Source organism: Cyprinodon tularosa, unplaced genomic scaffold, assembly GCF_016077235.1.
Source record: "Cyprinodon tularosa strain WSP-4 unplaced genomic scaffold, ASM1607723v1 ctg98, whole genome shotgun sequence".
Lineage (NCBI taxonomy): Eukaryota > Metazoa > Chordata > Actinopteri > Cyprinodontiformes > Cyprinodontidae > Cyprinodon > Cyprinodon tularosa.
The window spans coordinates 4,654,148-4,726,236 of NW_024039762.1; the positions used below are offsets into that span (position 1 = coordinate 4,654,148).

At 39.0% G+C, this 72,089-nt stretch overlaps 1 protein-coding gene across 9 annotated transcripts; it reads left to right on the forward strand.

Moving 5' to 3' along the window:
* Positions 1 to 210: 210 nt before the first annotated feature.
* Positions 211 to 50,879, forward strand: trak1a (trafficking protein, kinesin binding 1a). 9 transcript variants are annotated; one of them, XM_038275872.1, is made up of 17 exons: positions 6,107 to 6,247; positions 14,748 to 14,942; positions 29,840 to 29,916; positions 34,130 to 34,246; positions 34,567 to 34,667; positions 34,885 to 34,993; positions 37,209 to 37,287; positions 37,375 to 37,505; positions 37,594 to 37,668; positions 38,976 to 39,113; positions 39,256 to 39,332; positions 39,450 to 39,689; positions 39,789 to 40,117; positions 45,697 to 46,170; positions 47,129 to 47,231; positions 47,402 to 47,498; positions 49,744 to 49,882. In XM_038275872.1, exons 1-16 carry the CDS (start codon positions 6,244 to 6,246, stop codon positions 47,472 to 47,474), a joined length of 2,322 nt encoding a protein of 773 aa, XP_038131800.1. In that variant the 5' UTR covers positions 6,107 to 6,243; the 3' UTR covers positions 47,475 to 47,498; positions 49,744 to 49,882. The 9 variants fall into 9 exon arrangements, with proteins under 9 accessions (XP_038131797.1, XP_038131800.1, XP_038131794.1 ...); XM_038275869.1 differs by lacking the exons at positions 6,107 to 6,247; positions 47,402 to 47,498 and adding an exon at positions 211 to 428 and having other exon boundaries at positions 49,744 to 50,879; XM_038275866.1 differs by lacking the exon at positions 47,402 to 47,498 and having other exon boundaries at positions 49,744 to 50,879.
* The last annotated feature ends 21,210 nt before the right edge of the window (positions 50,880 to 72,089 follow it).

Sequence of the window (72,089 nt, forward strand, 5' to 3'; positions counted from 1 at the left end):
GCCCTTTTTTCTCTACCAGGTATGAAGTAAAATCTCTGTCCTAAAGCCAGAACTTTGGATTTATCGGTTGGATTATCCAGGCTCTGCTGCTGAGTCGGTGTACCATCTATTTAGCCTCTCTGGTCTAAAGATGCACACAAGAGAAATCTAGTTGGACTTTTTATGGATCTGAGTTAAGTCCATGGCTAGTCCTGTTTTAAGCCAGTGACCACTCAGCGCCAAGCTGGACCCAAGGACACAGACTCCCGACACCCGTTCCTGTTCCACCACCCCACACCCTAAACCGTCTCTGGACTACAGACCCACATCTGAGCTCCTTGATCCAGAACTGTTATTGGCCAGTGAGGAAGAGGAGGAGGAGTATGTTGGAGGGCCAACTGCACTTCAGGAGTTCAAGGCCACCTGCAAAGATGCTGAGACCATTACTGGTAATGTTGCACTCATATATGATACAATAATCCAAGGTAGAAGAAGCTGACGTCAGTCCATTTGACTTTGTTGAAGCAGCACTTAGTCCATAGGTATATATGTATTTATAATTCATGTGTGGATTATAAACAGCTCTAAAAGTCCATTTGGCAGTGTCACCTTGGGTAAAAAGTTGGGCACCAGAACATATCTGCTGTAAAAGTTGCAGGGTTAGCTGTGGATTTCAGATAGTTTGGGAATAAGGTTGGATAATAACTGCAGGCTGAATTTCCATGCATCTATCAATGTGAGCAGTATATAGTGGGAAGAGTTTGTTTTTCTCTGACCCTGTTGTAATGTCACATCCTGTCACCAGAGGAGCCTCAGGGGGCCGCAGCTCCGCGTACAAATCAGCATGTGAAAAAAAGGAGCTCCCAGTACATAATCTGCTTTTTTTACCCATTTCCACTAAATGATTTATTATCTTAGTTCATGCTCACCGAGAGAAAGTTTTGACCTCAGTGGGTAAATTATACATTTTATTTTTACATATTAGGGGTTAAATCCCCTGATCCATTTCCTCATTGATTCTGCACTGGGACAATAAAAAAAAAAATATATATCTTCTTGATTATCTGCAATTTGCTTCGGTGGAGCTGCTTACACTTAATTTAAAAACTTCTCTTAAAGTCACCAGGCTTTTTGTTTTATTTCTGATTAAGATTAAGATTACTGATTAAGAGCTTTTCTCTTTCTTGTACCCAAGCAGGAAAAGCCCCTCCCTTCTAACTATGTGCATATGACCTCAGTTCCTTGCATTATTTGAATAGCAGGGTCGGTCCGTTCTACATTTTCACAAATAATACAGCACTACTCTGATCTCAAGCCTCAGTCCCACAAAGGTTCCTTTTTTAAGGTTCCTGTACTAATGGAATGTCCATCTGTCCGTCAGTCTCTCCTACAGTTCACTGTATTATTGTCAGACATAAAATCACTAAGGAGATTTTGAGTTCCTTCTTTTAAAAATAGGATAAAAGGACCTAGAACTAAATGTAAATGTAAATCCCTTTATTGTCCCTCAATGGGGAAATCCACTCTCTGCATTTGACCCATCCCCTTGGGGAGCAGTGGGCTGCCATTGGTGTGGCGCCCGGTGAGCAGTGGGGGGATGAGGCGCTTGGTCAGAGACCCAGAGTGGAGGCTGTGGGGATCGAACCAGGTACTTGCAACCTTCTAAGAGCACAAGTGCACTGCTCTAACCACTAGGCCACCGCTTTCCTTAAAAAATAAGCCTTTCTTGATTGGCCAGTTTAAGTTAATTTTGTAAATCTAAATCATGGTCTTCTACATCGTTTGAATTCACTATAGAGATTAAACATTTCTACAGGTGCTGGTCATAAAATTAGAATATCATGAAAAAGTAGATTGATTTCAGTAATTCCATTTAAAAAGTGAAACTTGTATATTATATTCATACATTACATACAAACTCATATATTTCAGATGTTTATTTTGTTTAATTTTGATGATTACAAATGACAACAAATGAAAATCTCAAATTCATCATATCAGAAAATTAGAATATTGTGAAAAGGTTCAAAATTGATGGCCCCTGGTGCCACACTCTAATCAGCTAATTAACTCAAACCACCTGCAAAAGCCTTTAAATGGTCTTTCAGTCTAGTTCTATAGGCTACACAATCATGGGGAAGACTGCTGACTTGACAGTTGTCCAAAAGACGACCATCGACACCTTGCACAAGGAGGGCAAGACACAAAAGGTCATCGCTAAAGAGGCTGGCTGTTCACAGAGCTCAGTGTCCAAGCACATTAATAGAGAGGCGAAGGGAAGGAAAAGATGTGGTCGAAAAAAGTGTACAAGCAAGAGAGATAACCGCACCCTGGAGAGGATTGTGAAACAAAACCCATTCAAAAATGTGGGGGAGATTCACAAAGAGTGGACTGCAGCTGGAGTGAGTGCTTCAAGAACCACCACACACAGACGTATGAAAGACATGGGTTTCTGCTGTCGCATTCCTTGTGTCAAGCCACTCTTGAAGCACAGACAGCGTCAGAAGCGTCTTGCCTGGGCTAAAGAGAAACAGGACTGGACTGCTGGTGAGTGGTCCAAAGTCATGTTCTCTGATGAAAGTAAATTTTGCATTTCCTTTGGAAATTAAGGTCCCAGAGTCTGGAGGAAAAGAAGAGAGGCACTTCATCCACGTTGCTTGAAGTCCAGTGTAAAGTTTCCACAGTCAGTGATGGTTTGGGGTGCCATGTCATCTGCTGGTGTTGGTCCATTGTGTTTTCTGAGGTCCAGGGTCAACGCAGCCACATACCAGGAAGTTTTAGAGCACTTCATGCTTCCTGCAGCTGACCAACTTTTTGGAGATGCAGATTTCATTTTCCAACAGGACTTGGCACCTGCACACAGTGCCAAAGCTACCAGTACCTGGTTGAAGGACCATGGTATCCCTGTTCTTAATTGGCCAGCAAACTCTCCTGACCTTAACCCCATAGAAAATCTATGGGGTATTGTGAAGAAGAAGATGCAATACACCAGACCCAACAATTCAGAAGAGCTAAAAGCCACTATTAGAGCAACCTGGGCTATCATAACACCTGAGCAGTGCCACAGACTGATCGACTCCATGCCACGCCGCATTGCTGCAGTAATACAGGCCAAAGGAGGCCCAACTAAATACTGAGTGCTGTACATGCTCATACTTTTCATGTTCATACTTTTCAGTTGGCCAACATTTCTATAAATCCTTTGTTTTTATTGGTCTTCAGTAATATTCTAATTTTCTGATATGATGAATTTGAGATTTTCATTTGTTGTCATTTGTAATCATCAAAATTAAACAAAATAAACATCTGAAATATATGAGTTTGTATGTAATGTATGAATATAATATACAAGTTTCACTTTTTAAATGGAATTACTGAAATCAATCTACTTTTTCATGATATTCTAATTTTATGACCAGCACCTGTATATATTTAGGGACCCAAAGTACACAAACATTTTATTTAAATTCAAATAATGTAGGTTTGGCTTGATATATCCCTTTACAATATCAGATGTAGTTTGGCTGCTGATTTTTCGGCGTGGATTCCTCAGTAATTAGTTTTCAGTAAAACATTGCATATGTGTGTCTCCCAACCGTCCATAAATGTCTTGTAGGCCTGGAGGGAGATGCTCCCACATTTTGCATGGATCCTTGTAAGGTTTTGAGAAGTACGTTTACAAAATGTTCTTGTCTGTTATGCAGAATCACATGTTGAAATGAGTGACATGCAGTGGAAATTTCTACTGTAATCATGTGCCTCTCCTGTCATTACTAGCAAAGGCAGGACTACTAGTGGCTGGATCAGTGCTGCCCTCTTCTGGTCCGCTGTGATAACAAGAAACAAATCTGTTAAAAATTGATGGTTCAGCAAATAGTGTTGAAACATCTCAAAATGTTCACATTATGCCTCACTGTCTCTCTCAACCGCTCACTTGATGTTCTGTGGACTTTAAAGTTCTCAGTCAGTAAATCCTGAAGAATAATGACCACATTGTGATGAACAGGACAGCCGGTTGCCATGGTACACTTCCTGGGTATGAGGCTATTTGTCTGTGGTTGGCAGCCAGCAGTGATGTAAGGCGTGATTGGAGCTGCAGTGAAATTATGGGGATACAAGCGGGAGAGGAAGGATCCCTGAGAGAGAACAGAGAAAGAGGACTGGGTTATGCAAGAATGCAAACACTTCATTAAAAACTGTTTCATTTTATCTTTGATGCAAAAACATTAATAGGGCATTAATGTTTCAACCTTGGCTAAATAAATTAGCTTTTTTTTTTCTATTAACCCCAATAAAGCCTTTCAGTTATTGAGATTTCTGGCTTTCATTATGGTCACCATTTGCTCTTTATGTTTAGGTCAGGATGTATTTTGACTTATTTTTAAAACCTTAACATAACAAAATATATAAATGTTTTCAAAACATTAGAGTAGAAGAACTTAGCCTAAAGTTTTGCTTACATTTCTGGATATAGTTAAAGGCACTTGATGCTTTTAAAAAAATACTTAACATGATCCAATCGTCTGTATTTCATATGTAAATGTCATGAGCTCATGTTAAGTACTATTCTTCTCATTCACAGTTTTCTGCCTTTAATATAAAAAATGTGTGTCTGAGTGGCAAGAGACAAATTTTTTTCATTGTAACATTATATCTTAAACTTGATGGTTTTTATCTGATTTACCTGCACAGAGTAGGGCATTATTCTGAATAATCAGTAAAAAGTTTCAAAATAATCAGGAAAGTTTGGTGTGTATTTTATGTAGCCTCTCAAAGCTGATACTTTATTACATTTCTGAAGTGCTGCAGGTGCAGGACGCCTCCGTTTTTGAAAGTATAAATAACTACACTAAAAAATGCTTTGCCTGCTTCCCTGCAGCTCGATGCCACATTTAGTTCCTGATTGGATTTCGAGATGTGAATGTACAATTGATCTGCAACCGTGGCTTTCAGATTTTGCATATTTTGCCAAAATTGTGCCATTCGCCTCACTAAATTCACCACTTTGTCTTGATCTGCTTAGCTTTGCCCCTGAGCCGCCCTCTACATGGGAATAACATGGAAATCCTTTGCTTCAGCTGCAAAATTCACAATCTGTGTGAACTTACCTTTAGAACTAGAATTTAGAAATTATTCTGTAAATGTAAAATCCCTTGATTGTCCCACAATGGGGAAATTCGCTCTCTGCATTTGACCCATCCCTTTGGGGAGCAGTGGGCTGCCATTGTGCGGCGCCCGGGGAGCAGGGTGGGGTTAAGGGTCTTGCTCAGGAACCCAGAAGGGAGGCTGTGGGGATCGAACCGGGTATTTGCAAACTTCTCAGAGCACAAGTGCAACGCTGTTACCACTAGGCTATCACTCCCCGTTCTAACTAAAACATATACAACAGAATAAAAAAATACTCTTAACAGAAATGTTTGGTGCTTGTGTAAGGGCACATAAAGGCTTTAAAACAAATTCACATTCTCCTCTGTGGTTTCTCCATGACCCACAAGGTGTCACGTTAAACCTCTCTGCCTTAGACTACCAGCTGGTGTTCATAAATATGAGCAAGTAATGAGGGATGCTATAGGCAGTATTTTTCTGTTCCAAATAGACGTATTTTTAGTACTCGGCGAGGAAAACCTCCGGCTGTGGTTGGGCTGCGTTTCTCTTCATTATTATGATTATTGCTGTAATATTTTCCGCTGACCTGTTGCTCTTCCCATCCAACTCCTGCTAAGACTGATTTTCCACACATAGAGGATAAAATGACCTACTTAAAGTCTTTGATTTCTCTGCCTCCCACACATTTCAGACATCCTTTCCTCGACCCAGAGTCTGATGCAGGCAGACGGTCATGAACAGGGCGAGGCTTGCTGAACCTCCCTGGCCTTGAACAGGATCAGTGCTTCTAGAAAGCGTGTGATTCGCTCAGCTGTCATGAAGCGTCCCACTGGGTTTGTTGGCTTTAAGGGTGAGAGAGAGCGAGCGTGGGGCGGTCTGTGTGGTTATCGTCATCGGCATGTCAGGCATGACAGACCAGTTTGGCTCTGGTCTCCCTCCTCTCCCAGTCCACTCCTCCCTCCCTCTTTTCCTCTCTTTTATTCTCGCATACACAGAGCAGTCCCAAAACTTTTAGCAGCCGCTCTCCAGCTCTTCCTGTGCCTCACCCTCCCAGCTCTCCCCCCTCTCTCTCTCTCTGTCCCCTCTGTCCCTGTCCTGGACCAGTGGAAAATGTGACTGAAGGACAGCAGAGTAGGTGGCTGTCGGGGTTCAGGCACCATGAGTGAGTACAGACATGGCTCTCTATTTTAAACTTTCCAGCGATTCTCAGCAGTTTTACTCTCTGCATATCGTCCCTCTTATTATTGTTGTCATGGAGACTTTCTTTGCTTGCTTATAGTTTTACAGTTGGTGCAATCTTAAGGTTTAAATGACATCATACTAGTAAGTAGTTGTGGTGGTCCACCGGGGGCGGCCATGTTGAACTTCAGACTCAGAACGTCTTTTTATTATGCAACACTTCAGTGCTCTCATCCAGGTGGTCCAGCAATATGACACCGGTACCATGTGTCCAGTTGGAAACCGGCCCCCATGCTTTTACTGTACAGGTTTGCTCCTCTTTTACCCAACTCCAACCTCAACATCTCTGAATGTGCCGGGTTCTGACCCGGGGGTCTCTTTTTATAGTATATAGCAGCAGGACACGGCTTCTTTCTCAACGCTGATCTGAAATGTTTCCTGTTTTTTTTTTTCCCAGAGCCCACCATGAGGTGTTTATTGCTAAGACTCTCAGGGGGACAACAGGGTTCACTAGCATCTGATCCAGAGCCTGTTGGCTCAAACTAATGTCACTCTGTTCCTGAAGCTAATTTCCCTTCTCCTCTGGTCTAAATTTATATTTAAAGAGTGACCTTGAACTTTAAATCCTCCGGGTCTGATCCAAATATTTATTGATTATGATCATCTAAACACCACAGCTGTTTCTGCTAATCAGTTTGTTTGATTATCTATTCTTAAATAAAAATACACTATTCTGTATTTGATTGGTGATTTCATTACAGATTTTGTGTTTCTACTTAACTGTTATTATTCTCATGTTCTCTGTTATTTCTCAATTTAAAAGATTTTTGGTAATATAAAAAAATAAATGCACTCCAAATGTTGTTTAAGTTTTTTGATTGCTATTATCGTAGGCAGGGCTTAATGATGAATTCTTGGCCTGAAAAATCAGTTAGATTTACAGAAGAAAGAAGGAAAGAGGAGTTTCTTTTAAATCAACCAAATGTTCTTCTGTTCTTAACTCTATACCAATTTATAGATATGGAACGAGGTTTGGATTCCATTAGCCCATTAACTTTTTTGTATGTGTATGCATATATATATATATATATATATATATATATATATATATATATATATATATACACTATATTGCCAAAAGTATTTGCTCACCTGCCTTGACTCACATATGAGCTTAAGTGACATCCCGTTCCTAATCCATAGGGTTCAATATGACGTCGGTCCACCCTTTGCAGCTAGAACAGCTTCAACTCTTCTGGGAAGGCTGTCCACAAGGTTTAGGAGTGTGTTTATGGGAATTTTTGACCATTCTTCCAGAAGCGCATTTGTGAGGTCGCACACTGATGTTGGACGAGAAGGCCTGGCTCTCAGTCTCCGCTCTAATTCATCCCAAAGGTGTTCTATCGGGTTGAGGTCAGGACTCTGTGCAGGCCAGTCAAGTTCATCCACACCAGACTCTGTCATCCATGTCTTTATGGACCTTGCTTTGTGCACTGGTGCACAGTCATGTTGGAAGAGGAAGGGGCCAGCTCCAAACTGTTCCCACAAAGCTGGGAGCATGGAATTGTCCAAAATGTCTTGGTATGCTGAAGCATTCAGAGTTCCTTTCACTGGAACTAAGGGGCCAAGCCCAGCTCCTGAAAAACAACCCCACACCATAATCCCCCCTCCACCAAACTTTACACTTGGCACAATGCAGTCAGACAAGTACCGTTCTCCTGGCAACCGCCAAACCCAGACCCGTCCATCAGATTGCCAGATGGAGAAGCGCGATTCGTCACTCCAGAGAACGCGTCTCCACTGCTCTAGAGTCCAGTGGCGGCGTGCTTTACACCACCGCATCCGACGCTTTGCATTGCACTTGGTGATGTATGGCTTGGATGCAGCTGCTCGACCATGGAAACCCATTCCATGAAGCTCTCTGCGCACTGTTCTTGAGCTAATCTGAAGGCCACATGAAGTTTGGAGGTCTGTAGTGATTGACTCTGCAGAAAGTTGGCGACCTCTTCGCACTATGCGCGTCAGCATCCGCTGACCCCGCTCCGTCAGTTTACGTGGCCTACCACTTCGTGGCTGAGTTGCTGTCGTTCCCAAACACTTCCATTTTCTTATAATACAGCTGACAGTTGACTGTGGAATATTTAGGAGCGAGGAAATTTCACGACTGGATTTGTTGCACAGGTGGCATCCTATCACAGTTCCACGCTGGAATTCACTGAGCTCCTGAGAGCGACCCATTCTTTCACAAATGTTTGTAAAAACAGTCTGCATGCCTAGGTGCTTGAATTTATACACCTGTGGCCATGGAAGTGATTGGAACACCTGATTCCAATAATTTGGATGGGTGAGCAAATACTTTTGGCAATATAGTGTATATATATAACGGATGGAACGGTTTATGAAAACCGTACGATTCGACTGTCTCGGTTTGCGTGTGTTGCGTTGGGTTCATGCGCTGCTCCTTTTTCTCATAGGCGAAGCGTTTACACTCCAGAGCAGAAGGTGGCGGTACTGCAACCAAAGCCAACCACCAGTAGTAAACAAGAAGAAGCAGCGAAGCAGCGTAGCCGGGTGTAGCAGAAAAAAATCAGTTGTTGTGGAGAATTGTGTGGGCATGGCGAGTGGGAAAGAACAGGAGTTGGAAGACGCGCCAGCAGCACTTTATAGGTCTGCTCTATGGGAGCGCTTTGCATTTAGAGTGACCTACGATGACGGCGGAAAGAAAGTTGTGGATAAAAGTGCAACAGTGTGCAAGCATTGTGCAACACGTTTTGTTTATGCTAACAGCAACATGTCATGCTAACCCCGAAATCCCTCATACTCCGTCAGCAACCCCCGCTCCGCCCCGCTGCGCTCCAGACCGGCTGCTCAAAGCAAAGCCTACAGCCCCCTCTGTGGCTTCGTCTGCTTCCCTCTGAGTCCCTTGGAGATGTTAGAGAGCATGTAACCTCGCCTAGGCGGAGCGAGACATGCATCTGGCTGTTGTCAGGTTAGAGAGCATGCGCCAGATGATTAAATTCAAAGCAGCAAAACATACGGAAATGATCCAGGGTTTCCGTGGATCATTTAAAATAATTACAATCCATTATTTTTGGGGGGATTTTTTCATTAATTTGATAATTTTTTATGGGATTTCAATCAACATGTATCGAATGGAACCGAAAACCGTGACCAGAAACCGTGAATCAAACCGAACCGTGGATTTTGTGAACCATGTATATATATATATATATATATATATATATATATATATATATATATATATATATATATATATACATACATATACACCTTAATTCCTTATGGAGTTTTCTAATGATACTGCCACCTGTGGTCAAAACACAGAACTGCAGAGCTCTTCTGCTTGTTTTCGTAGCAGTACTGGTACTTGACAAGGTTCTTTGTTCTATGTTTTCCTTTTTATTATTTTTTATTTTTGCCTTAAATTGAGTTGCTACTGGTGCCTGAGTTGAGCTTGATCCTGGTTGCTTCTGAGTAGCAACAAAATCCATCCTGAATATAACGTTTTGATTGTTTGCTAGGTCAGTCCCATTCAACGGCATGTGCTAATCGTCATAATCACCGTACAGCGCAGGAACTTCTAACCCGATGTAAATTCAGGGAAATGGGCTGCAGGCTTACAGATGCATCAGTGCTGGACTACTGTGGCGTCAGTCATCAAATGATGTTTTGGCTATTTATAGATATTTTTCAGTAAAAACCTACATATTAGCAATTGTTGTTCAATTCCATTTGGAGAGCGAGATCATCTGTGGTAGTAGCACTAGACATCTTCCAGGCATGTGAACATGAATGACAGGATGAATGAATGGTAGCCGGTGCGCGCGGATTACGTCATACACACGCCGCTTTGTTTTAAAAATATATAAATGTAAAAAATATAACCGCGGATGTCTGGGGGACAGTGATTCGCCTACATGTTTTGAATGCTGGCGTACCATAAAGAATAAATTAGTTTAGTTTGTGCCTTCAAGTCGTTGCCCATAGGAAGACGTTACTTGGATATAACAAAACCGAATATCTTCAGAAGGACTCCAAATGACACAAAACTCATATGGGTGAGTAGAACATGATGCAATAACGTAAAATCAAGGGCCCAATGTAAAAAAAAAAAAAAAAAAAAACAACGTTCCCCTTTAACATGGAGTGAGGGTTCGGACTCCTGATTTTACTTACAGGAAGATTACCGAGTGTGTTTGCTGAATGCGTGTCTGTGGGTGTTTGTGTGCGTTTTTCAGCACAGTCAGTCATTCAGTTTGGATTAGCAAACTGTAAGAGACGGCATTGTCACTCAGTCTAGGACACACAGTGGAGCGACAGAGCAGAAAGACAAAGAGCAGCTTTTTTTCCCTGTTATTTTTCAGTCAGTAACTATACTAATTCTGTCAATTCAAGCTTTACTTAAATAGTGATAACTAAAACATAATTTGTGTGCATAAGCAGAGTGGCAGTGTGACAAAATACTTTTTGTAGAACAACAACCCTAAACTGATGGCTGCATAAATCTTTTTTTAAATGTTTGTTGCATTTGAATGTTTCAGAGCCTAAACAAATTTAAATGTTAGTGAAAGAATTAACACAAAATGCAGTTTTAAATAAAGATGTTTATTATTAAGGGAGAAAAAAAATACCTTTTGTGTAAAAAATTGTTTGCCCCTTAAACCAACAGGTTGTGTCACCCTTTGCTGCAACAAGTGCAGTCAAGAGTTCATGACAACATGAAATAAATCTTTATCAGTGTTGTGGAGGAATTATCCCAATTGTTTTTGCAGAATTGTTGCGATTTAGCCACATTTTTCCAGCATGAACAGCCCTCTATGCTTCAAGCCACAGCATCTCAATAGGATTCAGGTCAGGAATTGCTGTCATGTTTTTAGATCGTTCTCTGGCTGCAGAATCCAGCGAGGTTCAGTTACAAACAGATGGCCTTCAGGATTCTATGTTCATCAGGATTATCTGTTGATCCATTTATTACAGCAAGTCTTCCTGATGCTTAAGCAGCAAATCGTCCCCAGACCATCCCACCCACACATCTTCCAGAAAAACGTAACTTCTGCCTCATCAGTCGGCAAATATAAAATCTGAGACGAGCCTTGAAGTTTTTGGTGAATCGTGTCATCCCTAGTGTCCATTTTTGCCCATTCTCTTTCTTTAATGATGGAGGCACAAACACTGACTTTAACTGAGGCAAGAGAGGTTTTACAGAATCTTTTTGGATGTTATTATGGGCATTTAGTGACCAATTGGATGAGAAATTGCTGCACTCTCAGCCTGCCAGACACTCCTGGGAAGGTTCATCACTGTTAAATGTTTTCAGCACTTCTGCATAACAGTTCTTCTCAATGTGGTTAAACGGTGATCCAAACCTTTATAGATGGCTCTGTTAGCATTTCCAGACTGATTAATTGTTAGATAGATCAACTTTAAGTAATTACTAGATTGAGATCAGGTGTGGCAGTAATGAGAACTGGTCGTGGTTGGAGAAAGTGAACATCGGTGTGACAAAGGGGGAAGTCTGTTTGGTTTTACTCGTGTTGTCTTTGACTGATTTGAGTTAATGTTCTGAAACTTCATCCATAAAGGGACAAATACTTTTTCACATGGCTGTAGGTCAGGATTTCAACATGGCTACCTTATCACATGCTCTGATCTAACCTTTTTATCGTGATTCTGGCTCTGCGTGTTCCCCTTAAAGGCGCCCTAGTTGCGAACTAGAGATGTCCTGATCCAGGTTTTTGCACTTCCGATCCGATACCGATATTGTTTTTGGACTTCCGATCCGATACCGATACTGGCCGATACCAGCCTATCCGAGCATGTATTTAAGTTTAAGTTAAAGTATTTAGCCTTAGTTGTAAGACTCATGTTGAAAAGGGTTTTAGTACTCTTGATAACATCTATCCAGCTAAATTAGGTGAGATTGAATAAAACACAATGCTTGGTAACAACAAACTTACCTGTTTATTAAGAGATAAACACAAACTGGACAAAATTATGAATAGCAATCTGAAATTGCACAGTGAGCAGTAAAACCGTAAACAGTTAAAGGTGCAAGTATTACTGTAAGTTTTAATAAAAATGCAAAACAGGGAAACACTGGCGCAAAATAGTAGAATGGATCGTTTCAATCGGCGAAACTGGAAAATACGGACCGGATTTTTTTTTAAAAACTGGATCGGCATTTTACATGCTTTGCCGATACGCATTTTTTTGCCAATATCGGCGTCCCGATCCGATACGTGGATTGGATCGGGACAAGCCTATTGCGAACCTTTCAAACCTCTCGCAGGTTAAGCTCCGTCTTTTACAGGAGTAAAGAGCTGGTTATACTCCCGCAGCAGTGTGCCACAGTGTGCTTGTTGCAGATATTTTTGATTAATGCCCAAAATTGAAGTGTCGTCTGCCCTATGTTATTCCACGCATCAACGCAAGAGGCAATCAGGAACTAGCTGTAGGTCTAGATACAGCCAAGGAGGTGAGGAAATGGGGGCAAGTTTGTCTGACAAAAGAGGGACATGAGAGCGAAAAAGAGCAGGGATCCAGGTGAAAAAAGGATTCCAGCATTCTCGCACACCTCGCTCTTCTAGCGGGTCCATCTTCATGAGCCGTTTTCCGCAATTGCATTCATACAAACAAAACAAGCCAGACAGGAAATAGGCATAGTGTAGAGCGGATCTAGATTTGACCAATCAGAGGCCTCCTATCTGAGGCACTGTCTGCGGTCACCTACGATTTTCGAGAGGTGCACCAGAGTGTCTGCGGAAGGGGTGGGGGCATATCTGCATTTACTGTGACACAGACGCAGATGACCTGGTTTCTGAGTATAAATCAGGGTTAACTCCAAACCCACTTAATGAAAGGCCTCCCCACAGCATGATGCTGCCACCAACATGTCCAACCATGATGGTGGTGGAGTTGGGGTTACTTGGAGTGCTTTTTTTCTGTTAGATATTGTTCTTTCCAAGCTCAGTTTTGATCTCATCTTGTGAGTCTTACCCCAGTTGGTTGCTGTACCCCATACTTATCTTGCAGTGTACCGTATTTTACTGCCCTCTTTTAAGCTTGGGACAGAATCGTATGATGGACTAGTTGTCCTATAGCCACAGTCATCTATGATCCATATGTCTGCAGCTAATAAGCTGGTTTACAGCCTCTGTGATTAATAGTAACACTAAAGCTCTAGTCAAAGCACCATCATGTTTAGATCATGAATAATACAGTCATATGAAAAAGTTTGGCCACCCCTATTAATCTTAATTATTTTTATTTCTAAATATTTAGGTGTTTGCAACAGCTACTTTAGTTTGATATATCTAATTATTGATGGACACAGTTATATTTCAGTATTGAATTGAGGTTTATTGGACTAACAGAAAATGTGCACTATACATTTAGAAATAAGAATAGTTAAGATTAATAGGGGGGTGCCCACACTTTTTCCTATGACTGTATTCCATATTACTATGAAGGCTTAAGTTATTCTAGAATGTTTTATTATTTGGTCTAACTTATACCTGACCTGCCTATTGTGGTGGAACCGATGCTGGCTGTTCACTCTAACAATCCTATGAGACACAAAACGGCTGCATTTATACAGACTTTAAATCACCAATTGGTGGACTTTGTTGTTGGTTACACAGCTTTTTATGTAGTCGGGGTGAAGAGGCTGAATTGAAGTGAATGCTGCGCTTTTCAAATCTTTGTGTGCAATAAAATCTTTTAACTCATGTAATTTTTCTCCCACTGCATACCTATTTCTAACTTTGTAATAGTCAGAAAAACAACAAAATCTGAGGCTGTACCAAAAAATAAAAACAAAATGAATAAATGAGGATACTTTTGCAAATTATTTGCTGAATGGTCCCTAAATTAGTTTTTTTGGAGATGCTTTAATGCATCAGCAGACCTCTTTCCTAATGACCTGTATGTCTCAGTCTCAAAATGATCTTGTTCATTATCTGTTTTAATGAGGAAGAACATTTCTTTAACGAGCACAGCTGTGAGCACAGAATACCTGGTTTGAGAAACTCTGCATTTAATGAGGCTGAACTAAAAGACAGGATTGTATTTTAGTTTTACATTAGCCAACTGGATAATCTGAAAACATTTTCTTTTATTGAGTTGCCTTTTTCTGAAATTTACCCCCAAAAAAGTTATTTTCATAGGGAGCTCAGCCATTTCTTCAACCATGCACGAGAGGGCGACATACACCTTTAGCTCTAACAGACTTCATGCCTGAGTTGCTATTAATTTTCCAACTGTCTGAACTGAATAAGCAGCACTTTTTTAAGGCGACACTAAGCAAAAAGCAGCAGGTTTCCATGGAGATAAAACAGTTTGACCTTTGAACTTTACTTGTTTGATGTTTCATTTTCTTTTATCAACACTCAGCAGTCAATGATTGCTCTAAAGAACAGAAAAAGTGTCAGATAACTGAAGACTGTGTCCTTCTGCTTGTGCAGATGTGTGTAACAGCACTGACTTGCCAGAGCTCGAGATTATCAGCTTATTGGAGGAACAGCTGCCTGTCTACAAGCTGAGGGCAGACACCATCTTCGGTTACGATCAGGATGATTGGCTGCACACGCCGCTCGTGGACCCCGACGTTTCCCTTGACCTGACCAATGAGCAGATAGAGGAGACCTTCAAGTACTTCTGTAAGTTGATTACCCGCAATTCTGTCAAATTAAAAGCATACTTTGTAATAATGTTCTAAAGACTGTATTTAGAATCCTTTTATTGATCTGAGTCAGAGATTGTGGGCTTGCTACTCTGATGGTCATCTTTTTTTATTACACTGTGGACACGGTTACCAACACAAACAGTCTGGTTAATGTTTTGCTCAGAAGTTGTGTCTGCTTTCGTCTTATCAAACTGCTTCTATGTTGTCACTGTTTCAGCTGTAAAACGCACACGCTCACTTAAGGAGCTAATAAACACAGACCGGGTGAATAAAAACAAGCCAATGGTTCATGCTGCAAACTGAGTCAACATAAGTTGTTCTTTCTCTCCTTTAATTATTCAGTACCAATTGCTGTCTGCTTGAATAATGACTCACTCTGGGTATCAGCAACCTAAGGGGACATTTTGTTTTAGCACTGTTGGACAACTGGACGGTCAGAGGCCTTAATCAGTCTACAGTATCAAACCATCATATCATAAAAAGTAATAATGTTTATAAGCATTTAGTTATCTAAATAACAGCCCAAACCTCACTCTTTTATAACTGGAATAGCAGCAGAATGTTATAATGTGACCTGCTAGATGAAGGGATAGCGACATGGATCTGCGATGACCTACTGCTCTCAGGTTTAACTAGACAAAGGTTATATTGCTGCTGGACTTTTAACTTTGTTTAATTGGCAGATTAAATTCCATTGGATTTTTCAACTTCTGATAAGCATTGGAAGCAGTTTCAGCTGACATGAACGACAAATCTTTGTTTTTATTGTTGAAGCAGGAACATTGGTTTAACTCTGTTTTGTTCAAATAAAGCTGTTGGATCTTTATTTGCAATTTTTAAGATGTTTTTATTTACACTATTTTTATTTTATTTTATTATGTTTCGTATTTGTATGAAACTTAATTCAAAGAAGGTTTTAGTTAAAACTTAAAGAAGGTGCTCACCTTTTAAATGTCATCAGTAGGGGCGAGGGTTTATCATACGGAAGAGGATTAGGGCCAGTGGGGAAAAAAAAAGTAAACTGATTTTTACATTTTATTTCAGTTTAGTATGGGAAAAAAGTCAGAATTCTGAGAAAAAAGTCAGAATTCGGACTTTTTTATTGTCAGAATTCTGAGAAAAAAAGTCAGAATTCTGACTTTTTTATTGTCAGAATTCAGTCAGAATTCTGAGAAAAAAGTCAGAATTCTGAGATTAAAGTCAGAATTCTGACTTTTTTTCCCATACTAAACTGAAATAAAATTTAAAAATCAGTTTATTTATTTATTTATTTTTTTCCACAGGCCCTAATCCTCTTCCGTATTATCATGATGTATTGTCTAAACAAAAAATTATAATTACCGAGGATTAAAAACTCCAAAACAGTTCCCAAAAAGTCAAAACTTTAATTTTATTTCTTTTTTCCCATTGGATCATTGAAAATTTGAAGATATGATTAAATGTGGTTTCTATAGGATGTTTAGTAATATAGATTATACTGGTGTCTTGAAGAAGCCTATTTTTAATTAGTGTATTTTTATGAGCATTTTCTTTTTTGTTTTGGGGATATGATTGTTGTAGGATGCAATCACAGCCCAACAGTTACCTAAGAAAAGACTATATTTGGAGAGTTTATTTTTTATTTTTTAAATCTTTTATTTTTTTATATCTATACCAGCATCTTATATTTACAAATAGTGTGGTTGTTGTTGCTATTCTCTTTTTTCCAAAAGGCTGCCGTCATCCCAGATCCAGCAGGTTCTGTCATTGACATTTCAAAAGGATGAAACAAAGCAAATATGCTGTACTCCATGACCCTCCTCACCCCCCAAACCCTTCTCTAGCAACACATTATAGGAAATACAAGTTAAATTCTGTTACCTCTGTGGTTCTTCTAGCTTAATCAAACACTCCCACTCATTCACATTATATGTTGGTGTGGCCATGGCTCTTTTCAGTATGGTGGTTCACAGAAAGAAAAAAATCTTGTTGTGTTCACAGAAATCATTCAATCCCAACCAACTCTTTCTTTGGTTTGTCTCAAAGAAAAAAACTTGCAGGTGTTTGTATCAGATCAAATGTATTTATTTTACTTTTACAGCAAAGCTGGTCTATTTTCCTTCACGCTTATCCCAGTTGGGGTCACGGGGGGTGACTGCCTCCCGGCCCTCAATGGGTGAGAGGCAGGGTACACCCTGAATAGGTCACACTCACCTAAGGAGAATTTAGAGAAGCCAATTAACCTAACATTCATGTTTTTGGGCTGTGGGAGGAAGCCGGAGTACCCAGAGAGAACCCACGCATGCCGAGCCCTCTAGTGGGCTGCTCAGAAAAGCTGATAATGTTTATAAAGTGTATTAAATAATGAAAAGAAATGCTGTAAATTTATTAACCCCACAAAATACATAAAGTTGTGGAGTAACTAAACAAATGCATAATCTAACGGTGTTAAAGCTGTTGATTGTCCCTACTGTCCTTTTTACTTCTCTTGCAAGCTGTGCAACTCTAATATTACTTTGTCCTCATTAGTAATAAACCAGCTGACTGCCTTTCCATGAGAGATTTTTTTATACAGTGTTGAAATCCAGTTTGCTTTAAAAGTTAAAACCATTAAAATCTTATCTAACTATAGGTAAACTTGTATCATATTTGTGTTTCCAAGCTGAATAGATTTGGTTTATATATCGTCTTTTTTACAGCCCAATTATTTTTACAGGTTTCACTATTGAGAGGATACTGTACAAAAATGGATTAGTGTCTTTTATGTTGGATTTGTAATTTTTTTTGTAAGTTGTGACATTTTATATGTAATGTCAGGTATTGTTAAATGTGTGTTCAAAACGGATGCAAAACAAAAATGCACTCAAATCTGATGATTATGAATTCCTAAAGGTTCCTACGCAAACAAACCTTTAAATTCAGGTACGTGTTTTAACTAAGGGGTGCTGAGGTATCCCATTTTCCACAGAGAATTATCTTTACCACTTCTGCACAATTATAGTTAATAAGTTCAGTGAAAAAAAAAAAAGCTCAATTCCTAACAAACTAGCATTTAAACGCACCATGTACACACGATTCTGGGAGCTCCCAGGAAGCGTATAATGTGTCCCAAAATGCGTACATTCGTAACCTGATTTGTGTGTTAACTGTCGTTTTGTCTGTGTCTTTGACAGGATTTAATTTAATGGTTTGTATGCATAGGAACCATTTGAAATGTGTAATTATAAGGTATAACACATTTACAAGTACTTGAAATTACCACAGAATGTTCTGTTTTACAAACTGCAAAAAAATAAAAATAAACATCCAGCATTAAAATCTAGTATAATACAATATTATCTCCATAGTTCCCTGATAAGCATTAGTCACCCCTAAAATATAGACTGATCCCTAAAACTTAACATGTCGCTTCATTTTGGACCAGCCACGTCACCTCTGCCAACGCTGCATGGCTTTTCCTGCTAACAGCCTCTCCATGCCAAAAGGAGTCAGTCTGTTACTATAGCAACCACTCGGAAGGACAAAGTGGAGGAGAGGAGGGGGTAACTGCTGACATGCAGCAGTGGGTGGCAGCATGGTGGGGATTCTTCTCCCTTTCTATTGGCTGCAGGTTTCCTCAGAGCCCGCCCCTTCATGTTGTCACGGTTAGCATCATTCTGCTGCAAAACCCGTGACTGCTGCTGCTGCTGCTGCCTGCTCTCTCCTGCTCTCTGTCAGTGTATTTATTGAGTCATTGTAAGAGATGCATGTGTGAGGTCAGTGCTGCCTGTCAGGAAGCAGTGTTGTAACAGGGAGCAAGGACGGAATTTGACCTCAGGGGGACAGTTTCACCAGAACGTTAGACAAAGAAGGAAGACGAACTAACTAGATGAATCTTTGAATGGATCTGAACATGATGGGATTTGCATCTTTTGGTCTGAAGCTCTAGAGTGACAGAGGAAAACTGATGAACAGAAAAAAAGAGACATGCTTGCAGGCAAAGAGGGATGGAAGACCTTCTGCTGTTGGACATAAACACATAGAAGTATTTCTTTTTTTATTTCTCCTTCTGACAGCTGATGACGTGGCCAACATCTCTGTGGGTTGATATGCTAAAATGGCACCGGATATTTAATGAATAGAGCTTCCTACACAGACGAGCTGAAAGGATCTATGATGGGAATAAGAGGAGCTGTGCTAAAGAAATGTGGCCACTGCTGACCACTGAGCATGGGGAAAGCAGAAATGACTGACTGACCTCCAGACACTGTTTGTAATTATTTAACTAAGCGATAACTGAACTCTTTCATCCATGATGGGATGTTGGACGTACCAAAGATGCTAGGGCTAAACATGCTGGGACATTATTGCCTCTTTCTGAAAGAGCAGTGAGGATGAAGAGACGAGGCCACACCAGAGGCCAGAGGTTTGTCAAGGCTGACTACTATGAGTTGGACTGGTACTATGAGGAGTGTACTGATGGTAAGAACCATCCAAACTTTATATCATAGAGCCACCGTTCAAGTTATTTTAGTATGTCTACACAGCAGAAATGACAAGAAAATGCAGATCTATATCTTGCAGATGGACCTAAACCGTAGAGGCAAATCCAATCTGTTTATGTTGATAAATTAGGATTTACATTGAAATGATGAGTAGATTAATTTAACAGCAGACTTTTACTTTTGTCATGGTTGTATCTAAACTTTACCCAATCAATGTTTTGCAATTTCCTGTCTAGCATACCTTTGACCTTCTTGACTAGTTTTTGTATCTCTTTAAGAACTAATGTATCCCAATTTATCCAGTTTTATACACTTTCTGCTGTACTAGTGATTAGACAAGTGTTTGGCTTCTTTATTCATTTTTTCAAGACTATAAAAACAAAATTCTAATATGAGATTTTCAAAAGATCTGCTCCATTTCTTAACTGCTGTGGAAAGATTAGGCAGATTAACAGTACTCCGTTTAACCTTCCTGTTGTCAGCTGAAAATCCTACTCTCCCTGCAGCAGGAATGTACTGCAGATACCTTTCAAGGATTTAAAAACGCTTAACTGACACTGAAAATGGCTGTTTAATCTTTTCTTTTAGTTACAGCATTTTAAAATATTTTATCTCTCAGAAGCTGCACTAACAGCATGTTAGTGCTTAACAGTAGTAGGAGAAGATGTGATATGCAATAATATGCATGCAATTAAATAGAAAATGCTAACAGAAGTTAGCATATGCAGTTTTAATGTGAAATTGTTCACTAATACACATTTCTGATTATCCGTGTAAGTTTCAAATGCCTAATTTGAGTCAAAGGGGAGAAGAAACGATGTAGAGTTTAAAAATCGGAGATTTTAGCATGCTTTTATAAAAAATAAAAAAGGCATAAACGTAATAAAAACAGACCTTCCCATATCTACAAGGGGGTTAGTTGTATCAACAATCAACCTTTCTGTGTTACACAGTGTTGATTAAAAACTATTAAGAATTAGTTACTTTAGAATTAGCTAGATAGCTTATGAAGAAGATGGATAAGGACACTTAATTTGTGGTTTTACATTAACACCATAAATTGAAACAACTAAAGTTATCTGTTGCAGCCAGGATTGGTTTTCCTCCCACAGTCTAAAAACATGACTGTAAGGTTAACGAGCATCTTGTCTCTGTGTTGCCCTGCATAGACTGGAAACCTGTCCAGGGTTACCCTGCTTTTCACCCATTGGCTGCTGCAGATGAGCACTATGGATGGATGGAAGTTTTATCAAGTTTACTGTGCTCTCCCTGTTGTCTTGGTATAGATTTGTTTGCAGTGCATCAACATTTATAATCACACAGAAAAAGCTGAAATCCCACCTGATCTGCAGATAAAAGAAGAGTTTAATGCTGCAACAAGTCTGTAATTAGTATATAAGACAGATTGTTTTAAATTAAACCACATAGAATGTAATTAAACTGGATTAACGGCGCAATCCTTGTCTTTGTGACATTAGTTATCCACTCATTCGTTTAGATTTACTGTCCCACTAATCCCCTTTCTCCAACATCTTTTAAAGCTGCAGATGTGGTGGGATCCATGTCTGGAGGAATAGATAGACGATGTTATGAAGCTGTCCTCTGTGCTTTAATAGAAAACATTTCATTCAAATGAATGAATGACGCTTACACAGCGAGGGGTAATGATATAAAGAAACACCTAAGAAATAGGACCTCTCCTGTTGAGGAGGTGTTGCTGCAGTGGGATGTTTTTATGTAATGCACCAAGGTCGGTTACAACATCATGTAGTTTTATATTACTGTAAAGCCAGTATGTAACTGCATGGGAGGGGATTGATCCATGTGACTTGAGGATGCCTGTAGTGATGGTACCTGCTCAGGTGACAGATGGGACTAACAGCAGACATTAGCGTGGCTCTGGCTGTGTCTGTGATTTGTTTACTGTCTCCTGCTTTGATCGGGTCTCACTGCAGCTTCTTCACATGCTGTGCTGTGTTGATGCTTTTGAGATAAAGCATGATACACACGTCTGAGCATTTATGTATATGTCCTTTTATGTTCTGATGTAACTCCTTAGTTATGGAGGAAGGAAATGGTGCGTTGTAATAGCAACGTGCTTCAGGGATGCTGTGTAGATTTTCTTACGTAATGCTGTGGAACAGTTAAGCACCTTTGCATTTCCAGCTGTATTATTTAACCGCCAGCCAGGCTTTGATTTCTAGTCTTTGGTATTTTCACTTTCTTGGCAACCAGAGGGGATTATGTTTTGATAAATCCCCTCATGGAGGCAGAAATAGCGAACAGCTGATGATATTCTGAGTCCTGCAGGAGGAGGGAGGGGGAAGTAGGTTGGCTTATATTTAGCTCAGTGATTTGCATGAGGCTCCGAGTCTGTTTTTTTTTTTTTTTCTTTTTTCTAAAAGCAGATTGAAACACTGGATGTCACTTTTAGGAGGCTTCAAAAGAACTGGGCCGTATGGGCTGAGCCCAGTCAGAACAAAGGATGGGGTCTGGGAAAAAGGCTGGTCTATTGTGGATATACTGGGGATGTGGGGGTTAGAGGGGCACAGTTGCTCTGTGAGGGACATTTTTAAATAGTTTTGGACTAAATTATCAAGACTGCATAACCTCTCAGTCTGAATGGGTGTTTAAAAGTTGATCTATTCTCATTAAGCATGTTTAAGTTTTTACTTCTTGCTCCAATAAAGTTAGTTTATACTTGAAACACCTCTGTCAGTATAGACTAATCAAAGTCAAATTAAGCCCAAATTTAAGAATAAAAGGAAGGAAATGGGCTGAGAAATGTGACCAGAAAAGCAAAACTCTTCCCCTATACAGTGATTGGTGTTTATTGAGAGCCCTTTTATCGTCTGCAGGCCAACAGAACCGTTCTGTTGGCCTGTTGGGAAAAAAACCTCTCAAGCACTCAGTCATCCTGAACTAAAACCTCTTTCCCAAACTAATTATAACAATTAAGAGCATAACTGATGAGTAAAAAACTGTGATTATGGACTGGAGTTCATAATTAATGGTCTCCCAGGTCTCGTTAACAATAAAAAGCTCTCCACTAATCTCTCAATCAATAAATAAATCTGCATCTTTTACCATTATACAATTTTAAATTAGAAAAAAATAAAGAAATAATTTCAAACAAATGGATTGCATGTCTTGATTTTGGCCCACTAGAGTAAATAATTTAAAGAAACGACTTCTGCAACGGTTTGGGAATTTAGCTCTATCAGCTTTAGACGTCTAGAGATGTTAATGTTTGAACATTGTTCTGCAAAATACCTCCGGCTCATCTAACAGAGAGGATCACTCAACCTCAGTATTTGAGTTTTCTTCCTCATTATCAATTGGATTAGGTCTGAACTTTGACTAGGCCATTCTAACTCATGAATATACTTTAACATAAACCAGACTGTAGGCTTAAGGCCAGCATCCAGCCCAGTCTCAGGTTTTGAGAATTCCTCTTTCAGTCCTTTATTTCAAAATTGTTCAAACTCCCAACAGATTTAGATTATAAATGTTAATTTGTTTAAGAATTTTGCCTCTAAAATGAATAGATAATAAATAACAATAATTATTACAATAGAAGCGGCCGGGATGGGGATCAGTGCCTCCAAATCCGAGGCCATGGTCTTGAGCCGGAAAAGGGTAGACTGCCTTCTCCGGGTCAGGGGGGGTGTCCTGCCCCAAGTGGAGGAGTTTAAGTATCTTGGGATCTTGTTCACGAATGAGGGAAGAAGGGAGCGGGAGATTGACAGGCGGATTGGTGCAGCGTCTGCCGTGAAGCGGGCGCTGTACCGGTCCGTCGTGTTGAAGAGAGAGCTGAGTCAAAAAGCGAAGCTCTCGATTTACCGGTCGATCTACGTTCCTACCCTCATCTATGGTCATGAACTCTGGGTCATGACCGAAAGAACGAGATTGCGGATACAAGCGGCCGAAATGGGTTTCCTCCGTAGGGTGGCTGGGCTCTCCCTTAGAGATAGGGTGAGAAGCTCGGTCATCCGGGAGGGACTCGGAGTAGAGCCGCTGCTCCTCCACGTCGAGAGGAGCCAGTTGAGGTGGCTCGGGCATCTGTTTAGGATGCCTCCTGGACGCCTCCCTGGTGAGGTGTTCCGGGCACGTCCCACCGGGGGGAGGCCCCGGGGAAGACCCAGGACACGCTGGAGAGACTATGTTTCTCGGCTGGCCTGGGAACGCCTTGGGGTTCCTCCTGAAGAGCTGGAAGAAGTGGCTGGGGAGAGGGAAGTCTGGGCCTCCCTTCTTAAGCTGCTGCCCCCGTGACCCGACCCCGGATAAGCAGAGGAAGATGGATGGATGGATGGAATTATTACAATAAAATAGGATAATCCGTTGTGGTAACACAGTGGGGAAGCCCAGTTATTAGCAGAAACATTTACATAAAAGGACATAAAAAATGACAGACCCAAAAATGGCATGCTCATACTGAGGCTTTTTATTAATTACTCTCTAACAAAGAATTGGATGCCAGCAAATATTGGCCATAATCACTTTATTATTATTATTCGCATTATAGAAATCAAGCTCTTCTTTAACTTTCTGACCAACTTTGTCAACATTTCCTTTGATGTTTTGATTATTTGATTATATTTGTTGATTACTTCCAATAAATATTAAACTTTTTTGGCATTTATACCATTTCTGTGTGTGGAGAGTTCTGCAACATTATTGATCATTGAAATAATAAACTAACCGTCAGCAGTTTAATTTGCGAATGGAGTAAACGGCTTCACGTTCAAGTTTTGCTGCCTGATTATTAATTAATTGATTAATCCCAATCATTATTTTATTATCACCATAAGGGTTAATTGCAGCCCTTGTGTGGCATATCCCCCTCAAAGTAGCACCAGCAGAGTGAAACGTGGTGGTAGCATCATGCTGTGATTGCTTAGAACGAAGTGTATTTATAGCCCATTTTCAGTCCTGACCCACAGCAAGAATATACATATTCATTTCCCTACTACTGCTTTACAGTCCCACTCTATTTCATGTTGTTCTATCACATTAAAAAAGTAACATATAAAATCTAAAAAAAACCCAGTGATTTAAGGTTGTAGTGCTTCAAAATGTGTGAATAAATAAGGGTTGTAAAATCATCTGCAGGACAGTGTTTATGATACAACCAAATACAGGACGGCTGAAGTCTGTAAGTGTGCAGACGGATTTCCAGGGACCGAACCTGAAGTTGCCTTTTCTCTTTAATGTTTAACAACTTGAAGGCAGTAAAGGAGGTCTTCCTTTACTCATGACAGGGACAAACTCAGCTACTGATATCTTGTGTTTAGTGCTGCTGGTTTCAAATGTTCTGCCTGAATCAGGTTATTCTATAAGGCTGATTCTGAACAAGAAGCAATATGCTTACCTATAGCCTGTTACTGCGTTTAAATTGAAGCTTTTTTTGATTCAGGCAAATATGAACCTTTAAAGTATGTTCAAGAGGAGGGCAGACACGGTCCCCTTTTAACAGGAACCAAACTGGAAGAACCAGGCTGAGGGACAGAGGTTATTGTCTGCCTGAACCTGTTCCTAAAAGAAAGCATCATGACACAATCTGAAAGGAATGCATCCTTTTAGATGAAGAAATGCTGTATTTGATAATTACACACAGAATGGGAGATATGTTTCTATGGGTCTGATAATGCCTTTAAAGCCATTCACCTGTGGGGAATTGGCCACACCCTGGAAACAGGTGGATGTGAGTGTTTGCCTGGCTCCAGTGTCACCATAGAGGCTGGGCAGGACTGTACCAAGGTGGTGTCACCTGAGAGGGGTGGGGAATGTGCTTATCTACCTTTTAGCTTAAGCAAAAACCAGCATTTCACAGCGTTAACCTTTTGATCTTTAGTTATCACCATTTGAACTGATGTGGATTAAAGGGCGGCTTTTAAATCCCTTCTGTTGTTTTAATCTGTTTAAACCCAGTTTTCCACCATTAAATGTGAAACTTAAGAGAAAGTGGGGATGATTCTCCCCCCCCCCCGTCTGTGCTGAAGTAGAGCAGGCCACAGCCTGACCAGTCAGAGCAGAGAGGAGGAGTTGAGCCGTCTGGTCGTCTCAGCGACCTGCAATAGGGGACAGCTGAGACTCACACTGCTACATATTTATACAGCTGATCTGACCCCGTATCAGACGCACACACAACACTTTCCTTTCTGAGAGCCATGCGCTCTGACAGGGAAGCGCAAACATCTCTCTGTCAAACAACACACCTACAACCATGGCCCAGGTAGGAGACGTGGCTTTGCCTGGGAGGACTGCTTGGCTGTAGAGCCAGAAGAGCAGGATGGCCCTCTGCATGTCCGGCCACGAGGACAATGTTGACTTCTCCAACCTGCAGGATCGGGACGAGGAATATGTTTGTTTGCCCATTCATGAAAGCACAAGGCAGGAGGAGGATGAAGACGAGGAAGAGGTGGAAATGGTCTTTCTCTCCAGGCGCGGAAGATACAAACAGGATGAGGAGACTGAGGAAACAGACCAAGAGCAGCATCTTTGTGAAGGTAGTTCTCTGCTGTTTTGGGGCTCTGTAGAGACTGTGATCATCAGGAGTTACAATGACCAAGTTATAAACGTTTTGGAGGGAATCGTGCTCGTCGTGCAGGTGCACTACCTCCTCTTTACAGCGCAGTTCACTCCCTTCCTGAATGACATTTCAGACTCTGCACTTAATATTACAATCATAATTAAACTAGTTGTTTACCCGATGTATCTAAAGACGACCCCTATTGTGCTTTACATTCCTAAGGAGCCCCTTCCTCTGTGTTACAGTAACTCCTTAGTTACCATAACTCTATGATGTGGAATCCATCAGCTTTATTTCAACTCGCATCAACATACAAACATGCTTGTATGTTTAGAGCTAAAATAAAATCGGTCCGTTTTTCCAATCTGTGATCAAATAGGCCAAGTTTGATCTATCTTAAATGAGTCAAACTCAAGAACTGTGACTTTTTCTTTCAGCTATCATCCACCAATCAGGATGATGATGATATTTTTTCAAAGGTAAACGAAAATCTGATAATTCTCTGGAAAGGGTTCTTTGATGCATCAATTAAGACTCCTCCTTTTTGACAATTCTTCCTGATTTCCAGGAACCCCTTATACATTTTTCCTCTTCTAAAAATAATTAGGTGTTGAACAAAATTAGAAATGACATATAAGAGAGAAAGAAAACAAACAAAAAAAATAATGAAAACTAGAAAAAAAGCCTTTTCTTTGCATTGTACATTTATTTGAGCAATCTACATGTAGCTGCAGCTTGAGATTTCTGTTGTAGCTGATTTTTAGAAAGAGTTTAACCAAATATTAACTAAGATTCAATTTCATATCCCACTGAGCTGCATATATGGCTTCGATTGGAAGAGATTTTATGAATCTATCACACATTAATCACTATTAGAATATAATTAAAAGTCACAATCATTCGCCTTGTAAATCTTTTATTAACAGTTGCTCTTGCTGGCCTTTCTTCTGAGTTAATTTGTCCCTGAAAGGTTAATCAGTAAAATATCAATATTTCCTCTTGGCATTGAAGCCTTTGGGTTTCATTATCTTACTGTATTTAACTTTAGTCGTTTGACCTGGGAGGAGTATCACCATGGAAATGTGCCAGCATGTTCTTTGAAAGGAAGCACGTACACAAATATAGAGAATGACAGGTAAACAGGCTGCACCCTGCCCTTCCACGCTTCCACGCCAGATAGCAAATGAAGACAAATGTTGTGGTTTGGCGAACATATGGGTTTATCTGGGGCTGAACTCGTACTGCAGTACGTTTGTATGTTTCTGTTCTTCCTCAGGTTTAATTGGTGCTGCTGTTACAGTCTGCTTTGCCAAAAAGATTCAGATTCATAGTCTAACTTTGTTTTTGTGATGATGTATTAATATCAGAATGTTCTCTGTGATGCTGGCTTTGGGGTTTAACCATGATTGGTCAGAGAAGAAATCAGGTACTTCAGTGATTTCTGTCTGATTCCACTTTTAGTTCCTCTTTATTTTTCATTTTAACAAATATCGTATGAGCCGATAAATGAGCTTTCAAGTATTTATTCTAGTCTTGATGAAAGCAGCCATTCGTGTTATTGATATTTGGAAGAGAGGCGACACATTATGTTATAAAACAAAGGCGATTATGGATTTATTTCTTCCCTTTTCTTCCTGGTTTCTCCCCAGTGCTACACTGGAAGTCTTCAACACTATGCTGAAATTAGGCCCTTTTTTAATGAGTGTATCGGCCATTTGCAAACATCGTTTACGCTGAAAGTTGTCAAATTTAAATTAAAACTAACACTTCGTCTTAACAGAAACGGGTTTTAAACACATTTACCTCTTTATTTGGAAATATATGTGAGCAAGCTGTCTATATCAAGACGGTGTGTCATTTCTATGCATACTCAATCTTGCTGTCCAGTAATGGATGGGTTGCCGGTTTGGTTCCCCACTTCATCTGGCAAGCTGCCTCTCTCGTCTTGCACGGTATTGGTGATCAGAGGACTGATGGCTCTGATTGTGTGACAGCCTCCGCTCTGTCAGTCTGCCATCGGTGGCTAATGCATTTCACTGAAACTGACAAAAACTTGTTTTTTGAATAAAGGAAATAAAGTGTAACAAGTGTGACATGCATGTTTTATTAAGCCCCCTGGGTCTTTGTAGAACAACCTTGAGGTGCAGTTAGAGGTGTAAACAGGTTGAATTACCTTTTTTGGTTTTTTTTGCAACAGTTTCTAAACTGATTACAGCTGTAGCTTAACTTAAAGGTTTCATATCAAAGCATCCATTCCTAAAACCTCAAATTGGAAATTTGCAGTTCCGATACGGTCAGGTTTGAAATGGCTCAGGGGTGTGACTACGCCTGCAGGGTACTGTATATCTGGTTTCTAGCAGCCATTCAGTTGCAGTAAATGTGGATGATAAAATGGGTGCTTTGCATTAGCTGGCTCTTTTTTGCATTCTTTCAGTCTTCCGCGTTCAGACTGTTTTGTATATTCCTTGCATGACATTCTTTTCCCTTTTGACTAAAGATAAACTTCAATGGTATCAGAAATAAACAAATGTCTTTGCCTTTTTTGAGTTTCTATGTGGGGCTGTGGGAAAGCTCTAGCTGTATATTGGTTATTTATTCTTCAGGTGTAAAGCATTTATATTGTTAAAACACTTTACAGTACAGTATTTTGTTTATTTTTAAAATTTTCACTTTATGTTATTCTTATACACTTTTCTAAGGTTCACATTTGTGTGACCATTTTTTTCTATCATTTTTTTGCTGCTCTAAACATCAGAATTTCCCTATTGTGGGACAATAAAGGGATTTTCTATTCAAACAAAAAGACAGGCATGATTTCAAGAAATTTCAGGGACAGTCTGAAGAAATAAAAAACAGAAAATGAAGGAACTTGTACTCCTCATTAAACAGAGTCATGCACTCAGCGGCTGATATTTTCTTTCTCTTTAGTTGGGTAAATGGCAGCATGATGTCTATAAGGGAAGTAAGGGTGATATTTATTTTTCTTATTTTGTTTATGCTCATTCTTCTAATTAGAAGAGGTAAGAAGATGTAGAGGGAGCAGCTAAGCTATGTTTATATGTCGATCATAATATTTGTAAAGTATAAGCTATTTTCCTATTCAAAGTTATATAAAGTAGAAGAATCTGGGGAGCTCCACCCACTTCTATCAGCCAGGGTAAATAATGGAAACACCTCTGCTAATCACGCTATGCGGGTCAAAGCCTCCATATAATTTTATCAGCAGCTCTAATGACGAAGTTTTCCAAACTTCTAGTGAACTATAAGGACTCTTTTTCTGCTATATTTAAGGTCTTATATATTGCACTGCCTTGTTTTTTTAAGCCAACCAGGAGGGTATTATTGCCTCCCCCTGTCTCTGCTAAAGACAGCTCCTCCCTCAGCATGATGCTGATCATTCCGTGTTCTCCTTATCTGTTCAGAGGAACTTCTTCTAAACATTTGCTGTGATTCCTACTTGACTTATGACAGACTGTAAACAGCCCTTTTTATGGCTTCATTTCAAAGGTTGATTTGTTTTGGCGCTCCTCCATTAATGCCTAGTTTCACAGTTGTAAACGAAACCACCTTCCATCGAATTTATTTATTGCTTTTTGGTGTTCTGTCTCAGAAAATTGTAATTAAATGCAATGCAAAGGTTTAAAATATAACAGATTGTCCAAAAGGTCCAGGGAGGTAAACAAGTTTGCACTGCTTTTTCCATGAGTGGCGATTAAACAAAGCTTTCTGTCTTGTTGTTTCATTTGAGGCAAAATCCGAGGGTCATATTTTTAATGGACACTTTAAAATGACAGGTGCTAAGAGCAGTTATTCCTCATTAATCTCTTTAGTTTTTTTTTTATTTCTAAAGCTTTTCCTGTGTTTCTTTCCCCGCAGTGTTGTGTGCTGACAGAGTGGGCCAGATGACGAAGACCTACAGCGACGTTGATGCTGTCACCAGACTACTGGAAGAGGTCAGTGCTGAAAGCAATCTCTGTTAAAGGAGAATTTTTTTTTTTTTTTACAGGGATTTTCAAGCCATTACCGTATTTTCCCTACTAAAAGACACTAGATTTTTTCCAATGCTTTTAACCTTCCAGCTCATTAGAAGGTGCCTCTTTTCTGTAGGTTTTTCCTAACCGCCACAGGAGAAGTAGAAGTTGGAAATCAAAGAATAAGGGGCTAATTTTCCTTTGGCACAAGAACATGGTAGCAGCAGGCACAACGGAGAACAAATGTCCCCAATTAGCACATTTTGACATTTATTTGCTGCATTACAGCTGCCAAACCAATGAAGAGACTGGGCTCAACTCCTGCAGAGCTGAAATAAAGAGCTGACAAAGCCCCATCTTTTAGTTAAAGCTCTTACTGCTGCGAGCTAACAAGCTAACAGGATCTAGCATTTTTCTGTGTCTCTACTCCAGGGGCTATATGTAGAGCTCCCCCTATAGGTTTGGTGGGAGACAGTTTAGTAGATATCAGCGGCTTATAGCCCGGCGCGGCTTCTATGGACATTTTGGGTTTTTCCCAAAACTTATGTGGGCATGGCTTATTGTGAGGCGCACTCTATAGTCTGGAAAATACATTAAGTTGAAATCTGATGCGTTGGTTTAAAACAGGATTTTTAGTAGAACCGAATCGCTGAACATGTTGCCTGGCTGATTTATACTTTGAAAATAATTTGGTGTTGCGGGGAACGCAGAGCATCCCCGCCCCCTCCGCAGACACTCTGCTGCACCTCTCCCGAATTGTAGGTGACCGCAGACAGGAGGCCTCTGATTGGTCAAATCTACATCTGCTCTACACTATGTGTATTTCCTGTTTGGTACCTTAATGACTTGTTTTGTTTGTATGACCGCGATAGCGGAAAACAACTGGTGAAGATAGACCAGTTAGAAGAGCGAGGTGTGCGAGAACGCTGGGACCCTTTTTCCACCTGGATCCCTGCTGTTTTTCACCCTCACGTCCCTCTGTTGTCGGACAATCTTGCCCCAATTTCCTCACCGCCTCAGCCGTATCTAGACCAACAGCTGATTTGTGATTTTCCCCGTTTGCGTTGTGGCGTGGAATAAACATAGCGCAGACCACGCTTCAATATTGAACATAAGAAAGGTCTGTGTTATACCTGCAACAAGCTCACTGCGACACACTGCAGCGGGAGTATAACCAGCCCTTAAGGTTGATTTTTTTTTTTTTTTTATGTAATTCATCACCTGCTGCTCATAGACAAACAAGAACCTAAAGTAGGACACTGAGAGACAAAAGTGTCTGCAAACTGAATGGTTGCAGTATCAAATTAAACCAGAGATTTGACAGACAGATTGGAATGCAGGTTATTTTCCCCCTCTACTAAGCTCTGGTGTTACCATAATTGTTTCTTTCTGTTCTTCATTTCCACATTGCCTTTGTGTTGTGAGCTATTTTTATTGCCAAGAATCAAAGTGTTTGTTGTTAGCAGGCCCAGCCTGGTTTCCAGAGGTGAATAAACCCATTATGTTTGTACAGGGTTGACTAAGAGCAGCCTTTTCTGCTGCACCGATATGTTTGTTCATCCAACAGTGCTGCAGTTATTGGCGTTCCCAGTGTTAGGATTGGTTTAAAAAATAAATCACAAGATAAAAGGTTTTCTACAGAAGAGGATTAGGGCCACTGAAAAAAAAAGTTAACTGATTTTTAAATTTTATTTCAGTTAACATGGGGAATTCTGACTTTAATCTCAGAATTCTGACTTTTTCCTCAGAATTCTGACTTTAATCTCAGAATTTTGGATTTTAATGTAGATGGGCACCATGAAGGAAGAGATGTGGGAGCACTCAGCTTCACTGACAAAGATGTGATTTGTTTGAGGTGGCCAGTGACACATTGGAGGAAAGTGATGGAATTAGGCAACATTTTACGTGCCCAAGGGGTCCCCTCATTAATGGAGGAGCAGAAGGTCATTAAAACAAAAGGGCTAGTCTCTAAAACAGACATGTCTATGGCTTGATGCCAACATGTTTATCTGTCAGAATTCTGAGAAAAAAGTCAGAATTCTGAGAAAAAAGTCAGAATTCTGAGAAATAGGTCAGAACTCTGACTTTAAATCGAGTTTTTCGTAGTTTTCCGTAGTTTTCTTATTGAATTATTGTATTAGGTTGACAGAAAATCAACACCCCCCAATGGTTGGATATCCTTAATGCTTTTTAATTTAAAAATGAAGAATTTCATGTCTACCGGTAATTATACAGCAATAACAGGAGAGTTTAACGTTTTGATGAGGCAGTAATGATTTAATCAAATTTTGCATTAAAATCATGCAGCAGGACAGACTTGGTAGTTCTATGTTGTTAGGAATCAAACAGACTTATTTTTAACACAAATATCCTACATTCAGTATCTCCATGGCAGCACTGATTAACAGTTAATAATAACCCATCATGTGGTGATTTTAGAGGGAAAACACTTTTGGAGAAGGATGAAAACTGGAATTGGTTTGTGTGGTTGAACCATCAGCCAGTTATAGCTCAGGAGAGGGTAGGGATGCTGAGGAATATGGAGTAATCTCACTTTACAGGTCAGAACCATCCAGAGCGGACTTTTAGCCTACAGAGTAAGACTCTAAGCCGGAGGGTGATGGCTAAAACAACCGCAGCAGAAAACACACAACAGGGAAACATGGCCTGCTATGCCTCTGCTACAGATAGTATAACCAGTTATTTATAGATACAAATAAGTATTTAATATTTTAACTAAATACCACTTTCAAATAAGTCCTTAATAAGTTTTCAGCCCAAAAACAACATGAAACACATCAATTAAATTCCTTCTGTTAAAACCACAAACTATAAAACACCCCTAATGCAGAACGTAGAGTCACATTATTACTACAAAGCTAGTCTCTGTTTCAGTATTACAAAAGCTAAGAACAATCATCTTGAACTGCAGCCATCTACAATTTTTACCTAATACTTCTAAAATTTCTCTTGCCTCAACATCTGGAAGTGAAGTGCTGGGAGTGACATCAGCAGGTCCATAATAACCAGTGACAGCAGTTATATGGTTCCTGCTCTCTACCCCCTTACTTTCGTTTTCACCTCGTTAGGATTGCTACCTGTTGTTAGTTCTGTAAAGATATTATTGTATAAAAATATATTTAGTAGCTATTTCTTAGTTTGTTGGTATGTTTATATTACAGGTTTACAACTAATGGTATTCGATTTGTCATCATATTGTTTATTAAGGAACCAAAAGGAGTCTAACTGTTACTGACAAGCTATCTGTTGGTGGATACTAGTGTTTTGAGAAATAGAGAAGAGACTCAAGTTTTTTCCTCCATACTTTCCTGACAAATCATCAGGAAAATGGGGAATGTACTAAGCAGACGAGCTAGATTTGTAAATCTGGACAAGAATAGCTGCTGACTGTTGCTCACAGTTGTTTTTTTTACCGAACAACCAAGCTACTCTTTCAATGAGGGGAAAAAATATAAAAGATGTCCTTTTCAAAATGTTCCAAACGCAGAAGAGACACCGTGGAGTTCTCCATCTTCTTCCGATTTCATCTGACCTGCTTCACTCACTTTAAAAACAGCTCAGCATCCATAGGAAACTGCGACACCATCCTTATGGGGATTAAAGAAAAAAGCTACAACCAAACAATAAGGCAGAGCTATATTGTAAACCATGAAAACTTCATTAGTTTTCTATAACAAAACCACTGTTCCAGCTCTCAGTAATTTAAAGCTGTTTTACTCAGCTTTGGAGAACTTTGACATTAGGATCTGTGTAGATAAAAAGTTTCTACCAAAAAAAAAACACATATAACTGAAAAATTATAATTTATCATATTACAGACATAGACAGCATTAGTGGTACCTGTAAAATGGTGGATATGTATTCGACTCCAAACATTTCAAAGTGATACTGATGCTTTGTTCAGTAATTTTTTGGTTCTGATACCTTTGCGTTGCTCTAATATTTACAGAAATGCAAATAAATATGATATGTGGGAAATAAGAGTTTAAACTGTTCATATTTTTTGTATTACATTTTTGACAATTGCTCTTCTTCAAAGTGCTTCCTGTGGTATAGTTTATCCAACTCACTCAGCTTGGGGTTTCCCTTTAAAAATGTGGAGATGTGATATTAAATGCTTTCCATCTCTTTTATGGACGGTCTGTAGTTAAAACAAGCTTTTTTGTTTGAGCAGAAAGAGCGGGACCTGGAGTTGGCGGCTCGCATCGGACAGTCGCTGCTGAAGAAGAACAAAGCTCTGAGTGATCGAAACGAACTGCTGGAGGAGCAGGTGGAGCACATACGGGAGGAGGTACAAAGTTTTTATAGCTTTAGCCCACCTTAGATCTTATGTTAAGAGATCATAAAGCAGTTTCCTCTTCAGTGTTTTACCCTTATGAGTATTTAAACTTCATGACAAACTGTCATGATACTGATACGGCGTGCAGCCAATTTTTTTTGCCTATCTCTGAGTTTTTTGCTATATTTCCCTGGTTATGAAAATTACCGCCACCCTGTGTTTTCAGTTAGAGCACCATACCAATGTTGGCGTCATTATATTCTCCAAATAAGCTTGTTTTATTTTCCTTTCTGTGTTCTTTGTTCAGCATTTGTCTAAATGTTCTCATCCAGGTGTCTCAGCTACGTCACGACCTATCCATGAAGGATGAGTTACTGCAGTTCTACACAAATGCAGCTGAGGAAAGCGAGGGGGAGTCCAACACCTCCACACCGTAAGCCTCCTTTTAGTCTCATTACATCATCCATCAGTGGGATCAGCTCTATCAGCATTAAGCTGTGGTGTTGATTTTCCCTCCAACACAAACAAATCCGCTTCAAAAAGCTATTAGCTTTTCAATAAAAGAAATTATCTTGCTTATCAGAAGCTTTATTAGAGGATATATATTTAGGGATATTAAGATAAACAATAAACCATTGGTGTGTTTACAGGGTGCGTCAGAGTGAACCTAATGTGTCGACCCCAACTTTGTTTCCTCTGGACTCCCTGCAGAAGAAGCTCAAAGATTTGGAAGAAGAGAACAAATCACTGCGATCCGTGGTACGTATTAGCTAAGCTTCCACTGCTAAAATAGTTAATTATATAGTTCTACCTACATCCACATTAATACTTGGTTAAACGTCCCTCAGTATGTTAAAGCAGGACAAACCTGCTCCTCAGGCATCACTGCCTTGCATCTTTTAGATGTCTCTATGTTGCAGCACACCTGATTGAAAGGATTGCATGACATCCTCAGCCAGCATTAAGTATTTTAGAAGCCTGTTAATCAATCTTGAATATGAGTCAAGTGTTTGACTGCATGGGGAAACCTAAAACATGCTGGGCAGGGGTACTAGAGGACCAGAATTGAGAACCACTGAGGTAAAGATGGACCAAACTTTTTAAATTTTATTTTTAAGCTTTTTTTGTCTCCAAATAAGGATTTATTTAGATGCAAGTCTTATTTTACAAGTGGCAGTATCACAAAAAGAGTGATTTAATTGTAAAACATGAAATCTGTGACAATCCAACTATAAAAACTTTAACTTCATACTTTAAAAAGCACAGAAGACAAAAAGAGTCAAAGACCATAACTTTTTTTAAAGAAAGTTAACCCTTTGAGAAGATATTAAACTTTTTTTTTAAGAAGCTTCTTATGACATAAGGAGTTCTGTTGTTTAGTCTGACGCCAATGAGAACTTAAGTCAGCACAATGCTGCCACCACCATGCTCAATAGTTGTTAAGTTTCTTTTGGTATGAAAGGCTTCAAACATCCATGGCTCCTTTTTCTCATCCAACCTTTCTCCAGAAGGCATCTGGGTGGTCTGCAAGGCAGCTGTGGAGATAGGTAAAGAATAGATTTCAGAGTATTTCAGAGCAATACAGATGTATTTCCCCCAATAAATCTGTATTGGAGAACCAACGCTGGTTTCACTGTCTGCGATTTGCAATGTGCTTAAAACTATATTGATATTATGCTAAATAGGCTAGTTTTCCCTATTGCAGTGTTTCCAATGAATAAGAAATACAATTAAGTTAAAAGTTCCCGCTCTTGAAAACAACAATGCTCATCGTGTTCATTGTTGCGAACGAAATGTAAAAAAAAAAAATTTTTCCCCCCAGCTTTTATTGTCATTACACTGTCACAAGTACATAGCAACGAAATTCACTCTCTTTAACCCATCCCTTTGGGGAGCAGTGGGCTGCCATCTTGGGGCGCCTGGGGAGCATTGGGATAAGGGTCTTTGCTCTGAGAGCGAGAGTGGAAGTCTGTGATAGTGGGTATTGAACTCACAACATTCCAAGCCCTATGCCCTAACCAGTAGGCCGCCACTACCGCCAAATACTCAGCCTCCTTTAAGTCCTTTGAGTACTCCTGGTCTCTTCTTCGTATTAAAAGGCAGTGCGGTCCAGTTGTAGATCACGTGACCTGTGTGTTGTGGAAAAAGGTTTTCTAAGTCCAGGTTTGCGAAGTAGAATCATTCTGATGCGACCAAGAAGCCACCCAATCGGAGCGTAGTAACTTTTATAAAAAAAAAAATGTGAGGTCCATTTTTATTGTTCCCTTTATCAGATTTATTTTCCTCATTGCAGTTTGTGCAGTTTTATGTTGCAGTGCAAAACTTAATGAAAATGAGTAAAGATTTCTTAAGATAAGTGTATTTACCCTTAATTTGAGTGGGAATATAAGATGATCTGCCAATGGAATGAGCAGTTTTACCACTGGAATAAGATAAGATTTTTTTTTTCTTATCTTACATATAAATTGTCTTATTCCAATGGCAAAGTGTCTCACTTGCCTGCTCAATTAAAGAAATCTAACTAATGTGAACAAAAAAATGTCTTTTTGCTGCATCCTCCATGGTTAAGATGGACATGAACCCATCTTGGTTCCAATTTTAGGAGTTTGGCACAAATGCTTTAAAAAAAAAAAAAGTTTGTCCATGTAGAGTTTTGACAGAAACCAAAACGCCTGAAACTCTGGAGAATCGAGCTGAAGCCATTTGATCAAATATTAGTGCAGTGTGTGGATATATAAAACCTTAGGCTAAAAATATCCACCCTGTGTCAATTTGAGTAAAAAGCGATTCAGAAAAGTTGTTTGTTATGAACATTCAGACTTTGGGGGAAAAAAAGTATTTTAATCCATTGTTGAGGTTCAAAATGTTAATACGTTATTCTCTATGTATTAAATAAACCCTTGTATTACTTTTTTTGGAAGATAATTACTGATAAACCTGTTAACGACTGTTATTTATTTATTTATCCTTCCAGGCAAATCATTTGGAGACTGAAACCATCTCATATGAGGAGAAAGAGCAGCAGCTTGTCAGCGACTGCGTGAAAGAGCTCCGTGAGGGTTTCATTCATCTCTTTCTAATCTTATATCTTTGTTTCTTAGTACGCCGGCTCTTATTCTTTCCTCTTTGAACTCTGCCAGGTGCTGCCAACCTGCAGATCTCCTCTCTGGCAGAAGAACTGGCCAGGAAGAGCGAGGACGCTTCCAGACAGCAGGAAGAGATCACACACCTCCTCTCTCAGATCGTGGACCTGCAGAAGAAGGCGAAGCTTGTATGGAAGGCTTTAAAAAAAAAAGCTCCATAAGCAAATTTGACGGTAGATAAAGAGCTGTGTCCCGTGTTGTCTTTGGTGTTCACAGTATGCAGTTGAGAATGAAGAGCTGACGCAGCATCTGGGTGCAGCCAAGGACGCCCAGAGACAGCTCACCGCTGAGGTAACTGAAGGATCTTTGTTCTTATCAAATCATTTTCTTTCAAATAACATGTTTTTTTTTTCTGATAGGAAATAAGACGTGCATATTTTAAAAGTTAAACAACGAGAAGCTGTTTTTATTTACATAATATTTAAACCAACACAAAGACCGGAAAATATATCAGAAAATATAACTTCTGTGAATATACATCGATCTCTGTCATGAGGGGGTATGATTCTCTTTCACCAACCCTAAACTACGTTTAAAAGGGTGGCAGTAAACCTGCTACACAAAAAAACTGCAAATGTGCAGACTCATTGACGGCATACGTCACTTCCCCTTCTCCATTTGTTATACTGACAGAGGTCGATGCGACAAATTTCCCTAACGGACTATATATTGGTAGCCTAGTGTCTGCGGCACTGTCTGCGGTCACCTACAGTTTGGGAGAGGTGCAGCAGAGTGTCTGCGGAGGGGGCGGGGATGGGGACGGCTTTTTGTTCACTGCGACACACGCAGCCAACCTAGTTTGGAAGTATAAATCTAACCTGACTCCGCCAGATGGATTTGCTCCGAATATCCATCTGGAAACCTTCGGTTGAAGTGATTTTGGGAAGGGGCGAAAATACTGGTTAGCTGATTGGTCTATGTTGGTGATAGACGGGCCAAATAAACCAATCAGATCAACAAAGCATATGACGTACTAACAGAGCGACGACGAAAACACAACCACAAGCCAGGCTACTCTTGCTGCTTTTGCCGAAACCAGTGGGGAGAAGAGCAAACACATCTTTTCCTCTGAGAAAAGCCTCCAGAGCAGTGTTTTACTCTTCTTTCAGTGAAGAAATACTCTGTAATTCCGATAAAACTTGCTCGATAGCCATGCTAACGCTAGTTTCATCGGCTGAAGCCGACATGTTCTTTAGACTGAAGTGTCGCGCTTCTCGTTGCGTCACACCTCCACCCGCCTCAAAGCCAACGCTGATTGAACGTTCGTTTGGTGACAGCTCCAAATTTTCTTTAATGGAAAGTAGCCAGACTGATCTGCGAGTGAAACCTTGAAAGCTCGCGAGATCAGAATGGTCTCATAAGGCTAGTATAAATCAGCCTTAAGGACAATTTAGAAAAGATAAGATACCCACTGTGACACCATGTAGTCCAACATTAGAACATCTAGACTAAAATATATTTAAATATGATTATAATTATAATTTAATTATAATTTTTTTTCATTTGATTTTAATGTTTTTAAGTCAAACAGAAACATGGTTAAAAAAAAAAAAATAGTCAAAGCTGCTAAATTTTTTCTCTCCTTTCTCCTTGTGAAGCTGCGTGAGCTGCAGGATAAATATGCAGAATGTTTGGAGATCCTGCATGAAGCCCAGGAGGAGCTGAAGAACCTGAGGAATAAGACTCTCCCTCTCAGCACCCCGAGGCGTTTCCATACCCCGGGCTTGTTCCCAATGGTCAGTGCATGAGCCTACACAGCTTTATGCAATTTAACAGCCTGCAGATTGCTTTATTATATTAGATTCTGTCACCTCCACAGCTGATTTAATATCCAACCTCTGGAACAATAGAATAGATGGTTTAATTTTCTTTTCTCAGGACTCCCTTGCGGCAGAAATCGAGGGCACTATGAGAAAAGAGCTTCAGATGGATGATCCAGATGTAGAGGAGCAGAGGTAACTTTAATTTTATTGTCCATCCTTCAATGATTTGTTCCTAGATCATCTTTTTGATTTATTTTATAATAACTATATGATTTGATGTTGTCTCATATCGTTTTGTTTTTTTCCCAGACTGCACCCAAAGCGAGTTTTCCAGACGGTGAAAAACCTCAACCTGATGCGTCAGCAGCGCTCCTCTGGAGCCCCTTCCCCTCTCAACATCCCCGGCTCCAATCAGAACTCCTGCTTCACCTCAGGGCGCTCCAGCAGGGTTGGCACACCTCGCTCCAACTCCATCTACGGGAGTGAAACGGGAAGTGGGATCATCCTGGACAACAGGACAAGCAGTATCCTGGAGGGTCCAGATGATGGGTGCGGGCAGCAGAGATTGCTGATTTCCACTGTTTGACACCAAAACAAACCCTAAAGAGTTTAGTTCCTTTTCTTTCTTCGGTCCGTCTCTTTCTTTAGGTCGGAAGACTCCAACAAGCGTCCCCCTGGAACACCTGGGACCCCAGGCAGCAGGGACCTGGAGGCAGCTCTGCACCGCCTGTCCTTACGCCGCGACAACTACCTCTCAGAAAAAAGATTTTTTGAAGAAGAGAGGGAGAGAAAGCTGGCCTACCTGAGGAAGGAGGAGGAGAAAGGAGGGGTTGAAGGCAGCGGAGGCCCAGGAACCCCTACAGAGAGCCTGCTGTCGTTCTGCTCGCATCCCTCCTTTGGAAGCATCTGGTCGGGATATTCCATCACTGCCAGGTCCTACCTGCCCGAGAAGCTGCAGATTGTAAAGCCGCTAGAAGGTGATTATTATTATTTCCAAAGCCACAGGTCAACCGAACCTCTTGGAACGGATAAAGAAAAGGCAAACATCAATTTCCAAAAAGTCTTCCCGAGTTCAAGTGAAAAAGAACATCACAAGCAGGAGCAGAGGCACGGCTACAGATATGTTTTCCTATACAGCCCAAACAGCCAGATGCAAATTAGTCCAACCCAGGCCGAGTATTTAATTTTTCATGACCAGGATGAGGCTCAAATATTCCTGAGTTCTTCACCGGATGCTAAGCTGCGAAGGAGCTCCAGTCTGTCGGAGCTCTGTAGCCTGTGGAGCTTACAGCTTCCCCTCAGAGCTCCCCTGGCTCTACAGGTGCTGGTCATAAAATTAGAATATCATGAAAAAGTAGATTGATTTCAGTAATTCCATTTAAAAAGTGAAACTTGTATATTATATTCATACATTACATACAAACTCATATATTTCAGATGTTTATTTTGTTTAATTTTGATGATTACAAATGACAACAAATGAAAATCTCAAATTCATCATATCAGAAAATTAGAATATTACTGAAGACCAATAAAAACAAAGGATTTATAGAAATGTTGGCCAACTGAAAAGTATGAACATGAAAAGTATGAGCATGTACAGCACTCAGTATTTAGTTGGGCCTCCTTTGGCCTGTATTACTGCAGCAATGCGGCGTGGCATGGAGTCGATCAGTCTGTGGCACTGCTCAGGTGTTATGATAGCCCAGGTTGCTCTAATAGTGGCTTTTAGCTCTTCTGAATTGTTGGGTCTGGTGTATTGCATCTTCTTCTTCACAATACCCCATAGATTTTCTATGGGGTTAAGGTCAGGAGAGTTTGCTGGCCAATTAAGAACAGGGATACCATGGTCCTTCAACCAGGTACTGGTAGCTTTGGCACTGTGTGCAGGTGCCAAGTCCTGTTGGAAAATGAAATCTGCATCTCCAAAAAGTTGGTCAGCTGCAGGAAGCATGAAGTGCTCTAAAACTTCCTGGTATGTGGCTGCGTTGACCCTGGACCTCAGAAAACACAATGGACCAACACCAGCAGATGACATGGCACCCCAAACCATCACTGACTGTGGAAACTTTACACTGGACTTCAAGCAACGTGGATGAAGTGCCTCTCTTCTTTTCCTCCAGACTCTGGGACCTTGATTTCCAAAGGAAATGCAAAATTTACTTTCATCAGAGAACATGACTTTGGACCACTCACCAGCAGTCCAGTCCTGTTTCTCTTTAGCCCAGGCAAGACGCTTCTGACGCTGTCTGTGGTTCAAGAGTGGCTTGACACAAGGAATGCGACAGCAGAAACCCATGTCTTTCATACGTCTGTGTGTGGTGGTTCTTGAAGCACTCACTCCAGCTGCAGTCCACTCTTTGTGAATCTCCCCCACATTTTTGAATGGGTTTTGTTTCACAATCCTCTCCAGGGTGCGGTTATCTCTCTTGCTTGTACACTTTTTTCGACCACATCTTTTCCTTCCCTTCGCCTCTCTATTAATGTGCTTGGACACTGAGCTCTGTGAACAGCCAGCCTCTTTAGCGATGACCTTTTGTGTCTTGCCCTCCTTGTGCAAGGTGTCGATGGTCGTCTTTTGGACAACTGTCAAGTCAGCAGTCTTCCCCATGATTGTGTAGCCTATAGAACTAGACTGAAAGACCATTTAAAGGCTTTTGCAGGTGGTTTGAGTTAATTAGCTGATTAGAGTGTGGCACCAGGGGCCATCAATTTTGAACCTTTTCACAATATTCTAATTTTCTGATATGATGAATTTGAGATTTTCATTTGTTGTCATTTGTAATCATCAAAATTAAACAAAATAAACATCTGAAATATATGAGTTTGTATGTAATGTATGAATATAATATACAAGTTTCACTTTTTAAATGGAATTACTGAAATCAATCTACTTTTTCATGATATTCTAATTTTATGACCAGCACCTGTAAGCAGAGTCCTGCTGAGGGCCTTAAAGCAGGAAGAAGGTAGTTTAAGCCCTCTGCACTCATTTTACTTCAGACACACACAGCCACGCTGCCTGTTTGAAGTATAGATGCCAGGAAGCTCACTGTCTGCGCAGTAACATTACAGGTCTGAAGGATGGGTAATATCACATGATCTGTTTACTGTTTAAAGAAATTGATCTTAGCGATACAAAGGCCCAATCCCAATACACCCCCTACTTGCTACCACTATTCAATTCAGTTTATTTTGTTCTTCTTTGGGACTGTCTGCAGTGAAGGATCAGGCTGAGCTGATCATCTCCTGTAGTTTGCCAAGAGGCTAGCTCCATCCAGCTGTAGCCTCTCCTAGCCGCATCTCTCTGGCAGGCGTCTCCAATTTATTACTGTCCTACTCGCCCAGTGGTGCGTCGGTTCTCCTCCTGCTGTGGTTCTTTAGCTCCGGAGAGGGGAACACCAGGCAGCCTCTTTCGTTTTCTGTTTCTCTCTCTGCCGGTGTTCTCGTACTGATTTCCTGCTCCTCCAATCTGGGCTCTCTCTCACATCACCGCTGTTGTCTGCTAGGATCAGGTGAATCCAGGATACCAATGGATTTGTGCCGCTTTCAAAAGAAAGGAAAAAAAAAAAGTCAATCAGTAAAAATCCCTCTACATGTTTTCTGCATAATTTTCTCTTGCCCTTCTCCAGCATGTCAGCATCTGTAATTTCTTGTTTTTAAGGGTTGATTCATACCCTCCCCCTCTCATTATGTCCTCTACCCCTACATGCAAAAAGCAATTGGGACACCTTTACCCTCACTGGGATGCATAAAAATGTAGGGGTAGGGCTAAAAAGTAGGGCTAGGGGGTGTGTTGGGATTGAGCCAAATTGTCTTATTCTGCACAACATGCATTAATTTGTAGGCTTGACTACAGTCAGGACTTGCATGAACCTCTAACCTTCCCTAAAGTTGTAGCTTGTAGCTTTGCAAAGCTAGGTTGTAAGCATACAAATAATATAAGATCACCCAGTTGGTGTAATAATAATGTAATTGCAGTGCATGTTACTCTCATATTCATGTTTAACAGCATTACATAGTATTAGATCTTTAATGCATGAAATCACTTCTGCAAATATTTGAGGTTTATATGACTTTTATCTCCACCTGGTGTTCAGAGCTGGAATTACAACCACATCAATATAAATTAAACTAATTGCCGCCATCTTAAATGTACAATCAAATAATGGAAAAAAGGCATTATAGCATCATCTATGGGAAGGAAAGCAAGTTTTTGTCTGTTCCAAAAGTGTTGTTTGTGTAGATGCCCTTTTTTTTATAGCCTGACGTTTCTATATCTGGGTAAAATTAAGAATAGGTTTCATTTGTTGTTGTTGTTGTTGTCGTCACTTTACACCATAAACTTAAAAGATTTAATTGTGTTTTCATGACTAAATCACTTTGAAGATGGTAGAAAAAGATGTAAATATGGTAATTATTACACACAAGAACAAATCCAAGGTTTGAAAAAGAAGCTTATTGCCCCCCATATCACAACACTATATATATTCTGATTCCACCTCCGTTAGCTTTTATCTGCACGCTCTCAACTGAGGCATCAATCTCTCCTCCCCAAATATTTTGCCATTAAAGTTGTTTGAAAATTCTTTTCGATTTTTTTTCTTTCTGCTTTTCCAAACTGTTGCATAAAACGGCTTCCTGGACTAAGATGGTTAAAGCACTTTTTATTTATGGTGGATATTACTCCCTACTAAACTCTGTGTATGACGCACGTCTCTATCACAGAACAATCCTGCCTTTAAGCTTATTGCCTTTTTCAGGATGTAGTTAGATGCAATAAATGTTATTTATAGCGAATTCCTCTTAACGATCAATATATCACACACTGGAGCTTTCATTGAAAGCATGATGAGCTCATCTAATGGTGTGATGCTCACACTTTTAGCAACTATAGTTTGAAAATAACTAATCTGAGGTTTTAAAGACAACTTAAAATCTAGTTGAGCTCTTTCATTTCTTGTATTTTCAATATTTAATTGTACAATAGTTTTCAGTTTTTCAGTTTGCATGATTTTTTTATTAGTGATCATTGGTTTACTTTATTTTGGCATTTATTTCCCCGCTTACTTGTTCTAGAAGTTGCTCCAAATTGTTCCCCTAAGCAGATTGCACAGTTTTCATTACAATTGATATTTTTTACAAAGTCATTAATAAACATATTGAACTGGCTTGGCACCAGGAAGAGCCATTGAGGTTCCCCACATTTTATATTCATATTGTCTGATTTGTTTTGCTCAGCCTGCATGAATTGTAGTCTTTCAATTAAAAAGTTCTGTAACCACCATTTAATTATTCCTCTGATGCTGCAGTTATCCCATTTATTAAATAGAATATAATGATCAGTAGTATCAGAAGGTGAATTAGGATTCTTTATCAAATTCACTCGGTTAATGAACAATTAACTAGTGTAACTTAATGAGTGAATAAACGCTTTTATTTTGGAAAGCTGAAATGCTGCTAGATCTCCAATGAAAGGGTTTAGATCTAAATATGTTTTGGTATCTTGGTGTTACTGTTCAGATCTTAGAGGAAAATCAGATGGAGGATCTAAAATTGACATCACAGCCGTCGTCTAACCGGTCTGACTAGACCTTAGCAGCTGTGCAAAGAAACAGCGATAAATCTCTGCGCCTAGATGTGTGTAGCTGGTAGAAGCGTCAACTATGGGGAGGTAACCGTGGTTACGCGTCACATTTCAGATTATTATGTGCAGGGTTTATAATATTCATCATTGTATTTTTCAATTGGCAGATTGTTGTATTTTCGTCTAAAACGAAATAAATCCAGACAAAGTGAGCTGGAGTAGTTGTAGCACAGCAATCTATAAAATGTTTCCTGGTGTTTATTGTTTAGAGACGCTGCAGGTGTTTTAGTTCTTTGTTCTTTCTCTGATTGTCCTCTTCATCATCACACATCTGCTCTATCATCTCCAAGGCTGCCTTATTTTAACTGCATCTTTTATTCCCGTCTTTTCTTCTTATCCGATAGATTATTCCCAAACTTGTGCTGCTTTTCTCCACCTCTGTCACCTTTTAAGCTTTTCCATTTCTTTAATTCTTTCTGCCTCTGTTAAACTACTGCTGTCTTTAAACACCTCTTTTAATAAAGTCTCATTTTCTCATCTTTAAACTCTTTTGTTGTTTGTTTTGAGTTGGCATTTCCCATTTTTCACATAAGGAAAAACACCCATTCAGTAAAGTAAGGGCAGAAAAGAGATATTTAGCTATTTAAAGCTAAATGAAAGGTTTTCAGTGTTTAAAAAAAAAGTTAAACCATGAAAACTACATTTTCTTCTAAGGTTCAGGTTTGATGGCTGAATATTTTTTTGCATTGTTATTGATTTGCAAGAATGTTTGACCATGAATATAAAAAAAATAACAGACCTAACAGCTGCTCTGTGCTTTGACCATTTTCAGATCTACATTTGGAATGAATTGGGCTTTAAATCTACAGCTTATTATGGCATATGTAAACAAGTCAGGAGCTATAGATTATAAACCCTATTTAACAGCTTTGTAGTTGACTTCAGGTTTTCCTTTCTTTTTCCATGCAGGTTCTGCTACCCTCCATGCGTGGCAGCAGCTGGCCCAGCCCCACATGGGGGCTCTGCTGGATCATCGGCCGGGCGTGGTCACAAAGGGCTTCCGCACCTTAGAGCAGGACCGGGAGCAGGACGAGAGCTGGCAGCTGGACCAGCCAGAGGAGGATGAGGCGTCATGTGACTCTCTTGCGGGCTTGTCAGGAGAGAGCTCTGCTGCGATAGGTTCACTACATTCTACCTCTGCTGACTCCCTCCGCTGTAACAGAGCTGCTGGCATTAAGGGAAACGGCCAATTAGAAGGAATGAACGGGGCAATCTGTGGCCTTAAAGAAGCAGCCGGAGGAAAAGATGGACATGTTGCAGGCACGCCCCTTCCCCTGTCCTGCTCTTCTCCTGTTCCGTCCTGTTCAGAGATCAACAGGCACACGGACCTCAAGGAGCTTCAGGCGCTGCAGCCGCCCACCATGGACCGCATGCCTGGTGAGGGTGCGTTTTAGAGTCATCCCTGAGAAATCCAGATATTTAATCTGGATGATGTGGAGAAAAGAAGCAAAGGGAGGAGGAAGATGGGTGGGAGGGTGAAAGGAGGGAGGGGAAGGCTTTCACTGGACATTTCACATCTCTAGAGTGACAACCCATCCTGCATGATCACACTCACATTCACTCCACCCAGGAGCAGAGCCTTGCCTACGCAGCCGTCCAGCTCCGTCCAGACAGAGTACTTTTCTTTTTTACTATCATTCTCTTTATACCTCTCACTTCCTCCTTTTACTATCTCCACTTTGCGTTTCTTCAAATCACTCAAACTTCCTCAGCGCTTTGCAAGTTTGTCTAAACGAATCTTTAAATTAAGGAAGTGTAGCTAAATACACATAATTATGATTGGTGTTGAGTGGTCAGTGTAGCAGGTGGTGCAGAGATCCAGACGCATCATGTCTGCTCTGTTCTGCTGCCTGAAAAGAGGCATCAGGTGTTGAGTGCAGCTGTTCGAGTCACATGAATGCATGACTTCAAGAGCTGCTTGGAGCTAATTCAGGGGGCTGTGGTGGAGGGTGACCTCCAAACATGCTCAACCTGTTCCCTGTTGAAGTAAATCCAGGCTTGTGTGACACAGAAATATTTGCATTTGTTTAAAATTTATTTTAATAGGAAAAAAAGCTGCATGGACCTCATTTTTTCTTTCTTGATTCATTCATTTTTTTATCCTTGCTTCAACCTATGCTTGGTTCAAAGAGTTAAATTCTGTTTTCTTTAAATTTGTTTGCTTTAAATCTTAGATAAGATTTAAAGGAGAAAATAGGGTTAATAAGAAGCTGGTGGCCTAAATTGACGGATCTTTTTCCACCTTCTTTACATGTTTTATTTCTAACGGTGTTTATTTTTTGGTGCGTTTTGCACCATAACTAACAGAAATGATTTGTTCTCCCTCCACATGTTGTCTCAGCTCATTTCCCAGGAAAGTCTATGTCCCACACCAGCTCCACGTACACCTTCACCACCTGCAGGATTCTCCACCCGTCTGATCAGCTGACCTCCGTGTCGCCCAGGTAACAAACACAGAATCTAAACTTTAAACAGCTTGGCATTAGCTCTGGTAATTGGTTTGTTGAGATTTATTTCCTGGAGCCTTCATAGCGAATTACAGAATTTTTGGGTATTTTCAGAAGGAGATCACTCACAGGTGTCTGTGTCCCTGCTGTGTGATTGGCTTTGACAGGTCATGTGATGAGGAAGAGGAGCTGGATCTGTATCAAGTAGCCCTTATAGCAGAATTAGAGCAAACCCATTGAAAGTACCTCTCAGTGTGCAGATGGGTGAGAACCTGCATGGTTGTTCAGACCTAAAGACTTTGGGTGTGTTTGAACCTGAGTGACATCAGGGTTTGCCTCTAAGCTTGTTTTCTAATCTGTTCGTTTTGAGGTGGATACTGACAGTACTAAAAAAAACATGCATGAAGACAAATAAATAGAGCTATAAAAAAAAAAAGTCAGGAATTCCTTTAAAGTCTTCCTTGTTGTTTTATTATTTTACCCTTTTGGAGCAGAAAGATTAAGACTGATTAAAGAAAATAAGTCTAAACATGGCGGGTCTAAAATGATTAATCAGTCTTATTTATTTATATATATATATATATATATATATATATATATATATATATATATATATATATATATATATATATATATATATATATATATATATATATATATATATATATATATCAGCAGAGATTGAAAAAAAAAAAACATTTAGAAAATTTCCTGCAAAAAAGTTTTTCACCAGAAGGTGGCGACATTACGCCAACTATGAAAGACAGCTTTATAACATCCTTTATATTTAATGAAGTTAAATAGCTGTATGGATATTATAACACTGATAAAATGGTGTTGAAATAGATGTCACACAACTGAAATAAATAACTGCTAACAAATATAGTTAAAAAAGCACTTCCAGACCATTATTTTGAGATTTTGTTGCTCTCTTCTATGACGTGAAAAGGAAGCGTCTACATGTAAACTGACTGCTGCTGCAGTGGCTGAAGCATGGAGGTGAAGTATCAAAGATAGACTTTATTCTAGCTAAAAAAAAATCTAGATTTAACTTTATAAGATCCAAAATAAATAATGAAGGTGTTTTTAGGTGAGAATGCCCCTTTGTTAAACTCAGATAGTTTGCCAGGTGGTAACAGTTTTACTAAATAAGCCAAATGTTTTTCCAGAGAACTATTTTCCCTCATTAATGAAGATGTCTGCCCAACAGGGTGTGTTCAGTCACACCACTCCTCCTCACTCCAGAAAACTAGAGCACACTGACATCTGCTGTTGGAGGATTTCTTAGACTAATCAGCAATTTACAGTTTTACCAGATTAACACTGTTTTTACCGTCTACCTGAACTGTTTAATAATGATGTTGGTTTATTGAATGACCCCAGACTTCCGTCTTTGTGTCACTTCTGGTTGACTCTTGACTGTCAAATTTTAGCAAAGAAATTCGTCCATTCTGGGTCACAATTGTCTTTTTTTACGCCGTTAATTGAAAGGTAAAATACTGCCTAATTTTTCAATATTAATAGTCTTTTACTACATTTTTGTTATTTGATAGGGAATTGTGTTACACTAAAATTAGGAAGGTGAAGTCCAGATGTGGATACATGAAGCTATGCTAATTATTTCTACGTTGCCATTTGAGCTTCTAGCTTAGAAAATAATAGTTGGTTTCTTTGTTAGTTTCTAAACCTACTTTGTTCCATCATGCTGTGACATAAATCGTACAGTTTTGACTAAAGCTGTCTTTTCGTGTTTTTTGCACATATTGCCTGTCTAATACTAAATCTTTCTGATGCAGCATGTTGCAAACATGAACTACATTACTTTGTGTAAAGTAGAGCTTTAGAAAACACCCAGAGTTTCCTTATAAATATACTAGCTATAGCGTCCTTTGCTTTTCTCTTTTCGTCATTTTGGCAGCTTGAACAAGTCAGACTTGTTTTTTTAAAGCCATAGTGAACCTATCGGAGAAGCTGTTGATTGTGAGCCGTTTTCAGCTTTAGTGAGTTATTTTCTGATGTGCTTGAATAAAAGAGATCCACCGATCAAAAGGTTTTATTCAAGTTTTTGGACAAGGTTTAAATGTTTTAATGGCTTACACAAAAAGGTCATGTAGATTTGCAGAAAGGACTGTTTTAGGAAATGTTTTTACTGCAGTGGTTTTTATTGTTGTTGTTGAAGCTAAAATTATTCTGTTTATCAGACTATGAGAAATAGCTTCCAAGAGTCTTTTATTTGCAGACTGTAGATCATTTTTATCCAGAATTTATTTGCAGACTGTTTTTGCTGCCGATTCAGAGATTCTGTTAAAACCAGCAGCTTTCTGAAACCTACTGCAAATAAAAATAATTCCTAGCGTTGTGTTATTTTTTTAGGCTTTTTTAGCCTGACTGAATCAAAGCTACTAAGTCATCATTGGATTACTTAAACTCAAGTCAATCTGTTTCTAAAATTCAGGTGTTTTTCCATCTACTTACTGTCTTTTCTACTTTTATCTCTTCTCTTTTCCAGCCCTGCCTTAGCTGTATGTCAAAGTAGCTCTGCCATCGGCACTCCTTCCCACACCTCCTCTCCTGTACCATTCTCAGGCCCTCATACACCTTCCTACACCCCCTGCTGCACCCCACGCCGCCTCTCCCTATCGCTCTCCCTTGGCGAGTCCTCAACCAACCTGAGGGACTCCACTAAGACCACCAGCACCTCCCTAGGCCTTGTCCGCCTCCTGCGGGAGCATGGGATATCTGCCTCAGTGTATGACCCGTGCAGCTGGGACCGAGGGCTGCTGGGTGCCAGCAGTACTTCAACACCCACTGAAAGGGTGCAGGTGCAGAGGAGCGCAGCCAAGTCACAGGAGAAGGAGGTCGGACAGCTGGTGAAACGACCAGACACTCTGCTCCTTCAGCCCTCCACCCCCCCCAGCTTAGCCAAGCCAGAATCTGCCTCCTCTGCCACCGCGCGTCCTGCATTTCAGTTCAGCCCTTCGAAAGAGGAACCGCCGTATTACGATGCCTTCCTCGCTTCAAAGCCCGCCCGCACCATCCTGAGGGAAGTGTTGATGGATCTGGAGAGAGAGTATCACAGCGAGATGGATGAAGACGGCCAGAGCGACGTGACAAACCTCGGACTGGTGGACAAACTGAAGCGTTTCCGAACCCTTTCTCCTGTTTCTGCCTCCGGCTCCTCTGGAAGCGCTCTGCTGGCCCCCTTCAGTTCCAGCGGACTCGGGGGTGGGCTTCCAGGTTTAAATGCAGGACTAAGGAGGAACCGAAGCTATCCGGCCATGGTGGGAGCCAGTATGGCCATGAAGGACCCAGGCGGACCACCCTGCACACTCATCCCACAGACAATGCAAACATCACATTCACAAGATCCGGCGCAGTCAGAAGAAACGGGCAGAGTGCAAACACACCCCTCTGTAGTCAGGAAGTCCATCCACATACCGCAGACTCTACACGCCCTGGAACCAGCGGCGCCACACACAATCATACAGAGACACAGCAGGGACGTAACAACACAGCGAGGGTCAGACTAGGACATGGTGGGAAACACTGTTAATGCCATTACCACATCAATACAAAGCCAAAAAGCATATTTATCACACACAGCTGACGGGTACAATCCCCCCCTCAGACTCACCAAGAGCGTTCCTCAAAAAAATATATGAAATTCAAAAATCTCAAATCTAAAAGAAAAACATGTTTTAAATGTTTCATGAAAGCATTCAGGCATTTTTATTAGATCCTAAATGCTTGTATGTTCATTTATAACCATCGATATTAATAGATTTATCGCTCTGCAATGCCTTCTCCTTTTTTTTTTTTTTTCTTTAATGAAATGAAATCCAGATTGGGGTTTTAAGATATCTTCCTCCTGTGACTGAATGTTCTTATGTGCCTAAAAACAAAAACACTGTATTTCGTTGGAATATGGGTTTGCATTTGTTGTCCTTAGTTCGTTTGTAATTATTTTTTGTTTCTTTTTCTGTGTGCAATACAGGAAGTGAGATTATTTGTGGAAATTCAACGGTTATGCTTCCAATTGTGTGTTCGTATTATTTTGGATGAACTGTATTTCTACCTTTGTTTTCATTTAAATCCTTGTTTTTGGTTACATGAGAAAAATAACCTGCTCATTTATCTTTATTTATGTCGGCGGTAAATGAAAACATTTCTGAATGTAGGCATTTGATCAATAAAATGGACACAGACATGGTAATCTAACAAAATGTTCATCTGCTCCTTCAGCACACCCAAAAACAGACTTGCACTAAAAGCCAAAGGTAAAGTCTGTTTGCACCATGTTGTTTTTTTTTGTTTTTTTTTACCTTTATTGGTTCTATCTTTCAATATTGTTCACCTTTTGTCTCTAAGTATGCACATTATTTACTGTTTGGATCAAACATGGAATGGAATCTAAATGTAACCTCTAATCTTTGCGCTCCCGTTTAATCCTTGGAGCAGAAATATCCTGGTGGAGTAACAGACAGCTCTGATTGAATTATCCATCAAGCCCAATTCTGTGTTACTAAGCCTAAAGAGAAGCCAGTGATACAGAAATGTTTCTAGTACTGTACATAAAACAGCCTCAGTATTGATGTGTTGACTTTTCAACACATCAGTACTGAGGCTGTTGGGGTTTCACTGCTTACTCTGGGTCAGGACGCTGCATGTGGAGACGATGAAATAGAGGGATTAACCTTTTTTTTTTCCTCTTATAAGAGTCAAACAAGTTCAATTTGCACGTTTAATTGAAGGTTGTTTCCGATTTTGCTTATTTTTTTGTCAGATCGACCTTTTCTGGTTGAATACTTCTATCATTAGTGGTTTTCAGACTTATTTCTCTTGCCAATGGCGACATTGATTTTTCCATTTCTGCCTTTGACTTCACGGCAGCAGCACATTTTGTTAAGATGCAAAAGAAAAGCAGTATTTCAGAAGTAAGAAGGAAGCGGTAATGTTGGCGTGACTGAGGGTGTCAGATTGTGCCACATCATCTGAATGTAAGTTATTGTTCATCTCCAAGGGCCATTGTACAGTATGATGGTTAGATTTTTGATTTAGTCCATTATTGTAAATATATGCAATGTCAAATACATTTCAAATTTTGAACTATATATAAAGTATGTAAAAAATGTAATAAAAGTGAATAGTCTATTTAGGATAATAGGGGAATATGTTCTAGACAGATAGTGCTGGGTTCTATTTTATAAAACATGTACAACTGTCAGTGAAATACAAAATAAAGACTCCATTATTGTCTTTGATTTGTTTTATGTCTGATTTGCTGCTCCGCCCTGCAAATGTTCACATTTCTACACAGAAAGGTAGTAAATAACATGCATACTGTGTTGAAGCAGCTGACATTGGTCACCAACGGTAAACCAACCAAAGGAAGAAAGGGGAATATTGACTGGGACTGATGAGACGGTTTAATGAAAATACTTTGAGTGAAGCTGAGAGCCGTCTCTTTTTTACACATTTTAAACTATTATTCTAACAAACTGATGACTAAGATGTTTGAATTATCAGTTTATAAAGTTATGCCTCACAATTCATGTATATTTTTGTTTGTAATTAAATACATGGAATGTAAAAAAAAAAAAAAAAAGGAAATGCAGAACTACTGTAGCATCAAGAGAAGGTTAATGCGACAATAATTAGGTGCTGGTCTAACGGTTATGACTACATGACAGCAGTTAGTGTAACTTCAGCCTCACGTTTGTCTTCAGCACTGAGTTAGAAGTTGGTCTCAAAATGTCCTCAGCTGTGAATGTTTGGTTGTTTTTCGTCTTTTTCTCTTGGTTGACGTGATGATATGACCAGTTCAGAGTGTGCTTCTCGGTTAAATGGCTGCTGGATAATATAAACACAAGTCCTGTTTTGTTTTTTTAAATTAAAAGTAGAGGTTTAGCCTTTTATTTTTATTTTTTCATTAAAATGTCAACAAATAATTGTTTCTTTGTTAAAATGAAACTTTTTTTTACTTTTTTTTTTTTGGTGCCATATCAGCTCCAGCATCAGCAAAGTTTAAAGTAAAAAGGCAAGTAGTTTGTCGTGGAAAAAAAGTATTCCAACTATTCATCCTAGTTAAATAAACAGAGATCGATGGATTTCACTCAGTCGGCACATTTTTTCATATCCTTGCAAAGAGAGAACAGATCATCATACAGCCTTATGGCACAGCATTCTGCCCTGTTCTGATCTGGGCAGCGTTCGTTCCCCCTTTTTTATAACAATGGAAAAGTAGTCAGAGTCATAACAAATTACACACACTTTGGTTAACAGTAACATGTTATGAATAAACCTTGAAAAAGAATCTGGTTTGTTATGGGAAGAAGATATGTCTGGTCTACAAACACCATCCTGCAGGGAATGGTGTGGCCTTGAGAGTGAAACAGACTAAGTGAAAACTTTTATTGAGAGTAAATAGGATAAATTAATATATAATAGAAGAGAGAGAGAAATTTTCCGACAACAAGTTGTTAAATAAGTCCTATCTAGCCTATATATCCTGCCTCAGACTGTTAACAATAAATGTTACAGTTTATTTGGTAATTCTATCAAATCCATAAGGATTTGGAAAAAATATTATGTGTTGATGTTAATCTGTGGTACTTTTAGCTGTTCTCCACAGGGGGGCACTGTGTCCAAACCTTTAAAATGCATCTGATTATGTATTTTATGTTTTGACAAAGAGGATAAAGATTTAACAATTATTTTCTTTTGTGACAGAACTTGGATGATGAAAAGCAAAACCCCTCTGGATGCTCAGAATGAAAAAGGCAGAATGGTTCAGATGTATATTTTGGTGTTCAGTGGGAGAGATGGATGTGTTTCTAAAATGGAGAAAGTAACGGTCATAATTGCTGAGTCTGATGGAAAATCCCTAAAACTTGTTCTTTTTTTTCTCGTGTTATTATTTTAGGTACCTAGTGAGATTTAAACCACTATTTATTTAAAGAAAATTGCCTAAAAATGGCAAAATAATTCAATTATACATCACTGAAAAATGTGGGGCTGTTAAATATTGCGGAGGAATAATTTCCATGTTCTCCTTCAGCTGCTGTGAAAAGCTGGAGGACATGACTCTCTGGCACAGAGCAATTACCAGCTGCTGGGAAAGGAGGTCACTTCAGCTGCCTCCTTCTGCAGTGAACCCTTCACATAAAGAAGATCGTTTGGGCTTTAATCATTGACTCAAGGGCTGCCAGAAAATTCAAATACAGCCTTGAAAGCTATACAATGTGCTGGATGGTTTACTGCGATACTTGGTCAATTTCTGGCATTTTTTTCTGTCTTGGTAATTGCAATTATCAAACCTTTTTGTCTGTGTTACCTGCTTTCTTTGCGCTGTTAAACCAGATTAAGGTATTTAAAGCACATAATGCTGAGCATTTGTTAATCAGTCAGGTGTGTTTTCTGCTTGTTGGGTTAAAGTCCTTTAAAAAAACTAAATCAGTGCATCACTAACTGCTGCTGCCATAATGGGAAGGTTTAAAAAGTCTAAGAAAGTAAGAAACATTTGATTCCTGTCTTGAAATCATCTTAAAATGGAATAAATATAAAGTATAACCACTAGTTTTAGTTTCAAGATTAAGATTTTATTAAAATCATGTTTATAAAATTCATAAAATGTAGAATATTAAACTATGGGCTGCACATCTATGAGCTGATTGAGTGTTTTAACATAATAGGTTCAGATGAAGTAAATTAAACTAAGCTGAAATTAATGTGGCAGCTGGATGAGCTGATGTCTGCAGTTAGTTCCATCTGATGCTAAGACCAACAATATGTAAAAAAAAAAAAAAAATCAGCCATTTATAATCTTAATTTCCATTCCTCACTGAATGAAAGCCATCTGTTCTTCTTGGCTGTAATTTCTAGAAACAAAGGTTTTAAACAAGGCCTCATTTACCACAGTTGACCAACTAACAAACCCTCCTGTAACTGTAGCATCTGAACTCCACTAAATCACTACCTGAGCAAATTTAACTTCTTTAATAAAGAGGAGCAGTCAGTACATCTATATCAGGTTAGTTAACAAAGTTTCCTCCAACCAGAGCTGATTATGTCCAAATTTATAATTTTTCCAAATACGATGCAAAAATTTAGAAGCTTTCAAAGGTTTCCTTTAGAAAGCTCTGCCTGTCATAAGTTCTTCTATAATTCAAATAATAGACGTCTCCCTTTTGGCAGGCGTTATCCACCAGGCCCTAAAAACAATAATCAAACCACTGTTGAAAAATAGCAACTTGGAGGATTATAATAAAAAATTATCATCATCTATAAGATTGGTGGGAAAGTGGTTTCAGCAGTTCAACACCTTCATTACAAAATCAGTTGTTGCTCTAACAGATACCGCCCTTACCAACGTATTTAATGACCATGTAAAAAATTACACCTGTAAAAATTCTGTGCAGCAATTGACGCGTTTAATCACTTCATTTCATTAGAGCGCCTAGAAATTTGTGTCAACCTCTCTGGTAGAGCACTGGAATGGTTAAAATCCTGCTTGCAGGACAGCAACCTTTTATATCAGTAGGCAAATTTAAATCAGAGAGCACAAAAAACACATGTGCTTTCCCCCAGGGGTCCATCTAAGAGCCCCTCCTATATCTACATGCTCCCCCTAACTCAGATCTTTATAAACAATATATTAAGTCAACATAACTATGCAGACGACACACAGCTGTACATTATGAGCAGGGGCGGATTTAGGAAATTTGAGGCCCCAGGCAAACACAGGCATGTTTACTTCTCTGAAATGAGAAGTAAACATATGAAATGGAGCCATTATACACATTCTGAGATTTTAATAGAACAGTGTCATGGTCTTGGTTCTGCTGTTCTTTTCTTTGCTTCTTGTTTTCTAGGTTTATTGGCCTAATTCCAGTTTTGTTGTATTTCTAGATTTATATTAGTTCTCATGTTTTTCTGTTGTCCTCTTTTGCCCTCTTGTGTGTGTATGTTCCTTTCCCCTTGGCTCCCTCGTTGTCTCCTCTCACACCTGTTCCTTGTCTGCTCGTTAGCCCTCCCTTTGTCTCTGTCAGCTATATATGCTCTCCCTATGCTCTCACTCTTTGTTGGTTCCTTGTCTTTGCTGTCCTCCCATGCTGTTGTCCACGTTCCTCGTCTCTCCCTGGCTCCTCGTGTTTGGTTTTCCCCAGATGTCTTCTCAGTTCTGGTTTGCCTTTCATTATTAGTTGGATTTTTGGATTCCTGCCTTTGTTTACTTTACTGTTTTGCCCCATTAAAACTCCCAGAAATCTCCTCAGCCTCTGCCTCTGCATTTGGGTCCTCCAAACCACAACCAAACCCTGACAAACAGATATACATTATTTGTTCTATGTTTGTTCCCTTTCTTCTTGTCCCTTTTCTTGTTGTTTTCCTCTCTAAATTTGTACTCTGCTGACTTTTCATGCTGTCTCAAAAGGAATGAAAGATTTTTATCCAAGCATTAAGCTACTTAGCTGATTGCACCTTCCTGTGTTTCCAAAAAGGCGACGGCAAAAGTAAATAACACAGTCCTTCTTTTCACTGTAGACAAGCCATGATCTGCTTATCTGTTCTCCATTTTTCATTTGGATGAAATAACTGCCTGAATCATGACAGCAGACAAGATAGAGGAGAGCAGGAGGCGGGGTTACCAATCTACTCGCTCTGGAGAGCAGAGTTCGCTGCTTTTATATGTTGTCCCTAAAGTCTCCAGTAACAGAAAAAAGTCACTAGATTTGGCACTAGGCGCTTGTTTGAAATAAGAGCGCTAGAGAAGCCTGAAAAGTCAGTGAATATAGCGACAAAAGCGCTAAGTTGGCGGTCTTCGTTTTGTTTTGAAATGGTTTGCTGCTGTCTGTCTGGACCTTTCTGAACATGTGAAGCAAACGGACTGATCCAATGTGGTGGACACTGAAGGGGGGATGAGACACACCTAATATTAAAAGCATTCTGATGGCATTTTAGGGAAAGGATTTTTTAAATCAAAAACATAATTAATGTGCACAAATAAGGAATAGTTGTATTAACCATCTATGTAAACAGAGTTTTATGGGGCCCCCAGCAATTTGGTGCCCTAGGCAACTGCCTAGTATTGCCTAATGTTAAATCCCTCCCTGATTATGAGCACTATCAAGCCCTGAGTAAGAAATTAAAGAAATCAATGCATGGATGTGCAAACATTTTTCTTCAGCAAAATCATAGCAAATTTGAGGTAATATTTTGTTGGAAAAAACAAAGGAGATTTAGCACACAGCTGCAGTTTGTCCAACTAGAAACCACCAATCAGGCTCTAAATCTGGTTGTAGTGATGGAAGCTGAAGCTTCTGAGGAACATAAAGTCAGGAACAAAGTCAGCCTTCTATCACCTAAAGAACATGTCCAGGATTAAAAGACCAATGTTTTAGCATAACCTTGAAAAATATATTGTTTGTAATAGAATTGATTACTGTAACCATGTCTTTACAGGTCTGTCTAAGTGGATCAGACAGCTGCAGCTGATCCAGAATGCAGAACTAAATACTATAAGTAAGTAAGATGGGCGATATAATCAAATAAAGTACATTTGCATGTAGTTAGACATTGATCTCTGCCTAAATTTTCATATGGGTGCATCCAGAACTGATGAGAAAGCACTGTATGTATTAAAGAGACTAATATCTCTTACCTCTAACCGTCATCTGTCTGATTGTTTGGGTCTGAGCTCGTCGCTGTCTGCTATTCATTCCAGCAGCAACAATCCTTCATGTGATTATCATAGCTTCCAGAAGGGACAACAAATCGAAGGGTAATGTCTTTCACTTCAGGGGGGCTTAATTGTAGATGGTAAGGTCCTCCTCTCCAGCTTTAATCAGTAAAGTGTCATGCTGACATTTTTAACTTTTAACAATATTTGCATCACCTGATCAGATCTGCCAGACAGCAAATTGAATAGAATCAAATTAGGAGGGATTTCATTTGCTCTCAGTGGGCTTGTGAAACAGTAGCTGACATTTCTTCCTGACATCTTCTGACATTTTGGGTGAAAATTATCGGAACTAAAGCTAAAACATCTCACTGAGATCCCAAAAAACATCCACTATGCTCATTACTTGGCCCTTAAAGAACAAGACGCAATAATTGAAAACTCTTTTCAAACATCCAAGGCTTGACTCTACAGGTAACAGCCTGCCATCATTATGGAGTTTAGACTGTTCAGCGAAACAGCAACCAAATCAGTTTAACGCTTTGCAAAGTTTGTCAAAGCTTCTGCCAACTGCTCTGAGGATCTTGGAGAACTGCTGACAGTTCTTTGAATTTATTCGGTCTCAGTGTCTCTTGAACAACTCCCAGTCTGACTCATGATGTTGCGATCAGAGCCTATGCCATCTGTTGAGAGTCTGCTTGTTATTGTGGCTTAGGACAGCTGTTTATGACTCTGGCTCATCATCTCCACTGCCTGAATAAAGCTGGGGTTGATGAGATGCTCCCTGATGAGGCTGCTTGCTGGAAAATATCTTGCCCAAACTTTTTAACAATGTGGAAGCCAGTCAGTCGGTTCACCCACATGACTGAATCTCCTTCCCAACGACTCAAACCACATTTAATGCCCCATGCGCTGCTGTTTGTCTTTATTGTGTGAACACTTTTTCCTGATATTTTGCTTGTTAGAATCCCATTACAATAATTGGGGAATGACTTCAAAACATTCAGGAATGATTGCTGCATTTGCACATACTTGCACCCAGGACAACCAGTCAATTATCCAATTCAGATGGATGACAAGGCTTTGGGTTCTTCCCAGATGATCTTTTACCACTATCATTAAGATTGTGACTGAAGAAAAAACTAAAAGTTTTAAATTCAGGTGCAGCTTTAATCCCGCTCTATAAAGCCTCTTTTATCTAAATCGTAAAGTCAAATTAATTTCACTCCAGATGTTTACATCACTATTTACATCTTCAGTTGTGCATCTATAATAATATAGAGAACTTAGGTGTGAAAATCCTCTCAAACCAAGCAAAGGTCAGCCCTAGAGGAGTTGTGTGAACCTCTTATACTTTTTATATAAATATTTTAGTTAAAATTCTTCATATTTTAGCAGGCACATGCTGCTTTGGGTCAGAGCCTGAACATCGTTTATCACATTGTTTTTGCTGCTGGAGTGTTTGCATAAAAACAAAACAAAAAAAATATATATAATAAAGGGAAGTGAATGGATACATTTTATATTTCAATAGAGATCCTGATTTCTAGGACTAAGAAGAAAGTAGGAAGAACAGATCTTTAATGCTGTATTTTTCTTATTTCTGAGCTTATATATATATATATATATATATACGGTATATATATATACGGTATATATATACGGTATATACATAATATTATATTTTTTTCCATATTTATTTTGCAGTGCACTTAACCTTTTCATTCTAATGCCCTTTTGCACCATTATTTTAAACTGGTTTATTTTCTCCTAAACTGTTTATATTCTGATCACTGCAGCACCCTTGTAAATGTTAATGTGCATTGCTCTGTTTCACTGTTGTAAGCTGTATGCAAGGGAATTTCATTTTGGTTTATAACCAGGTTTGGTTTGCTTTATAACCAGGTCAGTGACACACACGCTCATAATCATGATAGTTATGTGTTCACTAGCCTGTTTTTCCCCTCTACAGAGATTCCAGCCAACTAGTCCTAGTTGCTGAGCCACAGACCTTCTAGCAGTTAATAGAGGCTTTTTATAACTCACTTCAATTTATCCCAATGAAAATGTAGCCCATCTGTTAAACAGTATCTTAATACTTGAGACACTCTACTTACATAGTTTTTGTTTTTTTAGGATATTTCTTGTAAATTTCCCCTGTTATCTTCCATTAAACATATACAATACTGAAGTTCATGTTACTTACACAGATTAGCTCGCTTTTTTCTGTTAAAGTCTTCTGCTGACAGCATGACAGCTGAGATTTCTAAAATATAAGTCCCTCCATCCATTTTCGTCACGCTTATCCCTCCTAGGCTGTGAGGGGTGCTGGTGCCTATGTCCAGCTGGACAGGTCTCCAGTCCATTGTGAGGCAACACAGAGACAAACAGTACAAACAACCATTTACACGCACACCTAAGGAGAATTTAGAAAAGCCAGATAACCGAACAGTCGTGTTTTTGGACTGTGGGAGGAAGCCGGAGTACCTGGAGAGAACCCACGCATGCACAGGGAGAACATGTAAACTCCATGCAGAAAGACCCTTGGCTGGGAATCAAACCCGGAACCTTCTTCCTGTGCAACCCAAATGTAGGTCTATATTTCATAAATTAGTTTCAGTTTTTATAATATGTTGATCTTTAGAGCACATTTTACTGGGTATTCTGCTGTAGAAGAATTTTTGATAAGTTTTTTTCTGAAGCAGGAAAATATACGGTATATTTTTTATACAGAAAGAAAGAAAGAAAGAAAGAAAGAAAGAAAGAAAGAAAGAAAGAAAGAAAGAAAGAAAGAAACTATTCAGCAGGCAGGCATATCCATATCCCAGTCTAACATAAAGAGAGTACAGACAGCTAAAAAAAAAATCAGATTGATATGGTGAAGGTGTGGTACACCCTATGATCTGAAACATCTTTTTCATTTGACTGCTCCTTCTACTATTTCTAGCTGTATCTTTTGCTATTCCTGATGTTTATGGTTTAATGTGGAACAGTCTAATCCAGATTTGAAGGAGCAATACCCTTTGGTGACTAACATCTGACCGTACCTCCCTCCTCCCAAGGACTTTTCAAGAACACATTTTATAGGATTGTATACAGCACATCTTCTAAATTCCATATTGATTGCAAAGTGACCACAAGAGGGCAGTATAGAGATGTTAAGCTGAAAACAAGGGGACTTTTAGTGGAACTGAGCAAAAATTCACTCTGACTGAATATATTGGAAGTACTGTTATGTTTGATCAGTGCATTGATGAAAGCCAGACTTCTCAGATTTTTCTTCTCATTTTGACGTATCAAACAGAGTAAAGTGACAAAACTAATATTTTCTGTGTACTCTTAACCACCATAGCCAATATGGAGTATATACAGTAGCAGCCATTCAAAATTTGCCCACTGTCCTTGATGGACCCTTGGTTGATCCTTGGCTAGTCCCCTACAATTCCTTTTTTCTTTTTTACATCAATCTTTGTACTAAAATAGTCTTTCTGTCATGATTTGTGGATATTAAGATCTAAAAAGAAGCATAATGTCAAGGTTGGGTTTAGTTTGGAGGACCCAAATGCAGAGGCAGAGAGGCTGAGGAGATTTCTAGGAGTTTTAATTGGGCAAAAACAGTAAACAAAGGCAGGAATCCAAAAATCCAACTAATAATGAAAAGCAAACCAGAACTAAGGAGACATCTGGGGAAACCAAACACGAGGAGCCAGGGAGAGACGAGGTAGGTGGACAACAGCATAGGAGGACAGCAAAGACAAGGAACCAACAAAGAGAGAGAGCAGAGGGAGAGCATATATAGCTGACAGAGACAAAGGGAGGGCTAACGAGCTGACAAGGAGCAGGTGTGAGAGGAGACAACGAGGGAGCCAAGGGGAAAGGAACACACACACACACACAAGAGGGCTACAGAGGACAACAGAAAAACATGAGAACTAACATAAATCTAGAAATTACAACAAAAAGGAATTAAACCAATAAAACTAGGAAACATGGAGCAAAGTAAAGCACAATAGGAACAAGACCATGACACATAATCTACTGGTCAGACCCTGTAATTCAGTAAAAGGATGGAGTCTGAAAAAAATATGCATGCCCAGGTGAAGGCCAGTGGCTGGAAAGTGGAGGGGATTTGTTGGGAGTTGCAGGGAAGTGGGCTCCCATTCAGCTGGCTTTTGACTAGGAAGGGCCATTTTGAAATGCTGCTACTGTAACAGGCAGAACATCGTCCAAGTGATGAGAGACAAATTTAGACCTAGATTTCTTTCCACTTAAATTCAGCAACTTTAATATTGTTGGCATATATTCGCTGTCCTGGATATCCAACACACTGCTGTCAAGTAGCCAGATAGAGGTATAACCGGCCTTTTTTTTTTCTTTGTCAAGCATCATCTTGCCATAGAGTCCATAGAGTTGAATACATTTGTGACAAATACCATAATTCCCTTCTGGTTTACAGTTTAGAAAACCCAACAAGACAATGAAGTAGTTGGCCTTCACAGTAACCCTGCAGTGTATCTCTGATTTAATGGGAAACCTTCAAAGGAAGTGGCGGATGATAAACACAGTGAGGTCACCATGGCAACAGTCTAAACCAGCAGTAGCATTGTGAACTGTCATACATTGGGGATTTCACACCTGTTGTCCACGCCTCGCCTTTACTGCGAAACAACAACCAGTTGTGATTGTATATCGATACGGCTGCTGTAAAAATATCCCGATACCGACATCTTGTGTTGCTTATGGATGCAGTAGTAGGGCACATTTGCCCTTATGTTTTGCTTGAAGGTTTTGTTGATATTCCTAAACAACATTTAAAATCTACTGAGAATGTCCACCTCTGTGGTTGCAAAGCAAATGTTTACCCCTCCTAAGGTGGTGATGATCGTTGCTAGTCTCGCACTTGGATGTGTGACATCCCCACGATACTATACATATAAATATGTATAGTATAGTATAGTATAGTAGACTTTTCTGAACTATTCTTCAGGCCTGGATACCAGTGGAAATATGTTGTTATTGTTATGGTTAATTTCCTATTCCATCCATCCTAACTCTAGCCTCATAAAATCAGGCTTTCAAGAAGGTCTAATACTACTGAATATGGATTAGTTTACATTTACGTAGAACAGGTGGAACATCAGCTAACCAGTGCTGGTCAGGAAGTTACATTATTCCACTATATCTGATTAGGGAATATATGGGACTGAGTACATCTCAATTGTTGCAATAAAACATTGTAAACAGTCTCTGTGAGTCCTTCTAAGAATCTGTTTCTCATCAATGGTTTTGGTAGCAGCCATGTTTCTTTAGAGCTGACTAATCAGTAGGAATATCTCTCAGCAGCAGATTTGACCAGCTCCAGTGCTACATAGTTAGAGGACCAGTAGACGACCAGCAGTACCCGTCAGCATTATAAAAACTAGCCTGGTCCTCTCACCCTCTCTTAGCCAAAGACACTCCTTAGCAGCAGCTTACTGCGATGGAACAGCCTGGATTCAAACTCAGAAGTTTGACAAAGACCACTGGGACAGAACCAGCTCAGGTTAGCAAACCCAGCAAGGTCTCTAATTGGGAATATGACAGTGATGACATTTCCAGCACAGTGCTATATTTAGACATCTCCGCTTGCATCACCTGCGTCATTCGAGGGATGTAGAACAGGATGACATGACATGAAAATGACATGAAGTTGTCACGTTCATTTATCTGTCTGTGTCTCAGTGAGAGAGGCAGGTTAGGTTTGTACCAATAAAGTACTTTGAAATGATCACACAGAGACTGACTGCTGCAGCAAGTCTAGAAATATGATTTAATTGCATCGATTATTACTGCATAAAGGATGGAGGAGATTAAAACCTGCAGATAAGAAAATAACAAATGTTTCAGTTCTTCAAAAGAGCTGCAAGATCTGGTTAAACTTATGGTTGTGTATGTGAGTCCTTCAGCTGTATGCCTTTATAGAACTAATGCAATAACATGCATAATACCATTTATTGTTAAAGGTTTCTACCTAATTCTTATGAGCTTGTTTTGGCATTTAAAATCCAAACCAAGAAGCAGATTTATTTCCCAATTGAGGCGTTACTGATAAACAACCCCAAGTTTCGAAGTTTATTAAAATGCTTTAACTGCAAATGTCCCACAGTAGCTATCGGATTCCCACACAGACACCTCTGGCAGGGTGACAGCAGGGCTGCCTGGGTACATTGATGGCCCTTGACAGCAGACTTACAAGTGTGATCTGGGAACAGGAAACGTGAGGATTGACAACAGCAGAGGCTGCACATGAGCCTTCACTAAAGTGTTGTTTACCTTACCTGTTTATTTATTCCTACCACAGTTTATTTTGAGTAATACTTGTTGGAAGTAAACAGAGTGTGTATAAGGAGGTCTGACACAAATTAAAACAGTTTTTTGTAAATCTGTTGGTAATAGGAAGCCACTTATTAAAACAGCAGATAAAACATTATGTTCTTTTTTCTGTTATTATAAGCTTTTTGAGGAGATTGGACATAAAAAAATAGAACATATGTTCCTAGAATTAGCTTCATTTATTTTTTGCATAATTTGCTTAAAAAAGAATACTAAATGTCAAATTGTCTAACTTAGACTATTTTATTTTATTTCTTAAAATAGTTTTTGTTTTTGCAGCATACCTGTCCTTCAGTTGTACCCGTACATCATTATGCTGAATCATTTAGCTTTACCTCCTGAAGTCTTTTGAGATTATTGCACGTTTAGACAATAAAAACGTACCACTTCTTTGTAAAACAAAGAGTCTCGCTGGAACCTAGGTCTGCACTTTGGGCGATTCTGATACATGAATATCATGCTATGTTATTGTGTTCAGGGTAATGACATGACATGACTGGTTTCTACATGTGAGTTGACAATGTTCCAAGCCTCATCTGACCAGAGTATATTTTGCAAATGTGACTTTATAAGGCTTTTTTCTTCCCAGTCTTCAATGAGAACAAATATCAGTAGTGAATGATTACTAGTTGTCACACCTACAGAGTCTCCCTCCTGAAATGTAGATCTTTGCAGCTCCTTAAGAGTCAAAATATGATATGTTTTACACATGGCTGTTGTATTAATAAATAAAAACATCTTAATGATGCTGCTTGCTTAAAACGCAAAGAACAGCTATTTGCAGATAGGCTTGATTTACTAATTTATATACCTGTGAACAGAATAGGTGACACAACTTTGTTTAAAGACATTAGGGTGAAGAGGGCTAAATTAATTTTCTATTTTGTTTAAACTTTCAAGAAATGTATGATTTTCCCTTTATTCCACATTTATGAGCTACTTTTATAATTAACAAAACACTGAAACTTTAACTGTAATTTTTAAAGGTACTTTAATAGAAAGGGGTTATTCTTCATTTGTTTTCTGTTTACATTCGATCACATTAGGATCCCACAAAGCTAAACTGTTCACCATGTTTTTTTATTTTTATTTTCATTTAATCATTAGCTGTTTACTATGCATTTAACAAAATGCCTGCATATAGTCACATAGTTTTTTGCATAGTCACAGTTGTTTCCACATAAAAAGCAAACTGTGGTGTAAATGCCATACTGTAAATATATCAAAAATTTGTGATTTTATACAGAACCTATTATGTACAGTGGAAAGAGGTTTAATTATCTGTCAAGTGTTTTCTTTTTGGTACCCACTGTTGCATAGAGACCATAATAACAATAAACAAATGTTCAGTAATCAAATCATAATGACAGTGTAATAGTTTTACTGTATGTTTGCATTACCAACATGAATGCGATCATATCCATAAAGTGTATTCGATGCTTTTGGCTTGCAGGTTTTTGGTTTTCTTATCTGGTGTTTTTTATTTGGTCATTACATATCATGGGCGCTTAGCTTTGTGTACTTTATACTCATTAGCCACACTTGTCTTTGTAGGCTGGATCTGTTTTATGGCCTCCACCTCCTGTGGACACATTCTGATGTTTTATAGTTCCTTGTAATGGTCAACAGCAGGAAAAGGAAATAACTAGAAAGACTCTGTGTCACAGACCTTCAGTCTGTGTTATTGCTAATCCACCGTCCTCACAGTGACACATTTTAGACCTGTCTACTTCAATATGAGCCAAAGCAACACACCTACACTTCACTGCTGTCAGATCATCCCCATCTGATGAGCAGACTACAGGACCATAACAGATTGATCCCATAGCTATAAAATAAAGCTTTAAAGGGAAGAAAAACAAGTGGAAAGGTCTGTAATCTTTATTGTATGTACATAGAATACAAATAAAAGAAAATCCCAACAATTACAGAATACTTAGAAATGAAAAGATTGTAAATAAAAGCATGTGAGCTGCCTGCACCACTGGAAGTACTACATTTAGAAGCATATTATCATAAAAATTCACATATCTATGTCAAGAAAAAAAAAAAAATCTAATTCAACAATCCACATACTGTATAGCTCCTTAAATGCACTTTTGGATTAACTTACAAAATATTAAATACATTAAGCATGGTGGAGGCTCCATCATTATACAGAACTGCCTCAATCAGTGTCTTTGGTAGTTTTTCCTAATCAACAACTTCAAAACCAAAGAAATTAACTATTTCTTTTAGAGGAAGACATCATTGCATTAGCAGAAAAATTGGTCTGAGTTCAAATGTATATTTATATGCAAAAAAGTAGTAACATAGAAATATTCAGTACCACTTTGCCAAAGATGTTCAAGTTAAAGTTTAAAATATGAGCAAATTTTGAACTGTTATCTTCTCGTAAAAATAATTAAACACTAGGAAATAACCCAGCTGCCTTCATATGTGTGAAAATAAATGTATATCTACTTAGAAAGACACATTTTATTTTATTTTTTACCAGCTATGGAATCAAAGGTTTTAATTAGGTATTTTTTCTGATATGCCAATGCCAGTATGTTGTCCCTTACAAACACATAAAATGACATATGTGCATTATTCTTTTAAAATCTTATATAAAACACAAAATGAGCTAAAATAACAAACACACAAAAACAAAGCATAAAAGCAATCGGATGTATTACCTCATAAAATTTAAAATATAACCTTCACTCCCCATTTTTACTAGATGAGTCAACTTGGTTCTGTTGTGTTAAATATTCTTTAATTGAATGACAGCAACTATAAACACTGTGGGTCACGTGTTGTTATATTATACATACAAACCATTTCCATTGTGTCACTGCATGCTTCCAAAAGGCTAAGGTCTTGAATAGTGTTTTGAATTTTGAGCTGGAACATTTAAAAACAGTTTTGTTTTTTTTGATAATTTTTGGCATCTAGATTTTCATTTCCAGGCTATTTTACTCAAACCTAAGGCTGATATTTTAAAGAAGGACATCAACAATATAATGCATTACAGAGGTACTCAGCAAATTATTTAACTTAATATACGTCTGGGCCTCCCTACTGAAGCTGCTACCCCCGCGACCCGACCCCGAGTAAGCAGATTAAGATGGATGGATGGATGGATGGATAAGTATTAAGTTAAATATTCCAATTTGATAAAGATGTGATATAATTTTTTTTTTTACCATGACACATCTTAATTTTTAAAAGTATGTTTAGGTTTTAAGTCCATATAGTTGTTTTAATCTGATGAAGAAAGATACTGAGCATAAGTTAGCATCTCATGAGATATAAGGGTATCTCTATAGTTATGCTGCTTTAGACTTAGGCTACTGGAGGGCATAGGCACCACTTTTCATTGGTCTGCTTCATTAAATCTGTTGCCTTCTCTGCTTTTTCTCATCATGTAGATTCATCTGCTCTGTTCCTTTTTTTACTGTGATACCATCAGCTCGGTTGCACCCATCAGCACCTTTGATTATATGGTTTGGGGCTGTTTTTCAGTGCTTAGTCCTGTTTATATGTTAGACATAGCTGTAGGCTCAGCTTTTACTCTGACTAACTGTATGTGCTCTCAATCACCTGTTTTTGCATGAGTACGTTCACTGAGCTAGACAGAGCCAACTACGGAGCTAGTTTATGCTGACCTTTTCTAACATAGAAAATATTTATGAATCAGTGCTTCTATGTTTCTTTAGTTTGTCTACATCTGTCTTCTTGAAACCCCATTCAACCAGCTTGGTTCTGCTGGAGGTTTATTCCTCTTAAAGTGAGTTTTTCCTCTCTACTGTCTCTGCATGCATCCTCAATGTAAAGGGTTGCTGTAGAGTCAACAACACAATGCAATCCAATGTCTAATGTCACCACATGCTCATAACCAGGGTTCCTGCAAAGCAAATGACATGGTGCAATCAGCTGGTTTTCCTTAGATAGAAAACTTTGAACCAATCCTACTGTATGATCTGATTGAATTGTCTCTGTAAAGTACCCTAAAATGACATGTGTTGTGAATTGGCACCAGTATATAAAAATTAGCTGAAATTAATTGTAATTGTTTAATTTATATAAGAAACACTGGTATTAGTTCATATAAAGTCTGCATGTAAGTCAGGGACTTTACTGTTTCTCCACACAATTTAGGAAGTATGTGTAGAACACAGAGGTAGTAAGGAAGCAGATTAAAGTGTCATTTTCTTTTACAAACAATCGGTTTAAGTTTTACTTTGTATACCATTACTTTTTTCACAACATGTCCTTCTGCCCTAAAAGATCACGTAAAGTGATTGCATACGTAGTCGCTGTCTCTTAACAAAATACACCTGCACAATCACATTGTAAATCATGAAGCTAAGATTTGAGTTCTGCTGTGAATAACTATAGATCAACTCATGCAGGAGGAACAATTTTATAGAGCATTCTGTAGTAGAAACTTTGGAGTGACAATAGCGCAAACCAAGAATATTCATACACTGCAAAAATACACTACTTGAAGTAAGATCTTCTCAAAAACAATTACATTTTCTTTTTATGAGAAAAATAAAAAAAACCTGCCAATGGTGCCAAAGGTTGCTTGGCTAGAGTCCTTAAAAGTCATTAAATATATTTATTAGATTTAGAAGCTGTTTAAGTGGACTATGAAGGAAAACCAGTGTATGGAAAAAGAAACATAATAATTATCTTAATTCTAGAATAACAACCAGACCATTGTAATAATGTCTAACTGATAAATAAAGGTCAAGACAAAGTGAAATGTCCTTACTAAACAAAAGTAAGGCATATGTTTCTAGAATTAGCTTGATTTCCTTGAGCTAAATTTACATATTAAGAATAGAGATTTTTATTTTTTTTTGAAAAATAGTTTTTTGTCCCTTCATTGGTCTGGCTGTTAACCTTGGTAGAACCAGGGCATAGTTTCACTGCAAAGAAGAGTCCTTCATAATTTTTTTTTGTCATAAAAAAAAATTATGCATTATGCATGTGGCAAAAAGCGTTTGAACTGCAAGACTCTTTTTGGTTGATGAGGATATCTATTTGTTTTCATACTTCTCCCTTTTTTCAAGTTGCTGTGGTTTTTGGAGTAAGAAAGAGTGCTCATTCTGTTTGTTTCTTTTTCCCGGTTTCTATTTCTACAATTTATCTGTCAATACAGCAACATATGTTCTGCTTACAGCAGTGGGACATCTTGCTACATTGTATCCTCTTCATATTAGTTAATCCTCCATTTTCTGAGGGGCCGTGCCCCATAGCTCTCATTGCGACATTAAAGTACATGTTGAGATTACTCTTTAAACACAATGGAGAGGCAGACCATAAAATATTTATGTTTTTGTGCGTTGGTCTCCATTTTATTTCCAGGTATGAACACACAATTCCCTCTTCAATATTAACAGAAGGTGTCGAATACAACAAGAAAAATACAAAATAAACACAGATGCACTCACAGTGTGAGAGAGAGCGTCATGCAGGAAAAAAAACCCCATAAGATCCTTTTTAACTCAAGTTCCTTCCCCAAGTCCTCCAGACACCAATGCTTGAATTTATTACAGTGAAGGAAGGTTTGCTTGAAAAAATAAAGAAACCAACTCAGAGCCAGTACGCACACTTCAGTTTTTTTTATGCTTAGCATGCCCACTTGACATTGAGGTCATGAGAGTTGTTAACATTCACAGACACGCTGCTTTGCTCATCAGGACCGCTCCTGCCATGAGTGCACTCTTTTTCTCTCCATCTGTCGTTGGTAAACAGGGTTGGGTCAGAAATGCTGCCTACATTAGTCGATCTTATAATGCAAATTTTGGACTCCCCATAGTTTTGCTTTATTTGAATCATTGTGTCCGTTCACTTTTCTGACAATAAAAATTGCAGAATTTAAATACTCCCCCCATTTGAAGTACTGTATATTGTGAACAAGCTGACCGAGGTTCTCAGACATTCCCAAAAGTCATCAGCATACCCCATCTCGATCTCTGATTAAGTGTTTCAATTTTCTCCCATTTCTTTTAAGAGGATCATTGGCGTAACATTTTAGAAAGTTGTAACTTTGATAAATACTGAAGCTGCCTCCAGAGGGACGCAATACATTCGGTGAAAAACAAATATGGGATTTCAGTTATGCTTTATTTCCCCCAATTTATCAATTCAAAATCAATATTAAAAAAATAAAATAAACACCACTGTTTTGAAATACCATAGAAATCAAAACTATTTCAATTAGAAAAATTAGCAAACAATGAGTACTTTAAGGACTATGAAAAAAAAATCCAAGTTCAGCAGAAATCTTTTTTATAAATACGTTTCTAGCATCTCTAATGTTGCAGGTATGTTTCTACAATATTTTTTTGAGAATTTGGCATAGATTACTACTATATCTGTATTGCTTATTAAACCGGATTAATGTATGCTATGACTTAAAAGGCAATATGAAGTGAAAATGAAGCAATTTTCCACCCCAAAAACAATAACTGCATTTAACATCATTTAAATCAGTGAAAAGAAAAATAATTGAGTAAATTTGAAATCTTTGAAATTAGGTAAAGCCTACCATCAACAATAAATAAATGTAAGTAATATTTTTTGTATCTAAATAAACAGATTTGGCTCAACTGCTCCCAATATTTTATACTCTGTTCTTCACATTTCAGATGTACCTCTGTTTCAGCAAATCTAAATCAAACAATTGGGTCATTAGCAGGACTCTAAATTAGGTCAGTCATTTAATTCATGTGTGTTCGAAACATTATTATTATTTGCAGCCCACCAACTCTCATCGAGTAATTATGTTTCACTTTTAGAGACATTTTCTTACCCAATCACAGGTCTGAGCAGATAATTAGCAGCTTTTTTGCTGTTGCCTTCCAGCAAAAAGATCCTGGGTTCAATCATACACCTAGAAAGTCTTTTCCTTAGAGTTTGTTCTCTCTGTTCATGTGTGGACACTATAGTGAACAGGCATTAGAACATGAGAGACATTTTGATATTATTTCTTCCTAATTAAACTTTAATCATGATTGTATTCTCATGTCCTGAGTTAAAATAGACATAAAATGAGGAAGTTTAAAAAAAAAAATTGATTCAATTCTACATGTCTTTAGCTAGTTATTTGCCAAATTGCTGATATTCCTGACAAAATATTTTTAAGTTTTAATTACTCATATTTTATTCGTGGGGTTCATGTTGCCCCACGATGGCAGCCCATTGCTCCCTAATGGGATGGGTTAAAGGCAAAAGGTACATTTCTGCAATGTGAGATCAATAAGTTGAATTATTATCATTATATAGTTATATATGATATTTATAGTGGGTAACTGGGCCAAATATATTTATTCTGATTTAAATCGAATTTTCAAAAAAAAAAAAAAAAAAAAACTTTACAGGGAAATGTGTTTGCCACCAATCATGACCACATACATTCACAATAAAAACATAAAAAAGACACATAAAGAAACATAAAAAAAAAAATCTGACAGCTTAAACAAAGTTCAACTGTCAGATTGAAAATATGACAACTAGATTTGCTAAAAATAGCTAATTGAAAATATTACTTACCTGTTTTTGATGGTAGGTTTGACTAAATTTCAACTATTGAATGTCTTCAAGTGTAAAAGTGTTTTAGTAATAAAGTTAAGTTAGATATATTAATGGTTTATGATGCAAAGATCATCCCTTTCTTCACCTGAATCATGTAGAAATGAAATGATGGAGTTCATAGTAACCTCATGAGCTTATCTCCTCAGAGTCAAAATGCTTTGATATTTCCATTCTGTCTAAATGGACTAAAATAGGCAGATGCTGAAGACTTATATAAA

Bases quoted from the DNA above. Each gene is read 5' to 3' on its own strand.
- trak1a (XM_038275864.1), top strand. From the start codon at position 25,724: ATGGCCCTCTGCATGTCCGGCCACGAGGACAATGTTGACTTCTCCAAC. The intron at 34,247-34,566 runs GTACAAAGTTTT...GTTCTCATCCAG, and splicing joins TGGAGCACATACGGGAGGAG to GTGTCTCAGCTACGTCACGA. The intron at 39,114-39,255 runs GTCAGTGCATGA...TTCTTTTCTCAG, and splicing joins CCCCGGGCTTGTTCCCAATG to GACTCCCTTGCGGCAGAAAT.